This window comes from Bombus impatiens, unplaced genomic scaffold (assembly GCF_000188095.3).
Source record: "Bombus impatiens unplaced genomic scaffold, BIMP_2.2 scf_0463, whole genome shotgun sequence".
Lineage (NCBI taxonomy): Eukaryota > Metazoa > Arthropoda > Insecta > Hymenoptera > Apidae > Bombus > Bombus impatiens.
The window spans coordinates 203,683-270,186 of record NT_176882.1 but is presented as its reverse complement, the minus strand read 5'-3'; the positions used below and the strand labels follow the sequence as shown (position 1 = coordinate 270,186).

Below are 66,504 nucleotides of genomic sequence, written 5' to 3'. Positions count from 1 at the left end.
GCCGAGCCGGGATAATGCTGACGACCCGGTCCCGGGAAAACGTAAAGCGACCCTTGTCTGTCGATCTCGTCGCTCGCTGCTTCTGGCACACCGACCTCGGACATGCTGGCACATCTAAACACAGGTAAGTACTGAGTCGATTAAGGTTGGCTCGTACCAGCATTTCTCAACAGATTTTGAGTAGCGACCCTGTTTTATAATAGCCAAATTACCTGGCCTACCGTAAGAGATATTTTTCCGAGTCAACGACTAGCTCTGCCTCTGACCGACTATTTGCGTTTGCATACAACAATGGACAAAGGATAACGGAAGAGTCCGCGTCATCTATAGAATGGAAGAGAGATCCTTTCAATTTGCATTTCTTATAACCTAAGGGAAATGTGTCATAAATGGGTATTTCAGAATATAACTCTAATTCTAATGGTACCCATTTGAGTAGTGTGAAAACAACCTATCGACTTTATATCTTAGAAAGTCAATATGCATATAAAATTAATCAAAACAACTCCTACGTATGATAATTTCAGGGATAGAGGTTAAGGTTCGGGTTGGGTAAAAGAAAGGATAAAATTAAACGTTGAGTGTTAACGCGGTAGTATTTAATTAGTGGTAAATATTTTTAATTAAAGATAACCCTGGCGCACCCTAGAAAACGCTTCACCGTAGATCCCCACAAGGGATCGTGACCTGACCCGTAGATCGCGAACCACAAGGACTCGAATAGAAAAGACACACTGTCGGATATGAAGATGCCGAGTAAGCATCTTATCCTTGTATCATCAATCCGACAGCGTGAAATATCTCACGTTTTGACGTCGATGTCAGAGATTAAAGTATAAAATAAAAGAGAATTGACAACGAGCGATACCAAAAGTCCTTAAACCTTCCGCCAACAAAGTCGAAAGTTGATCGCTTTCTCATCTTCCAGCGTGAAATTATGAATAATTCGAATCAATCGGTATCTTGCTAGCCACTCTGCATAGCGAGCAATCGAGTAAATAATCACAAGACGAAGTGGTATCGTCCGTTGCAACGGTGCTAATCGCTCGAAATCGCTCGAAAGATCGGATCGTCGCCGATATTATCGAAAAGATGGATGAATCGCGAACCACGTATCTCTAAAACGGTGGCAGAGGAAAGCGATCCTGTAACGACGCGTCAAATGGTATGCAGGAAGTACAACGTAATGCGTTTCGAAGCGTACTCTCTCGCGATCGTAGGTGCACTTGCACTTACCCGACATAGATATGCTATTAATAAGATTGCACAGACAGAGAAAGACGGTGGGGGGGAAAGTTTTTCGAGCAAACACCGGGCGAATCGATCGATGAAAGTCCTCGACAGTGTCTCTGGAAATTTTGCAAAATGTTGCGAAACGCTAATCACCTTATACCGAATAATCCAATAGCATCGTTGAGAAGATTGATTTCACAACATAACGTTGTCGTGCCCTTCAACATCAGTGTCTAGATACATCAATGTCCATGATACACGAATGTCGAGATCGTGGAAACCGAATACCGGAAACGCGACAAGAAACCAACGTCCGTCGTAAAACTTGAACTCGAGGCTCGCGAGAAGATTCGATTCTAATTTTACAAAGACGCGTCGACTGCTCGATATTAACGTTCGGTTAATGGCATGCGTGTTGGTTCGGATTACCTAATACGTAAACGGTATAACAAGTACAATAGCGTGCCAATGCCTTTTGTCGTAGTCGCTGTAGCTTTCGAAATTTTAATTGATAGAAATACGAATTTGCGCGAACAACCGCGGCTTATTTATTTAAAAATCGGCAAACAGGTCGATGATTGTTGGACGATCGGTCGATGTTTCGTTCGCTGGTTCTACGCGAAAGCAAACGAGCTCGTGTTCCTTTCTCTTGGCACGCACCCTTGCGACTCTCGCGTTTGAGCATACTCGAGCATATGCGAACTTATCGGTCGTTCGTTGCGTACCCGTCGGTTTGCGAGACGATAAAGTTGGTCTCCCGATCTCCAATTCGCGACCACTCACTCTCTTTATCTCTCTTGCTCTTTGTCCAATACATCTCAAAGTATAGCGACTACGAAAAGCATTTGCACACACTCTCGGTTTTCAACGAGCCGTTTTATCGTCACGTTCCATGCCTTACTTTCGTCGTATCAAATTTTTGTAGCCATATCCAAGTACCACCAAATGATAGGCAATTCCATATACTTGAACCTAATTGATCGGTACGTCGATGCCATAACGAATACGATGGTGTGCAAATACCTTTTGTAGCCACTCTATGTATTGTATATACGATAGATCCGGAGAATTAACGAGGAACCAGTGAACCGTACGTTTTTCGTACGAATATCTATTAACGAAGTTATCAAGCTAATTAGGGTAAACTGCGTGAAGCTATAAAATTCGATACGGTGGCTCTATCGAAACGCTGTTCCGCGAGCAAACAAGCAGCGACGGAAATGTAGATAGATAAAAAATATCATTGAGCGAGAAGGGACGAATACCAACGTGAATTACGTTAATAGTATTTGCTTTAGGAACGACGACAGCCGCGACCGTGCAAAATTACGTTGTCGGGAAATCATCCAAGACAGAACGGACCTACTTCGGCGTCACGATGAATGAAAACCTGTGCCGAAAATAACCTTCGATTTTCAGGGAAATAATTAACTGGCAAAGCGTTGACACCAATTTAGTCGAGAGGCGGGTAAACTTAAATAATCGATTAATTGTTTCGACGATGCTGTGTATCTCGGTCGTGTTGCAAGCTAACGTTTCAAGGTCGTAGCCAGGTCTCGTCACTTTTATCGGAAGATTAAATTTTATTAAATTGGAAAATTTGCTACAGCCGAACTTGGTAGAAATTTTCGTAGCGAAACAGAAAGGAATAAATAAGATTGTACTCCTAATTAGGGAGATTTTCGCGTTGAAAGATCTCGGGTTAGAAGACTGATCCAAGCTTCGTCGTACCTTCGAATCGGCAGGTTGCTACGATCGAAACGAAGATGGACGAGCTTTCGCTCATCGATGGTCGCGGAAAGCGAACACGCTCATCGTGCACGTGAACCGAGCAAAGGATTCCGCTGGTGATCGATAACAGTGGTCGTTCCGACGTAAATCCCGACTTCTACTATACACGGACAATATCAAGGACAGAAAAGTTGAACGATGGAATTGGGTCAGACGAATATCAAACGCTCTACACGCCCCTAAACAGCAGGGTTGCTACGCGTTTCAACCTCGCACCGACAACCAGCTATTATCCTTTCTAATTATCATCGCATGACGGATAATAATTCGAAACTTCGATAGTTTGTTAACACGACAGCGACTCTTTTATCGTACGAACCTGATACCGAGTCGAATTACTTTAAAACGGCTCCATAAAATGTAACTGCTGCAACGAAATTGAGGCAAACCGACAGACAATCGTAGCTCAACGTTTACGCTTTCAATGGGTTCGTAGCTGTTTCGCCACTCACTCGTCTAACAAGCTTTTCGAAAGCAGGCAAAGATACAGCACATTAGTAACGATCCATAAGAGAAAAACATTCACGTGTAAATATAAGTGATATACAAAGGATAAACAACGCGTACATCATCCAAGGTAAAACGTTAATAATACGCTTTGCTATCTATTCGTCGATTAGTTTGAAACCGCGACTCGCCAACTGCAATACGACCGAATATAATTTCCATGCATTTCTTTGTTTCCTTATATGGCGGACCATGTTGCAACGAACGATCCTACAGCGGTCTAAGACGATGTTCAAATATGCGAAATTCGAATCCGAAATTTAAACGTTCGAAAAGATAAGAAAAAGAGGGTAAAGAGAATAGGCGTAGGGAAGACAGAAAACGTGACTTATCGTGTTTTTCAGCTGTATCCTTCGCGTAAATTTGTTTAGTAGTTTAGGCCAATTACGTGCTTACTCATTCTTTAACAATCTCCCTATCTAGCTTAAACAAGTTTTTCGTAATTACTTTGCTATAATGTTCTGGCCTTAAGTCGGTAAAATATAGTTAGAAACTTGACTAACTTGTATAAATGCGGACACAATGTAAAAAGATGAAATTATAGTTTCTCTTTACTAAGTTTGAATATTGGTATAATTCTCGAATGAGCAAGAGCGAACAGGTTGCTCGACATGCGAAAATAAGTCGATACCGTGGAATAAAATGTGGTCGCGTGATATTCTGTTTTCGAGTAAATAAAAGTTTGAAAATTCATCGAGTATTTCATTTTAACTAAACATATTCAAACTTTCCGTCAAACGCGACACCTTAAACGAACAAATTTTATTCTACGTTTTATTTTATATTTATCTTGTCTTTTCGATTTATTTCTGTATGTAGAATAGCTTGCCGTTTCATTGAACATTAACCACGTATTCTCGAAACGCTTGCAACCTTGATATTCTCAAATATAAATCACGATTTTCTCTAACGCAATTTTGTTATTAATAATAGTCCTGCTAGCTCGAATCATACAATCTCGCTGTGACTTCGCTTGTACTAGGAATTTAAGCCCACGAAATGTACAACGAACGAGGATCTAGAATCCCAATTAGCTGGTCCTAACAGTAGCTCGTTATACGTTGCGAACAGGCTTACCGACTTTACCAATCTCGAATCAAATTCTAACGAAGCCGCTCCTCTTTTTAACTGGCGAACATCGAACGGATTTATTTTGATTCTGTCGCGGCCCTCTTCTATTTTGTCAACGCAAAGTCAACGTCAGCAACGTTCTATGCGTTCTTTCACGCGCACCGGTACTCATTCCACCCAAGCGAACCGTTCGACGCACTACGACGGAGTTTATGCAATTTAACGAGTAGACGCTCTCGAACGGTCCTGCGGATAACGAACCGGGGATGACCTCGCTCGGAAACTTGCTTCTTTTTTCGTTCCGATTCTAGGAGACTACTCAACGATACTCAGACCGAGCACAACCGGTTTCGCGGTCGGACAACCACGACCGACGGTCGCTTTGGAAAAAGGGAAAAGAAAAAGAAAAAAAAAGAAGACGGCAACTGATTCTCCACTCTGACCTTCGACCCATTCGACGATACCCAAGAAACGTACTGAATTTTGCGAAATATCATTCCACTTTCTTTTTAATCGCTTAACCGATTGTCTCTCGCGATCCAACGATTGGATCATTTTCGATACGGATATTTTTCGAATAAACGGTTAGTTGATCATTTATGAATTTAAAAATAATAAAGTAACTTTCCATATATGCGTGTTGCAACAAACACACGGAAAAAGAATAGAAAAGAATATGCCAAAAACGTACGCTATGTATCCTAAATCATAATAACGAAATATTACTCATTGGAAGGACTCATTTTTAAAAATATATTGCTTAGTCATTATCTCATTCTTCATTGTGTACATAACAGTAGCATTCGTGAGGGTAAGTTGGGAAGGTTTGCATCTATGGTCAATACCGGTCAGTCTTAACTCAGCCAGCGTACCCTACTGTTTGCGAATGTTAAAACACAAACGATAGTTTATCTTATACAGATATTTTGGCTTTTATAAGATATTTTGAGAGTATAGAAATCTACGGAATACATATAATATGCAAAAATATATGAAACATAGAAAGTGAAATATTTGTTATAATATCTTATAATTGAAACACGATCTATATATGTCTACAAATACATGCAGCATATGGACGAAGAAAATAAAATAATAATAAGAATAATAGTTGAAACATATTTCTATTCACATCTCATGTTTTAAGTTATGTTTATAAGAATATCGAATTCACATAAACGTAATTAGTCTAATATTACATGTACGTACTTCAAAAAATCTATAAATCTATGAAGTAGAAAAGATAGCGACGAAAATGACATCTTGAAATTCCCTTTTGTATAAAGAACTAAAAAAACAGTATTCGATAATATAAATTGCTCGAAAATAAATTGCAACTGAAACGTTGCGTTAAATGCACTGTTCATCTTTGATAGGTTAATTCAAATATGTCCAAACAGTGTCTCGCGATGTTTTTTAAAACGAAGAAATTTTTCCCTTATTTCCTTAAATTAAATATATCAATTATATTTTTCTAGTGGAATTAGTTAATTTAAAAAAAAAGATGATTATTTTATATAGTTTTAGAGAATATGGGATGGTATAAATTTGCATAATCATCATCATGTATGGTTATGAGTTTTAAAGAATGACAGTTAAACGATCGTTGAATAGTATTCTTTTCGATTTTTTCTTTCGATTCTTTCTTTTCGATTTCAATAAATGTTGCTATATCGGATTCTGATTATCTCTTGTCATAAACGTTTGGTTTAAACGTTCTCGCTTTTCCAGACTCTCTCGTTACCGTTTCGCTAGAACGCCTAGTACTTCCGCATTTAGATGAAACTTTCTCGTAATAATTAAGTAAACGTTCAAAACAGCGACGTAAAATAAGCATTGGAAATTATGGAACGCGACAGCGAGATCGATTCAAGAGTTGCGATTCGGATGATATTTCCTGTACTCTGAGTTTTCGATCTATATACTCTGTACGATATGAATTATGTCAGCCGCGCATTCCTGACAACTGCACATCAGTTAGGGACCATACATCTTTTTGGTTCAACGTTTATTCGCGTAACACACTCTCTTATGAAGATCATTCTGAATCTAATTTCCATGAACACGACACGTATTTGTTAACAGTGACATCGACTAAAAAGAACATAATCAACTCGAAACGTATCATTTCCTGGCAAACATCTCTTTCACTTTCCCTCCACTTCGTGTTTATTTCTGATTTTAACAGCTTGTGTACCAAAATTAGATAGATAGAAATATTGTTAAAGATTTAAATATAATTAGAGAGATAGCCATGACAAGTAAAAAAATTACATTTTTCCAGGCTCCCAACGTGGTCCACGTGGCCTTGTTTAACGCTTTTGTGGAAGCAAAAGGGGAGACACACTATTGTCCTCCACGTCTTCGAACTCTCATCACGTCAACAGCACAACTAAATCGAACCAGGAAAACCAACCGGTACTTTCGCGTGTCTTTTCTTGACAAGAAAACTAACGGGTTACAGCACACCGCGTTTCTCTCGAAGCATCTTCCTGTCGAAATACCAAATTTACTACTCGCACATCTTGACACGTTACAACGCTCTATGTAAATGCTCGGCGAAACGATCCTCCCCTCGATTACATTGTCCTGTTCACGATCGTTTCGAGAAATACACGCGATATCCTGCATACGCTCTCAGGTTCCAAATACCTCGTTCACGTTCCGCGGCAACAAACCGAATGACCTTACTATCGTACACGCACTGACAATTCGTATCAGCCGACTACTTACAATCTCGTACTAATGCCATCTGTCGTCGTACTTCGACATCAAAGTTTTTAACGCACAGAATACAAAGTCCCTAGTATCGCGCTTCCGCGGTTTTTGAAAGTCATCCTGCATTTGTAACAAAAGTTGATACATTTATAATTATAGCTTTCACTCTGTAAATCAAACGGATACATAAGTATATATATGTACATAACATGGATACTAGTACTTTTATAAAGCATGATTCGAATTTTTCCATAATTAGATAACTATTTCATCGATTTACTAAGGTTTTAAAATCGCGAAACGTTAATGGAGTATTTCAAATGTAATAATAAAATCTCTAAAGCTCAGAAATTTGCAATTTTGCTACTTTATAAAAGATACGCTCGAATAATTTGTAGAATGGGGAATTGCGAGAACCTAGGGAGAATGTAACATCGCAGTAGCTCCATCATCAGTAACACCACCTCTACCGACGTTCTACCAGCAACTCCGTCATCAGTTACGAGCGAAAGAACGAGGTCTTCCGTTCCGGCATAATAGTCGTGCAGGTTGGCAGACGCGCGGCAGTGTGCTATCGTTTTTCCGACTTTTGTAGCATTCCTAAGAAAGATTCACGAGAACCTCGCGTTCAGTGCTGTGATCAATTTCTCTGCATTTCGAGCAACATGAATGAAGAATACGACGCGATCGTGCTGGGCACCGGACTCAAGGAATGCATACTTTCGGGTATGCTATCGGTCAGTGGGAAGAAAGTGCTCCATGTAGATCGGAATAAATATTACGGAGGTGAATCTGCCTCGATTACGCCTCTGGATGATCTATTCGCGTAAGTTATTTCGATCAATCAAATATTCCCATGGTCCATTTTAATGTCATACTATTGCCGGCATTAGTATCGTATTTGGAACTGTGTGATCAACTACTCGTACGATGCAATGATTCGTCTTTAATATTGATTTTTTCCCCGTTTTATTTCGCGATAGCCGTTGATTATCGTTTGGTTAAATTCTTCCGTTAAGCACATCCCGAAGCGAAGCGTGACGTACGTATTCACCTGCCGTGATGCGTCGTTACTCTTCAACTGCTTCCAAATTTTCATTCGTTTCTAAACAATTCTGTCGGGAGATTGACTAAAACGTCATTCGATAAGAGGGAGGGGGGGGAGGTCCCGCCCCAGAGAAATACATGCTCCATCGAACTTAATGAATTAGCTGTGTAGTATTTTGCAATTACCGCGACACGCTATTTCCCTTTTAAGATACATTTTTCCTTGCCACTCGCTCGTCCATCTCAATCTCCCACCTCCCACCTCTCACCTCCTTCCACATACCTTCATTTATCATTCGAAAAAAATTATGTATATCTATTTAATCGCTTCGAATACAAAAAGAATACATGACAAGATACGAGATTAATTTGTCGTGTGTTTAAGAACTTAGCAGGAGAAATATGTTGGATAATCGAAGTGGTACCGTTAGTTCAGTACACTTCCTGTGAAATTGAACATATGTTTGCCTCCCTGTGCCAATTCGAAATTTCAAATAAAAGTTAATCTGATTCTTTTACTCAATATCGTTTCTTTTCCATTAATTTTTTTATATGAAAAAGAGTGTTTTTTATATACATCGAAATTAATTTTTATTAAATGCTTTCGAAGATTTTTCTTTAAAAAATAAAAAAATCTGATGGCATAACGTGTTTTCTTCTACTGTTTATGACACGAAGAACGATAACACAACCGCATGATTGTGCTTCTGGTTCATCGGGGAGACGGTTATCATGTGTCCGGTTGCACTCAATAAATTATAACACGCATCTAAACTACCCATCTGTTGTAACAGTAACTGTTATTCGACTGCACTCGCGTATAATCCGATCGAAAGAATGCTTAAAAAACGATGTGAAAGTAAACGGAACGAAACTGCTTTCCAGAACGGATTGTCGTAATATTAATAAGAAACTATATAATTTCTTTCTCATATTCGCATAAAATTTACGATTATTGGCTGATAGAATACTTTTTATTTGATCGTTCACTTTGAATATATCGAAAAAATAAATGAAAACCATTGTAACGTCTTATTAGTAAATATTAATAATTAGAAATTATTAATAATTAGATACTATTTCTTAAACTGATAATAATCATAGAAGGTACTTTCATACTGCTAGCGTTATCGAAAGTTTTGCAAAAATTCAAATTGTATTTTCAGAAATATGTCGCATTAGTGAAATATTATGATGATTAATTTTAGTTTCTCATACGTTATCTAGGAAATTCAAAGCCCCACCGCCGGATGAAGCTTATGGTCGTGGTCGCGACTGGAACGTTGATTTGATTCCAAAGTTCCTGATGGCAAATGGGTTGTTGGTAAAACTGCTAATTCACACAGGCGTGACGCGTTATTTGGAATTCAAGTGCGTTGAAGGATCGTATGTCTATAAATCCGGCAAGATTTCGAAGGTGCCGATAGATCAGCAAGAAGCACTGTCCAGCGATTTAATGGGCCTTTTCGAGAAAAGACGTTTTCGTAGTTTCCTTATATGGGTGCAGAACATGCAAGAAGACGACCCCAGAACTTGGGACGGCTTCGATCCATTTAATAATAGCATGAGCGCTTTGTACAATAAGTTTAATCTCGATAAAAACACTCAGGATTTCACAGGGCATGCATTAGCCCTTTATAGGTAAAAAAATATATATATATATTTATATAAACATAAATATTATTTTGAAAATATATTAATAACTTGATGATTGATATATGTGCTAATATTTTGCTGTTTCAGAGACGACGAATATATAAGCCAAAGCGCAATTACTACTATAAGAAGAATTAAATTGTATAGCGATAGTTTAGCACGTTACGGAAAATCACCATATCTGTATCCTATGTACGGCTTGGGTGAACTTCCTCAAGGTTTCGCACGACTTAGCGCGATTTATGGTGGAACGTATATGTTAGACAAACCGATCGACGAAATCGTTATAAAGGATGGAAAGGTACAAATTTGAATTTTTTTTTTAATTAAAAGGAAACTACTGAATTAAATCCATGATTAATTATTGATTTTTATCGCAGGTTGTTGGTGTACGTTCTGGCGATGAAGTAGCCCAATGCAAACAAGTATTTTGTGATCCCACATATGTACCTGATCGTGTGAAAAAAGTGGGTCAGGTGATAAGATGCATTTGTCTTTTAGACCATCCTATACCGAATACAGCAGATGCCCTGTCAACGCAAATTATTATTCCTCAGAAACAAGTAAATAGAAATTTACATTTCGTTTCCGTGTTCCAATATATTGTCATTGTATTCATTTGTTTCCATTTCCTAGGTTAATCGTAATTCCGATATCTACGTATCTCTAGTATCACATACCCATCAAGTAGCGGCGAAAGGATGGTTCATAGCTATGGTATCTACTACAGTTGAAACGAAAAATCCGGAGGCCGAAATCAAACCTGGCTTGGATTTACTAGGACCAATCAAACAAAAGTTCATATCAGTTTCTGATTATATGGAACCAACAGACAACGGTTTGGACAGTCAGATTTTTATATCAACCAGTTATGATGCCACAACGCATTTTGAAACTACTTGTTTAGATGTTCTTGATATATTTAAACGAGCCACTGGCGAGGAGTTCGATTTTAACAAAGTAAAGCAAGACCTAGGCGATGAAGATCAGTAACCATAAGATAATTACGGTTACTGGTCAGTTTTAATACTAGTTCATGCTGAATTGAAAAAAGCGAGCAAGCAACATAATGTAATGTGTGTATACCGATAACATCGGTGTTTACCGAAGTCTCAGAGCAGATACAATCTGCTAATAGACTTATGCCTAATCCTAGATTCTCTTTAATAGAGAACTTTAATGACAAACGCAAACGTTATTCAAAATTTATTTTTCAAATTTATCCCAATCTAATTCTATAAACTGCCCTTTTTACATTATGTCTAAAGTATACGTGTACGACCATTTTCACACACACACAAAAAAAGATTAATACTAGAATATTTGTCGTCTGCATATTCGTCGATAAATTTTGAACAATTACAAAATGCAATTTATTATACGGTTTGTGTACCCATGTATTCGTCACTGACATGAGATTTGAATTAAATATGACAGTGCCGATTATCGTGACTTTATAATTGTATCATATTTTAACTATCAAATTAAAACATAAGGATAACTGTTTATTGAGATTGTAAATGTTACAGAATCCTATAGTTATATTGCTAATTACAGTAGTCAAAAAGTCATGAGGTACAATATAGAAGTAATTTAAAAAAATGAATCCTACACGCAATTATATAAATAGCATGTCGCTGTATAGCATTAGAAAATATGTCATAATTCTGCACATTTAGTTATGATATTAATTCAAATTTCAAACATATAAATTAAAAGATACGAAGTTCATACATATAAATTGAAGCACTTTCAAAAACTAATTGCCTGTAACAGAAAAGATTGTAGAAAATTTATGTCAAAATATTGAAAGCAGAAAAAAGCGGCCAACCATTTACATAAATTACATAGATATATATAAATCTCAAATACGTAAGAGTGAGAATATAGAAAAAATGTGGAATCGTTGAGATATTGTTATTTTATGTGAGCTTAAGAATTGGAATATTTTTTTGTCCAATATTTATAAGGTCATCATTATTAATAGAGAAACATCTAAAAAAGACAAGTATACACAGACGTACATTGATTTTGAATACTATACGTGTGCACTTTCGTATGCGTGAATGTTTTGTTGATGGAGCGATTGGCTATTTCTCAGAATTTTTTATTTCGCTTGCATTTTGCTTCAAACTGTAAGCGTATCGCGAATTCGTATTACATATGAAATTTATTGAACAAAGATACGTGATCCCCTATTACTTTATCTAAAACGTTATTCACGTAACTGTAATGACAGTCATAAAAAAAATAAATCATACTATATTAATTTCATTAATTTGTATTCCTATCCATTTCATGACACAACGAATACTTAATATATTTACTTACCAACTATAATTTAAACAAGTTCTAGAATATAGACGTTATTATCTCTGCATCCAATGATTATAATATTATTATCAATAACTGGCGATGAAAAAATCTCGCCAGGAAGTTTTTCAACTTTTATCAAACTATTTTCTATAGAGTTATAAATATTTAAAGTACCATCTGTACATGCTATGAACAGAAAATCATTTTCACACCAGGGAGTGGCGAAGATTGGTGAATGTAAATTTAATATATATTTTAATGTGGGTTTAGTTTTAAAGTTTGTATCTTTTGATTCTAAACAATACACGTTCTTATTTTGACTAGCTAGAATAATAGTTTCATGCTTTGTGGAGGTATCACTCTGCTTCACAATATATGAAAATACATTGCCATTGATTTTGTAAGACCACATCTGTAAAGTTGAAAAGTAAAATCAAGTAAGAACGACTAGTTTTACGAAATAATGAGTATATATATCCAATTCTTTTATATATGTTACCTTAACATTTACTTCAATATCAAAGCAACATAGCAGTCCTGTTACAGAACAAAATAAGACAAGCCCATTATTCAGTGACAAAGGAGCAACAAAAATTGGATCTGACAATTTATGCTTCCATACAAGTTTTCCTGATGATTGTTGAAGTGCTAGACACAATCCATCTAAAGTTCCAAACAATACAGTGTCTGATGAAACATGTAAACAGCCAGATGCGCTAACACTTCCATCACCGAATTTAGATTTCCAAACTTCAGATCCATCCTATAATGTATATTTATTATTATCATTATCTTTTTTTTTGTATTATTTAATGTCAGTATGTATAATTTAATTACTTTAATGTGAACAGATACCTTCACAGATAGACAGTATATATAACAGTCATAAGAACCAACAAATATTATTCCCTTTATTTTACACAATATTGCAGAACTTTTTACAACATTTCCTGTTTGATGATTCCAAATAATATCCCCTGTTTTTAAGTGAAAACAATATATATTACCATCATAACATCCTGTAAGAAAAAGAAGTTAAGGAAACACAAATAGATTTTTTTGTCTTTTAAGAAACCTACTTTTAATTAAGAAACTTACCCACTATACCTCTGAAATCATCCAAAACCAAAACTGAGGCTTCAACCCTATCAGGTAGTTTGATTTTAAATGTAGAATTACGACACTTCTCTTGTAATCCAAAAGTAAAAATAAAACCAGAGTGAGAACCAACAGTTGCATACGTTTTTCCACTAAATAAAATAATTCTTCATCGAGTCACAGACTATATTCAAAATAGTTCATTAAAAATATACTTACTCTGAATAATGGAATACAGTCGGTGATGCATCTACACATTTTTTCAAATCATAAGTTTCTAATATTTTAACATTTGAAATTGCGTTATATTGTAACTTGTGTTCTTCATTTATATCTAACACATTTTTACATGTTTGTCCTCTACACTTATACCACTGACAGGTATATATCTCATTTGTTTGAATCATCAAGTCACAAGTTTTTCTTTTTTCATGAGAATCTTCTAAAGACTTCATGTCTTCTTTACCAATATTAGTTAAAGGGACTTCTTTAGTACTATTAAAATGAGATTTGAGATTGATCATTTTCTTTTGATCATTATTCAATATAACACTTTTTATATAACTAAGACATTCGTCGATAGTAGCATCCATTAAAAGCATGCCAATTAATTCAGGAAATTCTATGTTTAGTGTTTCAGATATAGTATTTGATAATTGAAGTGCTATTACAGATGTTCCTCCTAATTTTACAAATCCATCATTTTCACATTGTAAATTATTTTTCCAAATTGATTTAAAAGCAATTTTAATTTGTTGGAAGTCAATGTTTTCTATTGCCTGATGTATTACCATTCTTTGTATGTGATACTTTTTTAAAAATTCTAAAGAAATTTTTCCACTAGACGTAAATTCAATATGCTCCATGAAATGAATTTTATCTGGTCTATATAAAGAATCTAATTTGTGGAGATGTTCCATTATATCAGTATTTACATTATGATTATTTGTGACATTCTCCTTAGTAGAAAAATATAAATGTAAATGATGGCAACTATCATCCCATATTACGTAACAATTTTTCACAAAATCTATTTGTAATACAAATTCTTTAAGCTTTGATAAATCTACTTTATTCCCAAATCTTTTAATAAAGCTATCCCTCCTTCCCTTGTAAAATATCCTTCCTTCTTCATCAATCTGAAATAGAAATATATGTATTATTAGCATTATAGTTGTTACTAAGTATTGTCTATGTTCACATTAACTCACATTAACTATATCACCAGAATCACGAAATACTGGTAATTCTAAATCTTCAATATTTTCATCATTGATCAGACACACTCTTTGATTGCTTCCTGCATAAAAACAAACAACATATAACAATTTTTCTTATGGTATTACGAAATTAAAATAAAATCTCTATAATAGTAAAATTACCTATATAAAGGAACCCTGTACCATTTGTAATTACTTCATCTCTTTCATTCCTAACTTGAAATATAGTATGTGATAACACTTGACCCAAACAATGTACATTAAATTGTGTATTTGTTATCATAATTTCATTAATACTAGCCCAACAGGATACTTCAGTAATACCATAGATGTTATAGATTTTGGTATTATTATAAGGATGCTTGGCTGCAGAAATTAATTCTAGTTTAGGAAAAGGTTCTCCGCCAAAGAGAATAGCTCTTAATAAAGTATTATTACTTAAAATACTAGATTTTAAAGATTCGGCTGTCCAGCTATACATAAAAACTGATGGAGTTATTTGTAGTACAGTAATTTGATTAGAATAAGTTTCTTTCAAAAGCCTGAAAATAAAGAAGATTTATGTAAAAACAGGTTTCCATATAAAAATTGTATTTCCCTACATAATTACTATTTACCTATTTGGATCACTTTTCAATAACTTTGATACCATGAATAGTGTTGCAGCATTTGAAAGAGCAAGAAAAATTTCAATAATACTAGGATCAAATGTAAAATTTGTAAATTGAGAAATTTTATCACAGTTTGTTATTCCCAGTATTTTGTTCAAGTCTAAAACATTAGGGACTATACATGAGTGGGGTACTCTGACTACTTTTGGTGCTCCTGTTGAACCAGATGTAGAAATTGCATAAGCGTAATAATTTTGTTTTACTTTTTGGGTAATTTGTTTCTGTACGTCTTCGATTTTAATAAGGTAAATACATTCTCTGTGTATTTTAAATTTGTATACAATATCCCCCTCAACATCCATTTGTTTTGAAAAGAAATAATGTAAACTTAAATGGTTTTTTAGATTCATGAATTCTGTTGAATCAACAGGTATATTTACAAAACTATGCTCACTACTTAGGATTCTATGAAAAAAAGATCATAAATATAATTATTATGTCAATATCTCAGATATTTCAAACAATTTAAAATCTTACCCAAGTATCACAGAAATTACACAATATTCAGGTATATCAAAATTTATACCAATAAATTCAATGTTTTTTATGCATTTTAAATAATCAGAAATCAAACTTTGTGTAACAAGAAGTTCTCTGTAATTTATATAGATGATTTCTTGCAAATCATGATATTCTATAGCTATATTATCAAGTTGATCCCAATTACAAATATCATGTAACTTTTTTCCAAGATTTTTTGAACCATTGGGATAAAATAGGAAATTCTCTTTCTCATTATCTAAAATAATTACATATTTTAATACGTATTAATTAAAACTAGGATACTGAATGTTTAAACTCTACACTCACCCATTATGTATTAAATGCCATTCGATATTAATTCTTTAATATTTTAAAAGCTTTGATCATAGGTTACGTCGCATGTTTTTCTAACATAGTAAATAAATATTTACTATAATTTTTTCGTTATATATTACAATACATAATTTCTTCATTTGTATTTGTTGTTGTAAAATGCAATAGTTGCTTCTTTGTTAGAAAAAATAGTATACATTTTGTATTTACACATTTGCATTAGAAAACGTAACATACACACATTTACGCGCATGCGTGCGCGTTGACATATGTATTTTTATTTCACTTTCAAGGGTATATTTCAATTATCAACTATTATTAACAATTTATGCTAACATAAATTCTCTTTTCATAAATTCACAAATAATTTTTTACTTCACATTTATATAGTTTTCTATCATAGGATATAAGGATAATGTAAAAAAATTGTCAAAGGTAGAAATTAAATTTATATTCTATGTAAATGAAACACAATAGTTATGCAGATCTACTATACTCCTAAAGTAGAGATAACAATCATTACAATATTACAAACTTGTTTAATTTCCATTATGCACGCTAAATGGTATTATTAAATGTTATATAAGGAATCTGAAATAAATAAACCACAAACACATTAAAGTGACTCATTCTTAAATTTAAAATGTATACACTATTTGCTGCATTGAATGGAAAGTGCTGTGATCATTTTAATGACTTCTTCAAAACAATAGAAGTCACGTACTAACTTTTAAAGTTTCAAACATTGGAACTGAATTTTTTAATAACCAAGAAAACAGGTATCCACAAACAATTTTATTTTTCTTCACACCATTCATTTTCTTTGCGAACTTGTTCCTCTTCGGATGCAGAAAAATCATTTTTAATATTGAATGTCTTTCGAATTTCTTCGGGTGTTTTGCCCTTTATCATATTAGCAACAGTTTTACACGTTACATCTAATAATCCTTTAATATCAAGGTAATTAGCAGCCAAAATTAGTTCAAACAGAGTTCCTTGATCAACCTATAAATTTATAAAGTTTAATTAAATTTAAAATTATATGTTTTTATGTACTATTGTATGTATGTATTATATATATTCAAACATCACCTATTAATAATACTCATAATTAATAAAAGAATTAATATTAAACTGACATTAATATTACAAAATAAATAATGTTAACAGAAATGAGATATTTACCTTCAAGAAATCTGCGTCCCAAGAACTTATATCGTCAGTACGCTTTTCCTTGTTTTCATCATCTTCAGGTGGAGGTGGATCGTCCTTATGATAAGTAGCCCATTGTATTACTTTCCTGAGGATAGCCGAATTAACGTTTGGAAGAGGTACCACTTCTTCCTCATCTTCGTCCATTCCAAGGTCTTCCAGCATGGTCTTTATAGTGACCGAACACTTTGCAATATCAACATCCACTTCAAAAACTTCACCATCGGAGCTTTGTAGCTTGATGTTAGGCATCTAGAATAAATTTTCAACCACTACTTATAATATGCTCATCAACTACATAGTTTCGAAAAAAATATTTTCTGTGCATAAACGAAGTGTTTTCTTATTTAAATACAAGCATCGTTGTTTCTTTCATTTCAATACGTTAAAAAGTATATCCATTATTCAAGAAATAATTGCCAAGATTCTTTTTCATGTACGATTAGGTTATAAAAAAATTTTGAGATACACAAACACTTCGTCCATACAGCAAAACATTTAATGCAAACGACATTTTCTTGTAATAAGTTATCTGCTCAAGAGTATTAACTATTTTGAAAGACTAAACACTAAGTTAGAAAATTGAATTTCTCTTATGTAAATTCGACAAAATATCAGAGTAATCACCGTAAAATGCTTCTCGTAGTCAATGTACAGGAATATTGAATAATTTGCTACACCGTTGATCAGCAGAAGGCACTTGTTCTCCTGCTCTTTGTTGCTCCCGTTATAACTTCTATTCTCTCCTTCTCACTCAATATTCGTTTGCTGTCCTTTTCAATGCGTCGAGAACCTATTTACGTCCTTACTCTACTATTTCTTTTTCTCTTTGTAGTTTTGCTATGGAGGGAACATGAATTTATGCGATACACTGAATTTGGTGTAAGATGGCGCCACGGTACTGCGCAATAATCACATAAGAAAATTCGATTTATCATAGAATTAAATTTTATTTTAATTTTAAAGTCATAACAATAAAATACTAGATTAAATGTAATTTGTATTTAATTATAAATCTTCTTCTTTATATTAAGTATTTAATAAATCAGTTGATTTTTGTATATATTCAATAGGTATTCTCAAGAACCAATCAGCGTTTGAAAAGCGTTTTATTAAACTGCATAGATAAGTTCACGGAAGGAAGACATTAACAATATCAGAAGAAATACAAAATCTTTGATCAGCTACAAAGTACTAATTATAATTACATTATAAAAAGAGATATGTCGTTTTAAGAACGATGCACAGAAATAAATAATTATTGCACAAATTTTATTTGCATAAAAATCATTTGCAATGAAGAAACTTGACACTATATTTACAGAGATATCGAATTATTATTCGAGCCGCGTGGCGCCTAAGAGTACATCACTGGATACTAAAAAATTACGAGGTATCGTGTTAAGTTAATAGAATATGAGTTGATAGAAAAAAATTGCACAGTAATTTTCTACCATAATGAGCCATATGATTTTCGGTATAACCATGATAAAAACAAGAGCATCTGACCCCATCACTTGAAACCATAAAATTATGCCTTACTATTGCTCAAATGATTCGGCCGAAAGAGAATCTATGAAAGTATGAATGCATAAACGAGCAGTGGATTCATATGAGAGGGATACTTGTCTAGGCGCCAACCAAATAGCCTAAGCATGTTCACTTACCCTCTTTTATCGTAAGTCGTCTTCTTCATCTTCTTTCCCTTTCTTTCGTTCATTGTTTCTTCTTTTTAGTCTTACAATTATTACAATATTTTCTCCATTGCAGGAACGAATGATGAAAAAGATCAGATTTCACTTTATTCTTTTTTTACTTTGTTCATCGTTCCTCTTTTATCCTTTATACATATCGGTTGGAAAGCTGTGAACAATTTCTCGCAAAAGTACAATTATTACAAGCAGAGTACGAGAGCTACGTCACGTTGATTCGATAGCCGTATCAAAAAGTTCGTTTGATTTCCCCGCTGATCGATCCTTCGAATGGAACGAGAGGACTCGTTCGCTAGGGTAGTTTTACTATCGATGCGTCGAAAGATGCATTAATGCGAGTTAGTTTACTCGAAGCAAGATAAACGAATGAGTCGTAACGTTTCAATCAATCGTCCAATTGAATGAAATGGAAAAGTTATTGAAAGATACCATACGTTTACGATGAAAACGATGTTTTCTAGAAACACGTATCCTATATGTATATGCACTGTCAATCATAAATATTAGAACACCTACTCGTTATATTGGTTGAAAAAATTTAGTTCTTTTTTATTTTGTATTTTAGATTCTAAGTCACATACGATGCAAATTAAATAACCAGCAAATAAAAACTGTGAAAAGTATTCAATTTGTACTAAACGTCCTCCTATTCAGTAGTATTCCAATACATATGATTGACAGTGCATATATTTGATAGTTCTCAGTGTCACACTGTAAAGGCTCATACATTTGTGCATAAATTTAAAAGTGCACATATCGTACATAATTGAACATTGCAAAAATATATGAAATATCTGAAGTACAGTATTAGAAGTATGAGAAAACCTAATAATATCTGGTCGAGACGAGAGAATTTCGACATACTAGAAAATTCCGAAATTTTCGGAAACCCAACCCGTTCTGATTTGGTATCTTATTCCGACTATCGGGTTGTCGACATTTTCGGGTTCTCGCACACATCCATAAACATAATATTAGTTATAATATCTAGTAGGTAAAAGAAATATCATTTCCACAATTATGTTTATAAAGATATAAATTTGCACAAACATTTACAGGTTGCTTGGTATACTTACATGTTAACCATGATAGAGCAAAAAGATAAAACAATACATCTATTGGAAAAAGCATTGGAAACGGTTAATTGAACTGAAAGAAAAGACGAAAGAGGACTCACAAGTTTTGTGACTCGTCGAAAGTTCAAATTTTACATGAAGCATGTCAATAATTTAATTAAACGTGCAATTGCATAAGTATTTCACCTGATCTTACGAAATGGTTTTTTGAACACAGTGAACGCCGAAGAAACGTTAGGGAACGTGATCGCTAATAATTAAAGAAGCTTAAAAAGCTCCAGGACAAATTTTATATGAAACTCAAAGAATAAGAGTGAAAAGGAAACGAGACTGGTAAAGACAAAGATTATAAATCTTACGCAACTATTAAGAGCGATCATAACCGTAGTGGATATTAACGAGATTACTTCTAAATAGCTCGCGGTGTCTTTTACATCCTTCGAGAACCTTTTGTAAAAGCTACGACTTCACTTCATCTCTCGAGCGTGAAACCTTATTAAAATTCTCGTCGAATGAAGTCAACTTTCATGAAAGCATCGATACGATTCTGGATCTCTTCTTCGAATTTGTCATCGATTGTTAAAATTATTTAACTTTGTTCAAACTACTTAAAATATTGCCGTTCTTTTTAATGGTCGCCAAAAATCTGAAAGAAATGAGATGCGACGTATTTGGCCTGGGTTCAAACAGATGAAAAATTTAAGCATAAAGGGTAGTGACATCACAGAATAAAGCAAGATCTTTCTTCGTGACGTACGTCGATATAGCTGCTCTATACTACGTAATGGTTGCGGTGATAAATGCCGAATTACGCAGATCCTTCGCCCCAAAGGCGCCGCTAAGTCTGTCCTTCTCATCTCTTCACACTCCTCCTCCCTTCTTTCTTCTTACTATTAAAGCATTTTCGAATCTTTTTTTCTTTCCCTCTTCAACGTATTTCCACTGAATAGAAGTTCGAATAATTGCGAATTAATTGCAATAGCTTTTGATGATCGTTACCGTTTTCGCGCTTCTTTTGGCCGCACTGTGGAAAACATCATACAAAAACGATCGTTACGATTTCATCGACTTGCAACGATTCCACCAGGCAATTAAACGAAACGAAGAGATCCAATTTATTCGTAATCGTAGGAGGAAAAGTTATGTGTTGCTCAAGAAAATTCCTTGAAGGGTAGATCAACTGATACGATCGATTACGAAACTACGACTTCTATTATTATTATTAAAGGTGTAGTAGTTGTCGAAGACAAAAGATCTAGGTTCTTTACAATTGGACTGACGCTTCACCTATTCATGAAAAGATATTTTAAACGAACTTTCCTCAACCACTTGCCACGCGTAAAAGTAAGAAAGAACAAAGAAGGAAAGAGAAAGAAAGCGAACGACTGCTTTTTCATATTAAACAGATACCTGCCTGCCAAGTCTTGCCTGTCGTTTTTAATGAGACCTACGCGGGCGTTGTGGGTTAATTATTCCTGAAAAAAAAAGAAAAATAAACTCGCGTCTGTAATTCTTACGTTCGTTAACCATCGTCGTCGGTGATTTTTTAAGAGTATCTTTCGAAACTGATATTAAGTTCCGCTGTTCCATTATAAACGGTTCGACGACATTTGCTCGCAATATCTCGGTTAATCGATTTCTTAATATTTCTGTACTATTTTCTTCAGCACTGCTCATTGAACGCTAATCATCGAAATTACGTACCAACTAATTAATTAGGTTCTGGAGTTCAGTCTGCACTGAATCGTGAGAATCAGAGTCTCGCGCATGAGACTCTCGAACGATGCCTAAGAAAACGTAAGAACAGCAAGAAGGAAGAAGAAGGAGAAGATTCCTTACGCTCAGACGAGTCTACGAAGATTTTAATATACCAAGATACAATGGTGATAGAAGGTTTGACGGCCAAAAAGAGCGAAGTCTATTCGAGCGTGCAAATACAAATATCAACTGCAATTGTATCTAAAGGTTGCGAAAGCAATCTATCCGGCTATATTTCTTCGTTTCGACGTCTATACATCGATTTCGTTTTAAGAGAAGCAATTTCGTCGGAAGTAAACGTCATAAGCGAAACTTAAAATTTCAATGATCTAAATAATCTAATGGCAATTTCTCCAAGTACTGTGACGTGAATTGTGACGAGACAACCACCTTCCTGTATCGCTTCGATTTCACGCACGTAATCTCTTTTCCCGATCACAATCTGTAAATTTCCAAAAACAAACGGTCCACGACCAAACCACGCATCATTACTTCAATCCAATTTCGAGTAGAAAGAAAAAAAATGCAATTGCACGAATCGAAAGTTATCGTGCTATATCGTATCTAGAAACGATGTCCTCGCTCCGCTCGGGCTTCATTCATAGAGGTTCATTCATGAATCTTCGTTCTTACTACGTAAGAAATTTCTACGTCTGAAAAACAGTTTTTCGATGCTCGCCGGTAGCCAGTTTCGTCGAGGGATTTCCTGTGATATCATCGTTCGGGGTGGAGACTAATCCAATGACGCAATGAACCAGAGGGTGTAGAATACATACGGGGCGGCCGTAACGACGTGGAGGAGGAACACATCGGTGATGCTGGTACCAATAGTGGTGGATTCAGCTCTGCTTCTCTTGGTGGTACGGAAGAAGAACGTAGAAGAGGGGTGAGTGGTTGCAGTATAAATGTGGCCCGCGCAAGCTCCACCAATCACTCGCCCTCTGACCTCCAAACTCCAAGCTCTCAAGCTCTCGTGGTACCAAACACCCCCTCTTCGTTCATACGATCAAGAGACAAGCCAGCACGTCGGCACTGGAACTCGTGCCTCGTGATCACCGCGTGGTGGTGTCATTCGAGTATCATCGCCGAGGACCGCTCGCTACCATCGAGGCCAACCCTTAACTTCGACTCCAGCAGAAACTCGAAATTGTTCGCTTTACGTGGCAGCACGATTTGCTTATTCCTTCGACCTGCGATACCTCTTTAATCTCACAAACATGGTAACGGTAAGTGTTAACGCATTTTCACTAACATCTTCATTTTCTTCCATTCCGTTACGTTCGTTTTTTTCGTTTCTTCTCGTTTGATTCGCACGATCGGTTCGATAGAAGGGTGATCAACAATTTTACCGAACATTGAAAATGTCGAAAGTTCCTCGACGACAACCCACGTCTATGGACACGAATTTATTTCTAACATATCGCGAGTTTGGCACACCTAGTTTAAAGTCGCCTTAAACAATGGGGGAGAAAAGAAACAGAGGTGTGACGTGTATCGGATAGAAGCGTTGAACCCAAACAGTTCGTTGATCTTCTCTGTTCCGTCGTACGAAATTGTCATCGCTGGGACTCCTTCGAGTCATTTACGACAAACCAGTTACGTGCGCAACGGTATTCGTCGCGTTGAGTTTCGGAAAATCATCTCGGTTCTAACGAACACGGCTCCAGTCGAACGAACGAAACGGTTTGTAACAAGTACTTATCGTTAGACCCAGCAATTCGTTAGATAATATTTTCGTTATAAAATCGTTTCGTCGATTAGCTATATATATCCGTACGTCTGAACACACTTTTGCTGTTCATAACTGATAAATTTTAAAGTACGCATATCCGTGTTACACAATGTTAATCTAAATAAAAAAAGGAAAGAAAATATAATAAAACGGCGCGTGGTTTGTGAGAAAAGTGAAATTAGTTTTATTAAATAATCGTACAAAGTAGATTAAGCTGCGTTAATTCGAGAATCGAGTTTGCTGAATTTTCTTACGTGACAAATTTTTAAATAACTTTAAACTGTAGATTTATATGGTCGATATACCAGTGATAGGAGATAGAGGCAACAAAGGAATACGAGAAAAAGTGGTTGTGAATAGAGTTATGAATCATAAAAAAAAAGGAAAGATGCCATCTATAACATCTACATTTTACGTACCATAGAAAGCAAAATTTACTAGCGCAGAAATTTACGCGAAAAGAATTTACTTTATGCTATTATCGGGAGTTAATTATCTCGTGACAACAATTGGCCGCGTTCCTCGTAAATTCAACATTGGACAAAATTATTATACGATGTAAGGAATGTGCCTGCTATGATCAGTTTATCTATCTCTCTGTCTTCTGTCTTCTATTTGGCTGGAGAATAACAATCGGACAATGAGATGTGACGGCGAACCAGAAACCAATAGGAATGAAATAGAATGCAAGAGATAGGAAACTAGCAGGAAATCCAACCACTTCGGGTACGCTACGTCTAATTCGATGTGTCGCCGGCGAATACATAAAGCTTTTCTTGTTTGCACTGGGAGAAATGTTTACGATTCATCCATAGCTGCACGGCGCCACGGGTTTTCGTGTACTCGTTATCACGCGTTAGAGATTCATCACTGCCACCCGGGATCAGCAGCTGTGTATTTTCATGGCCATAATTATCGAAGATCCTTTGCCTTATTCTAACGGACCGCGATAGCTATGAATAATTCGTTTCTCGATACGCAACTAAACAGCACCACGAATTCGTACGACAGTCTGACGTGAAAGAATGATAGATCGATGTACTGAAATGACGATTCCATGTTACAACATTAGCGGTTTCCAGTTTTCACGTGCTTTCACCGTATTCATTAAATAATATTTTTTTTTCTTTTCGATCAATGAGCTGATCCGGACGTTGAATTACGTAGAGCATGATGGAAACCGAGTGAATTTTATGACCCTCCGACTGTCAATGAACAAAGTTGTAACTTTAGTTTAAGAGAAAAAATAACCCGCTGCTCGATGAATTTATACATTTTGCACTGGTTATACCAATAGACGTTCTTTTTTCGTATTATCGTTTAGAAATACGTCTCTTTTTATTAACTTAAATCAAATTAAAATTGAGTATATTTCCTTAGCCGTCTGAAAAGAAAAAGATTAATTTTGAATCGAAGTAAAGATATTTTATATTGCGAACAACGTACTTTCGCGCGATCGAACGCACGGTCAAACGAAAAGTTTCTTCGACAAAGTGGAATAAAATGAATTCAACGACGAGGAAAGTGCGTATAGGAGAATTCGGATATAAAGCGAAAGGATACGACAACGCGAGTGAAAAACTAAAAAGGGGGAGGCGTGGAAAAAGAAAAAGAAGAAGAGTGGAGAGGTTTTTCTATGCCACGAGACAGAGAGACGCCAAGGCGCCCCATTTCCGAGCCAGGGGTTAAATCGTGCGTTTCTAGCTTTTCCCTACTATCTCGCTTGCCTTCTTCTCCGTATTCTCATCCGCTCCCTGTCCACTCTACCTCCCTGAATAATTATTTGCGCTTCTTATATTTCCGTTCAATTTTACCAACGAAGACAATTTTTCTTACGGATTACCGATTCGACGTCAAATGTAAATATCGCTGCTCCCTTTAAAATTCGCTCGCTATACAATTCCTGCGTTTCTTTCTAAAAAGCACTTTTAACACTAAAAGCACTTGGTACTGCAACTTTGTTTTGAAAATTTTTTACTGTAGAAAATTGTCTGCGGTATTTATATTGGAATTTTAGCAAAGTCGCCTGCATTTTGAGAATGATAGGGACGAACGCGAATCGTTTTATAGAACAAACGAACGGTTGGAAAATGCCATTAACTAGATTCGCGAGGTCGAGTTAAAAAAATCGTAGAGTCTGGACAATTTGATAAAACGATTACAGCGACCAAGATGGTAACGTTTATAAGCGTTCGTCTATGTAATGATTCGATTCGGATCAGCAGACTGTGACCTCGGACGAAATTTAATAACCCGTCTCGTTCCGACGAGTTACGACGAACAGACGCGACAGCAAATCGTGCATCGTCCGTGCCGAAATTTATGTTATTTATTCCAAAGCTGACTATCGGTGGAAAATACCAGAGGTAGCTCGTAGATATTCTGCTTTTCTATGAAGGAATAGCGTGAAAAATCGGCATACAAATTCATTTAACCTCCGTAGAAATGAACATCGACTTCTACGTATTATAAAATTATAAGCGTCTCACTAATTATCACATAAATGTAACCAGATATAAAAGCTTTGATACATTTGATGCCAAATGAGAATGAAAATTATAGGGGGAAAAAAGAGGACAAAGATCGGTATAATAATAACAGATGAAAGAAAATACATTGTTCGATCTTTAGCAAAAAATTCCACGTGACCAGTGATGCGAGCTCTTACTTTTAATATTAAATGAATTTAATGACAATACAAAAGAAACATACAACGGACGTGTTATATTTGACTGGAATAGAGATAAATTTTTAAATCATTCGAAATTTTTATATCAACGCGTAGGTAGAACATTTTCGTTCAGAGGTCGATACGCAACTTCTTTTTTTTGCCTAAAGCGTTCCCTAACAAGGCATAAAGATTATAGGAGAACAGGGACAAAAGAATCCTTCGAGACTTTAGATTTCATCCCCTCGAACACCGATTTTCGATGAATTACACGAAATTTATACATTATGTTAATAGCGTTTGATTAGTCGCCATTACGTAACTGCCTGTGAGCAAACAGTGAATGGTTCCACGAAAAAGCGGTAACTGATACCATCGCATCGAAAGGGGGATAGATCGAACAATTCCATTGCGAAACCCACACGAAAAACTTTCCCTCTGATAATTAATTTGTTGCGGCCCGTTATCGTTATCAGTTTAAATTCGCTTAATTTCGTTTATTTTTCATTCGTGATTCCGGAATTGAAAAAAAGCTTCTAAACTTTTTGTTAAAAAGCACGTGAAATGGTAGGAAAATGTGGTTTCGGGTCAACTCATATTTGAATCAACTTACGTGACAATTGCCTGTATCAAATAATAAGATCGTACGGTTATGGTAGCGCCGTAACGTAACGTATTTCATAATGAAGAAATATAGACGAGAATGTCAGTACCCGTGCTAACAACATGCTACAGCATTCGTATAAAAAGGTGAAAATACCGTGATATATCTGAGTTTGTAGAACACGCTCATTTCCGAAGACTATGACGGTCTTTTTCAATTAAAAATCCACCGACATCCCTGTACATTTTCCATCAAAGCAAAAACGCTTTTGCTGCACATTCACAGCCGCATTACCTCTGATGCGTGTGGGAAATATAAAACGATATTCACGTCGTAAATGAACAGTATTGTATTTATATATCAACAAGTCTCTGAGTTTCGTTCTTTTTTTTTTTTTTTTTTTTTTAATAAATATTCGAATTTCTGTCGTTCTTATCTATCTCTACAAAGAAACTATGTTGTATACGTGTATGTATAGCGATTTTGATAGAAACAGGAAAGATTACGCTGGTTTCTCCTTTACGAAGTCAAAAACAAAAAGAAGACCCTGACGTACCACAATAGTTGCTGTGGGTATGCCAAAGCTTTTTAGAGTGTATCGTCAACTGTCGATCAATTTGCATAATTTCTGTAATTGCAATACCCACCAATTAGCTGAAATTAACCATGTGCAACATTACCGCGCGGTTCCGTCACCACCTACTACCTGTACCCTGTTCAGTGGTTCCTTTGATAAATTCCAAATTAATACATGAACGTCGTCGAACGACAATCGTGAATAAAAATTAACGTTACATGTTTGCGATTGCCGGAAAGAAATATTACTTTCGTCTTGATAGTCTCGTATCGTTGCCTCGAAAGTTGCAATATGTTACAAATAAAAGTCGTAACCAAAGAAAAAAAAAAAGAGAGAAAAATAAAGAGAAAAGAGCAACAAAGGACACTATCGAAAACACGTGTCTACCTATGTCGTTGAAAGAGCGATTTTAATCGTGATTTAAGGATATTAAAATGTATAACGGCGAGCATAATTTTGCCCTAACCGCGAGATATCGTTTTACATCTTGATTAAAATTGTTCGACAAAGCACCCGGAAGACGCATTAAGATTTATCTCACGTATCGTGATTTTATCATCCTTGTTAAATCTACTATGCGTCGACTATAGGCGTTTAATCGATAACCATCGGAAACACCGATTTATATTCCGTTTACAAATTCTTCATGAGACTGTTATACGTAGTCTGGCATACGTACGTATAAGTACATAGGTAAATGCCCAGCGAAATCTGAATCGAATCGCGACAGCACATGTCCTCTCAGGAAACACTACACGTAAACTGGAAATTAACTAATTGACCTGGATTAGGAACGAATCAGAGGTAAATTGTAGGCAACCGCGTTGATTATTACGTTAAAATAACAAAGATATTAAAAGTAATGTATACATTTAACGTACACTTTTTCAATCGGTATATTGAAAGCTTTTTACGGGAAAACGGCTATTTTCTTTTCAAACTAAGTTATTGGTTTCACCAAGATCAAATTTAGCGTTTTACCATTTAAAAGGTATAAAGTTATAAAATTATATTTCACGAATTTAGAAAAGAAACGCTCCGATCAAATATGTTTTCTACATTGCGAAACATCGATCTCGTATATTTCGCATTTTTATGTATTCTTTATTCTTAGTAAATCAATGTCGGACGCAACGTACGCCCACTTAAATTTTGAGACCCTTGTACGTTTCGGCGTACGATATTTTCTATCCAATGAGATTATTAAGAGCTGCATTCGAAACGTTCGCTCGCAAATAACAAGAATAAGATGTGGAAAAGAACAGGTTGGCGCAAATTGGGTGATACGCCACTAACTTGTTCTCCTTTTTGCCTTCGTCAAGTTGAAAATAAAAGGAAATCTGATATTGATTTTGGATGAAGTCGTCTTCCCTCCCCCGATTGACAAGCCGGACACGAAAATTGCTGAAATTCAATGACTTCTGCTTTCGCACAGACAAACTTATATGACGTCGATTCGTTTCTTAAGTTATTTCCATTTTTATCGTTAGCGACGTAAAATATATAAAACAATAACGAACCGATTTATTATTTCTCGAATATTGAAAACTCGTAGATGAATAATAATTATCAAAATTGTTTACAGGTTGTGGCTTACATCCAACGATGCATGATCATTTTTGCCATCCTACTTTGTTATTTTCACGTTCGGAGTGAACGTAGTGAAAGCGTGAATTGCGAGTATGTATACATATATATATATATTTTTATTAAATTTAATAATATGAGTAGACTGCGGATGTTTATGCAAATTTATATTTTTATTAACGCGATTAAACGAATGGAATCTAAGTAGAGATCCGTTTTACGCGCCAAGTATTGTAGAAACTATACTTTGGATATTTTATATATTTTTGCATCATACCATACGCATTCTATACATTTTTGCACTTTCAAAATTCGTATAAATGTATAGAAATACACAGTCTAGATATGAGAAACATGAACAGTAATTATATTCCTTATATCTCCATAGAGCATTTCCGTACCATCAAATGTGTAGAGGTTCAATGTCAAGAAAACGTGCAATGTTCCCGATCATGTATGGATTAGGATGCGAGGGGAGTGAAGGAAACATAAATTGCATCAAGGAATTTGAAGAAAGACATCGTATTCCTTACATTCCTCTATCGAAGTCAAAACTGTTGATTGCTTTGCTTGACGATGTAAGTTATTTTATTATCTTTCTTATCTATACGTCGAAAGTTAATCGAGCAAAATATTAAGAAAGCGGTAATAGACAGGTTTGATATCTTCTTGATCTGTTATAGGATCTGCAAAAGGATATTACACGATCTGCTCGCCACAAATTAAGAAACGATGAAATGAATAAACGAAAGCCATCTATAATAGAGAACTTCTTGTCGGAATTGGACTCTTCGGACAACTATTGAATGAAATGATCAGGAAATACAAATTTTCTCGACTTGTGCAAACATTTTTCATCATTTAAAATTTTAGAAATATATATTTAGTCTTCTTTCTCTTTCTCTCTGTCTGTCTGTCTGTCTGTCTGTCTGTCTCTCTCTCTCTCTCTCTCTCTCTCTCTCTCTCTCTCTCTCTCTCTCTCTCTCTCTCTCTCTCTCTCTCTCTCTCTCTCTCTCTCTCTCTCTCTCTCTCTCTCTCTCTCTCTCTCTCTCTCTCTCTCTCTCTCTCTCTCTCTCTCTCTCTCTCTCTCTCTCTCTCTCTCTCTCTCTCTCTCTCTCTCTCTCTCTCTCTCTCTCTCTCTCTCTCTCTCTCTCTCTCTCTCTCTCTCTCTCTCTCTCTCTCTCTCTCTCTCTCTCTCTCTCTCTCTCTCTCTCTCTCTCTCTCTCTCTCTCTCTCTCTCTCTCTCTCTCTCTCTCTCTCTCTCTCTCTCTCTCTCTCTCTCTCTCTCTCTCTCTCTCTCTCTCTCTCTCTCTCTCTCTCTCTCTCTCTCTCTCTCTCTCTCTCTCTCTCTCTCTCTCTCTCTCTCTCTCTCTCTCTCTCTCTCTCTCTCTCTCTCTCTCTCTCTCTCTCTCTCTCTCTCTTCCTTCTTCTCTCTTCTTCCCTCTCTGCCACCCTCTCGCTCTGTCTCTCCCTCACCCTCTCTATCATATACGCGAAATAAAACTTTCCCTTTACTTTTACCTTTGTATTAGAAATCTTCTTGCTTCACTTGTTTTTTTCTGTTTCCTATCTCTTCTGTTTTCAAGTAGTCATATTGCTTCTTCGTTTTTAAAACCAAATTATAATTAAACCATTGTATCCACGTTACTAACAATACACATGTGTTACAGTATAAAAAAATATATTTGAAATTCGAAGCAACTCCTTAAATAAACCTACTAAAAAAAAACAATTGTGATGTTAAAATATTATCATTTTACATTTTATTATAATATGTAGCATAACTATTATTCATCAAACTTGTATATAAACAAATTAAAAAGGAATAACATAGACTGTTTTCGGAAGGGAATGTTGTTAATGTTGTTTATTTCTACAACTAAGAAATTTCGTATATTATTTTATATACTTGTAAAGTTTTCAAATGTACTGATGAATGAAACTATTAACGTAAAATTCATAACAATTTGGATTTTATAATTGTACAATAAATTATTGTATTTATGCGATTATTTTTGAAATTATATTTAGTAAAAGAATTTAATGAAAAACCGGCAATAGATAACTTAGTGTTTACTTCTTTTTTGTGGAGATATAAAAATGAAACGTAACATGAACGCAGGATAAAAAATGAATAGCTAAGAATATAAAAGAATGATGAAAATGATCAGTATATATACTAATAATTTTTGTACATAAAATTCAGTAGTGATACAATTTCTTTTCAAATGAGTAATGTCAACTATTACTTTTCACCATGTCTAATTTATATGTACATTCTATTAATTTATATGTATACAGCGTATAACTAATTTATTGTCATAGTTCATTTGAATTAAAGATATTGACTATCATCGATAAAAAGTAAAAACGTAAATATTTATATGTAAGTATTTATGTATACATGTGTATACACACATACATATATATGTATGTTCAAAAGTTTAAAGCAAACTAATGTAATTTCTTTTCTTGAGAAATGAGAACTATATATTTATAGTAATACATAAATAATTAAAAAATTTTATTCTTGCTCATTCTATAAAATCACATTAAAATTATAATTGTTTTTAATTTAGCATATTTATATTTTATACATGCATGTGACTATACATATACGTAAACAAAGATAAAATATATGTATATAGATACATATACATATATAAGTATCTCGTTCACTACGAATTGGAATTGCAGGCATGTGAGAAGTTTCTGGTTCTGATTTCAGTTTTGTATACAAAGTTTTATTTAAAAGTTAAACGTATTTAATAAATAGCGTATCTTCTAATAAAAATCCAAAATATGAATGTTATTGCAAGAACGAGTTTAATCGTACTAAATTGTACTAAAACAATGATTTTGAGGTTACATAATAAATCATACTTTACAAATACGACTAATTACACATGGACTTTAAAACCATATTCAAGATTTATAGAAAAATATAAATGCTTCGTTCTATGCCAGAGATATAAAGCAGTTGCAGTCAATAAAAATTGCCAAGATGATCCTATAAAAGAAAATATTGACATACCTGAACATAAAATCATGCATTTAATACTTCAAGATTCCACATATTATGATAGGACTATTTTTCCACGCATTAAATCAAATGCAATAGTTACTTCTGAGGACATAGAAGATCTTTATAATGTAGATTGGTCACATGAATCTCCAGGGAATATTTCTAATGCTGTTAAGAAATTGGCATATTCTTATTTAAGTGGCACATGTTTGGATATATCACTTCATGACAAGATTTTAGAAGCCTGTATTGAACACCTCCCAGTAATGCAGGATAAACAAATAAAACTTTTAATGCAATGTTTAATTACGTTAAATGATATAGTAACAGTATTACCTGTTTATAAAAAACTGATGAAAGCATTAGATACAGAATGTATGAAACGATTTTATAGTTCAAATATTGAGCAATTGTTATTAATGATTGATGCATTTTATCAGCTTAATGTTACAAATATTGACTTTACGTGGCGTGCAATGAGAAAATTGGTTTCAAAACCGTATAAACTTTCTGGAAAAGAATTAGTTCAACTGTTCTTTTTTCTACCTTTCATTGATACAAGATCATTTATAAATATGTTTGAAATCGAATATCGGTTAGAAGAATGCATGCATGAACTTGTTGCAGACGAAATAGGTATAATCGCAAGAGGTTTTTTTTTAAATAAAAGGAATATTTGCAACAAAACCTTATTACCAGTAATGATGGATAAAGTTAAGCAAGATGCTACTACCGTGAACAGTGTTACTTTAGCAGCATTTATGAAACTTGTTAGGTAATAATACAACTTGTTATACATAATTTTTTATAGTAATCGTTATTATAACACATATAAATATGTGATACAGATTTAGTAACAATTTACATTGTTTAAAAATCTTCCAAGTATTATTGAAATCTTTACATGGCGAGATACCACGACTATCATTAAAATGTCTAACCCATATAACACATGCATTTGGATCTTTTCGTATATATGATGAAATTTTAACAAATTCCATTATTCAAAGGTAAGTTAAGTAAGAAAAAAGTAATAATAACACATTCACTTATAAAAGAATTGCTTGTTATTAATTTAGATTAGAAAATGAAATGGAAACTGCAAGAGTAAAAGATATTGAAAGAATTATTTATGGCATATGTACAGTTACTCCTGTTACAGATTACTATAGAAATGTATGCCACAAATTATTGAACGAAATAATGTTAACTTATAAGACTACCAGAGCAAGTGAAATTAATAGGTAAATATTTTGTTTCCATATAATAATTACATATAGTACATACATATATTTAGAAATGTATTATGCAAAAATCAGTGATTCCATTATATATTAAATATAGCTTTCCAATATCGTTAGTACGTATTCTGACATTCTTAACAATTAAAAATATATATGCACCAGAATTACTTCAACACGTATTTGACCCAACATTTATAACAAATACATACAAAAATAATCTCAAATTGTTGACAAATGAATGGCTGATATTACACTGCTCAGTAAAAATAGAATTGCCTTATTACAAAGGCCCATTACTGACAAATAATATGTATGAATATTTAATAAAGGTACAGTGTAGTAAATAGGATTAAAAACTTACATTTTGCAGTTAGATAATTAAATATATTAAAACTTTTTTACTATTATAGAAATTTAATAAATATGATGATGATATCTACAGAAAGGACACCAATGTGAAATTAAGGATGGAAATTGTATATATCTGTAAGGTATACAATACAAAATTATATTTAAGAAAAGCGCTCAAAAAATAGTAATGAAACATATTTAATGCATTAATATTATTATTTTAGACAAGATTAGGAATAGATGTACATGTTGATTATATTTTGCCTCAGTATTCAACTAGAGATATTGTCATTGGTATGGATACATGTAACAATCCTATTAAAATTGATTCTATTTTATCGGCAATGCCGACAAACTCGATCAAAAGTGTAAATAATGATGAATTAAAAAGAATAAAATGGAAAGTTATAGTTCCAATAATGGTTTTAATAAAAATATCAGGTCATGATGGTTATGTTGGATACATCCAGAGAAAATGTAGACAACTTGAAATTATAGGATACACACCGATTATAGTAATTTCTAAAATTATTGTTTCTTTTTTACAATGATATATAAATGATATATTAACTTCAGAATTGTTGAATAATGCATATATACTAATGGATTTTTAATTTTTATAGGTTTATGAGGATCAGTGGAATTGTCTTGATGAAGAAAGTAAAGAGAAATATTTAAAACAATTAATTTATCAAGATATTAAATCTAATTCATTTAAATGAAATAATTGTTTTGATATGAGAAAAGGTTTCCTTAAAAAGTAAATTCTGAAAACTTGATGAACTTTTTGAGTCTCCAAAGTCTCTAAAAAATAATTAGTCTTGAAATATATATATAAATATATACACATTATAAATATATACACATACATATACATATATATGTCAGATTAAGGTTGGAATTTTGGGCGTTCGATGAACCTTCACTCAAGTTTACCGGTACAAATGTAGGTACTACAAGAGGCTACAAGTAATAGCGGCGATAGGATGGTCGCGATGCCGATGACAACGAATTCAGATTCGACAACGAATCCACGGTCCACGGGATGACGAGCGCCAACGCAATACACGATTTGGATAACTCAATCAGCAATTCGCCCAACGACTAACTAACTAACTCGTAATCCAAATGGAACTGCCCGTATATAGTCCTTTTCCCACTCCTTGGGTCAATCTCTGTTTTTGAGGAGAGCTATTTGAGCACAACTATTTTCTACTTCCGTTATTACACGTCCCTCCCGTGACCGGGGGTACGTTCGGTGACTCATTATATCACCTCGAGCCCAAACCCATCGTCATAAACCTTAAGTGCCCGCATAACTATTTCTTCGTTTATTGCTTAAATGTCGATGTCGTAAACATCTGGATTGGGGTATTGGGTTTTTCCGAACATTCTAAAGAAAGGTCCCGATGTCCTTCCATCTTCGACATATATATATACACACACATACGATAATATTATTGTTGTTTTATAGACATTAATTATACAAGTTATAATATATAATACAATAATAATAATTTTGTATAGAAAATCATTTTCATATCAATTATTTTCAAATCCATTTATTATAGCCTATTTTATGCCTTATAATAGAAAGAATAATATCATATAAATATAATTTATTCTATTGGCTGTTCTCAAAAAAATTAAGCATGAATCTTTTAGAATATTCATAAGTTACAAATAATGTAGCTGTTGCTGGTACTGTCCTTATTAACGTTGGTTTTAAACCATTGTACAAAGAGCTAATACCTTCATTTTTTACGATGTCTTTCATAACTACTAATGCAGGACTTTTCAAATTTTTAACCTTTAAAAAAAGAATTAGAATATAAAACTTATTTATATTCTTGATTCGTATTATTTATATTATATAAAATGAAACTAACCTGTATCCTACTCTTAACTACATCTGCTGGAAATATTACAAGCCATAAGACACTTCCACCAATGGCACCAGCTACCATGGTTCTCTGCCATCCTATGTCATTCTTACTTTCATTTGGTTTTGTTAGAAGTTCTCTGGTTACTTCATAGCCTCCAAAAAAAAAGAAATATCCAGGCATTTCACGTGCTATAGTTGATGACAAACCAGTAAATAAACCTTTTATGCCTTGTTCTTTAAGAATTTGACGTGTTAATCCCCATGGACCAATTTCTTTCTAAACAAAATAATTTTTCTCAAAACATGAGTTCTTCTATAAATTTTACATATTAACTTTTTTATCTTAGTTACCTTAGCGACAGTTAATACTGATTTCATTTCCATTTGAACTTCTCTTACTGCTTGTAGCTTACATTTTATAAGTTCCGTAGGACATAATGTTAAAGAAGAGAAAAATGCAGCAAAAAATCCAGCACAAGCATTTTGAATTGATGTCAAATCTTCTATTTTTTTAATACCTATATAAATAATTTTTTTTTTAATTAAAAACGTTAGTTCTTTTAACTGCATTGCATTTTAAAAAAATTATAGTACCTAAAACATTGGAAATAACTTTCTGACATCCTCCATATGCAGCAAACAATACTGAATTCTCAGCAACATTAGCAACTAGTGCAGGTATAGTTCCTGCATATAAACCACGTATTATTCCATCTGCTTTCAGGGTTTGTAAAAAGCAATTTGTCATTCCCTTATACATGGAGGGAAAGGTTTGCATTTTTACCTTAACTGTATCTAATGGTTGACCAACATATACAAGTGCTATCCCACCTTAGGTCAAAATGAAACATAATTATACTAAATAATTAATCTTTTTACAACAAGCAGAGATCATTTATTTTTACTAATATATTCATTCATTCGTTGTTAGTAATCGCACAGTAACTAATTACTGACAATAATAAGGTTAAGCACTTCTTAAGAAAATTTGATTTCATAACATAAAATAGATTTAAGAAAAGATTATATAAGTAAAAATTATATAGATTACTATAAAAAATACAGATATTTGAAATTTTATTCATCTCATAATTGATTTATTTATGTCCAATTGATTTTAAGATTGTTTGTGCATTGATAAGAGTAATGATGTATTAGAATGTATTGTTACCGAGTGATCCAGAAATAAAGTCAATTAAACCAGCTCTAATACTATTTAATTGTTGATTTTCTTTTTCAGCAAATTCAAATGTCATCTTTATGTATATATCTAAATCAATAAACTCCAAATCCTAATGATTAATGAAATAACAGGTTAAGACATGCTATTCCGGTATTGTATTAACTACGATTTGAATGTTTATCTGTTATCGAATGGGAAAGATAAGAGAGGTCTATTTACTGACTAAAAATTACTAATACGATTTGTATCTTTGGTCTGATGAGCCTTTTTATTTACACAATGCATTTACATCTTTACAAATTTCTAAATGCACGCATGCGCATTTGTAACTATACGAGATTGATAAAGAAATTGTTCATTGATCAGTGACAATTGAAGTATCAAATAGCCAATAATAAATTTAAAAATCATATTTCGCATACTCATGTACACAAGAAATTTCTGTACACAGCTAATTTTTATCTAGTCTAGAATAAATTTCGCTGTAGTCTTTTGATCATGCGATGAATTCATCTTATAGCAATCGTATCTTTTATGGTGCACATTTCTATAAGTTTTAATTGTATACTGCAGTGACATAATTAATAAAGTATCAAGCATTTATAATTTAACCTAAAATGGATTACTTTATAAAAACTCAAATACACAGCATTGTATTCAAAATGAAACTATTACAGTTTGTAAAGTATGATAAGTAATACACGTACAAAAGAAATGATTTATTCTAAAAACTAAAACTATCAATGAAGCTGTCTTGATATATATTTTTACTAGACAATGCTAGAAAACGGTTGTCATAGAAACGCAGTGCTACAGCTTTTAAATTCTATATTACTAAATTAATCACTTTATTATTTCAGATTGATTTTTAAAAAAGTGGATCAAAATTTTTTTCATTATAATATACGTATCACGTTGGTTCTTCGACTAAAGTAGATAGGTAGAATACTATAATTTTGGATAAATTATTCACAAATGTTTAAAACAAAATCTAAACTAAAATATTTTACTGAAATTCATGTAGTTTAGTAAATCAAGAAAGTTACTAGATCGTTGTATTCAAGATATACATGTATGACGTACGCGACAGTCTGTAGTTCCAAAACATGGGTTTTCTCAGTTATATTTTCAATTAAATGATTATCCTTTTTTGGTTTGTTTTAATAAAGGAAGCATTGGGTTTGACCTGTGTTGTAAAGAAATCGCAAAATTCAATACGATGCTTGTCTTCTTCGCATTACGAAAATAGGGAAAGTGTATGTGTTATAGTAGATCTGCCATGATAGATCCGAGCGCGTCTTCATCTTATACCAAAAAAGTCAGAGATTGTTAGCAAAATGTGTGATTTTTGTTATCAGGAGAGCTCCTTAAAGGTACGCATATCGTCTGACGAAAATTTAACGATTCTGCCCATTCTTTAGTAGCTTAATAAGGAGGTAAATTCTCTTATTAAATTGGAGCGCAGCGTGCCTCTAGGAGCGCTCTGGCTCGTCTGCGCCATTAGCGTTCAGAGCATGATCGCCAGAGATATTTCTATTATATTATCAAAATAGCATATTACCATGATAAACTGTTTTTTAGGCTCTTATTATCTATATTCCTTCACTATTTACCTTTCTTTTAGCTTGAAAGGGAAATGAAATAACTGAGTGATATAATTGACATGACGGTAATTCGAAATTTTTAGTAATATATTTTTTTGAAAATGCTTCTTTTTAATTACTTGTCATTTTCCACGCCCTATTTGGTTTTTTCATTTTTATCCAAACAATTAAATATTATATTCGAAATTAATATATATCCTGTACAGGAATCTGTATATTTTTTATTTCATTGTATATCATTTAATTAACACTGTTAACATTTTTTATATATATGTACTGTTTCTTCATACCAAAAAAGTTGTATAAATATTGCCAGTTTTATTATTTTTAATACAAGGTATTAGGAAATTATTTTCTATCTTTATTGCTACAAAATATTTAAAGGGACATGTTAGTTGATATTTAAGATAGTTAAATGAGTGTGAATTACAAAAAGGTTTACATGGAATCATTATATTTTGTATAACAATATCCTTAAAATATGTATTTACATGTTAAAATAATAGTACAAATTTTTCATTTAATTATTTGAGCTAACTGTCAATTAATTTTTTAATTCTACAGTAAAAGTACAGATTACAGAATGGTGGTGGACTGCTTATCCATTCAAGGCTCAGTAGCTATAATACGGAAGCAGGAGCGAAGATTAGGTGGGTTAGTGGCTGCAAAGATGCAACCTAACAATGTTGGTAGTTGTGGTGGTATGACACCTAAAGAACTTTCTGACAATGATGATCTAGCTACTTCTCTCGTGTTAGATCCTTACCTGGGATTTACTACTCATAAAATGAATATCAGGTACATGTTTTTAAATATTACTTTAAATCTGTAAAATATATAACAAGAGATTGACATATGTAAAACTTATTTAATAATGAAGGTATAGGCCATTAAAAGCAAATAAAGATGAACTCCGTAAAATTATCTGTGAATTTATTCAAACACAAAATTATGAAAAAACATATAAAAAATTAATGGGTGGTGATTGGAGCGCAAGACTACCTCACACAAAATCTAAACAACAACAAATAAATTTGGAAAAACATGTGAGTTATATATGCAAGTCAGGAATTTTTTAATATATTTTATAAAATTTTGTTTTGTATCAATCTTATTTCACTTTTATAGATTTACATATATTTAAAGGTTTTTGATAAAGATTCTGGATTTGCAATAGAACCATGCTTTAGGTATAGTCTTGAAGGTCAAAAAGGTGCCAAAATTTGTGCAACTCGCAAATGGCTAAAACATGATAAAATTTCTTGTCTTGTTGGTTGTATCGCAGAACTTAGTGAAAAGGTTTGTTTAAACTTATACATAAGACATTAAGGAAAATATAAAAATTGGTTTACGTTTATTGTACTTCTAAAATGTTATTATAGGAGGAAGCAGCATTATTACATCCAGGAAAAAATGATTTTTCTGTTATGTTTAGTTGTCGCAAAAATTGTGCTCAGTTATGGTTAGGTCCAGCAGCATATATTAATCATGACTGTAGAGCTAACTGCAAGGTTAATAAATCAAATACAAATCATTATTGTTTTAATTACATTATATATTTTATTAATTATATATTTTTTAATTTATTCTAATTAAATTGTATAAAATATAGTTTGTGCCAACGGGAAGAGATACAGCTTGTATTAAAGTTCTTCGTGATATTGAAGTAGGGGAGGAAATTACTTGTTTCTATGGAGAAGACTTTTTCGGCGATGGTAACTGTTTCTGTGAATGTGAAACATGTGAGAGGAGGGCAACTGGAGCATTTGCAAATCAAAAACCAGGAGAAGAACTTTCCTCTGGTACTTTTAAGAACTAAATCTGAAATAACATCCATGAACACGTATACTTATCACCAGATTAAATATTCTTACAGGGTACCGTTTACGAGAAACAGATAATCGCATCAATCGCATGAAACATAGACAACAGCCATTAAGTCGCAATAAACAACAAGCTGATACTGCACTTACAGAAAGAAATGCAGTGCTTGTTGGTAATGCTGCTGTAGCACCACAAAGTGTTACCGTAAAAGAATTACGGAGAAGGGGATTAACAAAATATGATGCAGAGTTATTAATTGCACAAGGATGTCACTTCTCTGATATTGCTCAACAGCAACCTATTACAAATAATGGGGAAAATGTATTACAAACGTCTCAACCTCACCCAGCTGCCATTACAAGTTCTGTGACAAGAAATCTACGAAATAAACAATTGTTTAAATTGGACAGTAATAATGGTCATCAGAATAATGTTAAAAATCATACGCTTCGATCATCCAGGTGAGATATTTTATTTCATAAGTTAAATTATGAATTATAGTTATAAAACGAAAATGACAGTATATTAAAAATTTTATGTACAGACTTCATAAAAGAACAGAATCGAAGAAGAATAAAGTTTCTGAGAAGGCTGGATCTCCTTGTTTAAATGGTTCCATAATAAATAATATTGAACTAGAAGACATAAGTCATCGCAAAGAAGATTCTGATAGAGTAGATGAAGAAATTGTGTACTCTAGATTACATAAGACTCATTCAAAAAGTAATTTGAATGAAGAAACTAATAATGTTTGCCATGTTCAGACCTTACATCATGATGTACTGGAAGAATCAACTTGTTCTAATCTTCAGAGGGAGTGTTCGGATTTAACATTCATTAAAAATAACAAAGAACTAAATAGCAAATTGATAAATGAAAAAGAAATACCTGATATTATTATAGAAATTAATTCTAATTCAGTAGGTAATATTAATACTTCCAATTCTAAAAAAGAACACTATAGTACAAATTCCTGTGATTCAGTTCATATAAGTTCCATGCCTGAAAGTCGATTAGATGATTTGCACAAAGCTAATGAGAGTGAGATAATTTCACAAGAAAATCGTCAGTCAAGAACCTGTCATTATAATTTGTCTTCAGTTGAAAATTCCAAAGATATAAACGATATCTCTACAACGCCAATAAAATCAAATAACTGCGTCAAAAAATATTTAGAACTTGAAAAACAACTCTTAAAGAAAGAGACAGAAAAATGTTATGATCCCATAAGTAAGGATTATTCTTGCAAAAATGACGAACAAATACCTTTAGTTCATATCAAATCACCCACAAATTCGAATTTTATAGAAACTGATACAATATCTACATTTGATATACACACATCCGGCAAAGATTTGAAGAAAAGTGACTCTACAAATTCAAACATATTGGTGAAATACTTACTAGAAAATGAAACAAACAAATTTGATAGGTTTATTTCAGAATCTAGTAAGTCTATAGATAATAATGAACATGATAAAATAAATTTTGTAAAAGAAAATACGGATATAGATAATAGCGAAGAAAATTGTCAGAATGGTATAATCATGAAAAATAATATGTACGTAGTTAATGTTGCAACATCTGAAATAAAACCTGAAAACACTGAAATTATTGAAACATGTACAACAAACCTAAATTCTCGAATAGATCCCTATAGGGAAAATAATGAAAATTTCAGTACAATGGAAACTAACGATTACAGCGAGATTAACAAATGTAATTTAGAGGATACTCACAATACAATTTTAAAAAATGATTCATCACCCACAACATTGAAGTCTCATAAAAGTAGAAAAAAGCTATTAAGCGAGAAGAAATCCACAATTTCTGAACTAAGAGAAGAATTAGAAACTGTAGTAGAACATAAGATGACTGATAACATGATTGCGTCTATTTCAAAAACTCATAGCAAAGCAGAAAAGACAAAAAGTAGATTAACAAGAAGTCAGAAAAGAGATCGAAAGAAAATAGCGACTACTGAAATTGGTGTAGCTGACGACGATTCGGGTATTCAAGGTGATATTTATGAGTTTAGTGAGAAAGAAAGTAATCTGGAAGATATTAGAATACCATCGATAATGCGACGTAAACAAGAAACTCGTCATACACCCGGTCTCACTTCACATTTACAAGAAATGCAATACAACGATGAATACAATAAAGCCGAACCTCCAGTATTACTTCCACAAGAACCATGGCCACCAGCTAGTTGCAACCAGAATCAACTGTTAGATTCAGATGGTAATAGCCAATCAAGAGAAAATTCCATAGATAGTGAAAGTCTAAACAGGTAAATATTTTTATATTTTGCACTTGTATTTTAAGATTTGTTATTTTACAAAATTTATATATAGAAAAATTATTCATTTCAGATTATCAGCTTGTAGTAACGATAGTGCACAAAAGTTAACAGCTGCTTCTGAATATCAATGGCAAATGAATAGTTCTAATTGTCAAGTGTATCCAACTACTCCAGAGAGAACTGGCAGATTAAAACTTACTCTTCGCATGAAACGTTCGCCAGTTTTAGAAGACATTGTAGAGTCGGGTACGAGTTTAAGTGAAGATAGTTATGAACCTGAATACGAAGTATTACGTGTAGAGGGTGTGGAAAGAAGCAGACGTAAGAAAAAACATAAAACGCGGGATCGCGAAAGACGACATAAAAAACGTGAATTAAATCTTGACCCTCCTCCGCCACCTATGAAAAGGCTACGTTTAATTTTTGGCAATGAAACACATACTATTGACTTTCCACATTCTTAACAACTATAAATAGATTTTCAGTACCATCTGGAACAAATTATAAATACAATTTAGACGTGTAAAAACAGGTCTCCTTGTCCTGTAACATCGTAAATTTCTATGTAATTCTACAACTTCAAACGATAAGCGATATGCCTGTCGTTAAATTTTATAGATATTTGGTGATATAACTATTGCGTTCTGGTTTTGTGTTATTTTTTTACTGTTTAAATTCTGTTTTGCTTCTCATTCTTCTAACAACGAATAATTAAAGGCCTAGTAAAATTTTTCCAATGAGAAACTGAAAACAGTAATAAAAAGACGACATGTATTGATTTACGCATATGTTATTCAGTGAATATTTGTTTGAAAATTTTGTATAGCTCCATTTAAAATAGTTAACACATAAATAGTTAGTTCATTGCTATATTCATTCATAATAAAATTAGTATTTTATTTTATCTTTTTCATTAATATAATATTTGAGCAAACATAATATCGATACGGCAAGCTGGTTTTAAAACTTATAGTCTTTCACTGTCAATTTACTTTCGATATTAATGGGTTTGTATTATTAAACAATTTTTTACTAATAAAATATTTATATCATATAAAAATTTCACATATATAGGATAAAGAAAATAGCGATTATTTTCTTGTATTGAAAACAAGGAAAGAACATGAGTTGAATTGTATCTAAGTACTATTTCCGTAGATAAGGACAAAGGAGAAAAATCCATACTCTTATACTATGTATAATAGTTATAATAGTTATAATAATAATAAAATAATAATGATGATAATGATAATAATTCAATAATTAAATTAGCTAAATACTAGGTAACATATATTAACTGCTGTTCTCAACATGTGTGATTGACTACCGTGAAAAAATTGTAAATATTGCTTATGTGTATGTACGCGCGTATGTATGTATATGCGCATGTATCATAAATGATAAATATACATGCACGTATATATACATGAACAAATCACATAAACAGACAGACAGACAGACACAGACACACACACACACACACACACACACACACACACACACACACACACACACACCACGCGTGTAAAAGAAAATTTCATTACTGTATTCTGTATATCGATGTATTACAATGCCTTAATTAATGCAAATGAATATGAAGCAAGCGCATTACACATAAGTGTCATCATATACCGAATACATCGTTTACATACGGTAACGAAAAATATAAGAAAATTTTGTTTAGCGAGATAAATGGAAAAGATTAATTAAACAGATTAAAGGAAACAAGTAATTATGTTTTCAATAGAGTTTCTGACATTGATTTAGTATTTAAAGGAATAGAATTTTATATTGAATTGGTAAGATTGTTGTTTCATTTATGAAACAAGCTAACTGATAGTAGCATAAAGCTTAATTAGGAGAGTCATACAGCTTTAGTAATTATTCAGATCTGAACAAATTTGGTAGACAACATTTTTTAAGTCACCTTTTTACTTTAAGCGGCATAAAAAATCCATCTCACGTTTTCTGTATATTTAAGATTTCCATATTTTTCGAACAAAATATATCATCAAATTTTTGCGACTCGTACACGATGAATGTGAATATTTACTTTAAAAAATGTTATAACAAAACATCATTATTTATTTTTTATGATCAATTGGACCTGTATAGTGAAATCGTGATAAAGATAATATTCGCGAAGTAGATTTTTAAGTTGCAGTAATTGTTTGACTTATTTTACTTATTTGTAACTTTAATAATATCTTTTATACGTTTACGATATGCGAAGGTAAACATTTTTAAACACACATTCGACGATGTTGTCTTTGATACTCGCTCTAATCTGCCGCTTTTTCAAGTGTATTTTAATTTTAGATGTGAATATGAAGTCATTCAGAGTTCATACAGGTTATTAACATTAATCTTATTAGTGTATTAAATGTTAACTAGATGTGCTCTTTTTATTCCATATATATGTTAACTGTAAGTTTTGGTTTTCATACATTTTCCTTGTTATATTTCCTGGTAATGATTGTTAAATGAATATTTTGAAGAAAATTGAAATACACTTAAGACGCGGCAAAATACAGCGACTAACATTAGTAAATTGAGATTGATCATACGCTGTTCATTAATGAATATCATAACATTTCTTTATCATTTATCCTTAAATTTTCATCTAACAAATTGTTATAATTGTAGCTATACAAATTTGTTGCAAGTATATTACTGTACATTTTGTATTGCATAGGTGTGTATTTCTTTTATGTTCTGTGTTTATTAATAGGATGCACGCGGCGACAAGAAAATAAAGCTTTCAAATAGAACAAAAGAAGTACCAGTTATAAAATTCAGTATTTGATCAATATGATAATGTATGAAAAAGAAATTGTGTTTGAAAAATCCAGTTAAAAATGAATACATCGTCAAATTAATTGACAGCGACGACTATTCCTCCATTGTGTAATAGAGCATTTAATTAATGTGAGAACGTTATGTCTTTTGGACTTAATCGTATAAAATAAGATGTAATTTTCCTCGATAATATGCCCGGTAATCGATCTATGATATAATATAAAATTTGTGATAAACCTACTATATTATTCTATTAAATATTCTTGTTCTAACGTAGCATCGTAGTAACTGTTTTCCTCTAAGATTTTAGCGAATTATCCAATCGCATTGACCGAATTATTATTAAATCGTACTACATGTATTTCTAGATTTGTAAAATAGCAGAACCTGTCTATTGTAAAACGAAGAGAAGAGAATCGGCAAAATTGATTTTTAGCATTTCAGATTGGTGAGGATTTGAAATTGTGTATTTCATCCTTTAAGATGAAGGAAAATTCGCGTTAATTCGGATTTTCATCAATATATGTATAAAAGCTAGTAGTATATATAAAATAATAATGTATACTTTTTACTAGTAATGTTAATGCAACATCACTGCGTTATAAACTGGAAAAAAATGTTATTGTCAAAATTTTAGCGACGATTATTTAAATACGCATATTTTTTGTGACTGAAAAGTATAGGAACTGTATTAAGAAAAAAAAAACTGATTAATCCATAGCGATTCGTTAAATCGAATTTTAGCACCTATCTTTAATAAGCGGGGGAAGGCATAGGAAGTTTCTATCGATGTCAGATCAAAATGTGCATCGAACATAAATAAATTCTTATGTTTTCAAATGTGTAGAAATGAACGTACGTTCACGAACATACACAGAGACGTGAACAATGTCTCCTATGTTAACTGTGGTTTCTTCTTTTTGCATAGTATAGAAACGTTCTTTGCTTTCCGTTATGGGCAGCTTTTTTCTCACTGCCATTATAAAATCGCATAGTTAAATAGCATCGTTACTTTCCTCTTTAAATTTAGTACTTGTTGTTCTTAAATTATATAATTACAAAGTGCAATCCTACGATAACTACCGTACGTAACACTTATGTACATGTTGAAAAGTAACTTTAATTGTAAATTAGAGCTTAAGATTTAGTTTCAATAATTCAAAGAATTTATAGCCTTGGCGTACCCTGTAAATGTATTATTATCATTATTGTAATTGTATTATCTTTATTGATCGAAAGAAACATATAGAAATGTATATTATAATTATTATTTTCTACAAATTAAGGTATGATAATAAATGAATTGCGTAACCTAATATAATAATAACAACAATAATAATAATAATAATAATAACGATAATAACATATGCCATTTGTTATTATTTAATAAGTAAACGTAAAAGTATATTAAACTTTTGTCACGTGTCACAACTTTGAAACATTAATTGGATAGGCTTGTACGTAAAATGAACCATACAAAAACAAATAGTATAGCTTTCTATTTGTTGCTTATAATATAATACCTTTTAAATCCAATTCAACTATTTTTGTTCTTATCATATTTATTTATTTTAAAAATAATTTGTTTCTTTCAAAGACGAGATCCAGAGCATAGGTTTAACATCCAATGTATTGTTATATCCAATAGCCCTGAAGATTTTAGACCAGCGATTTTTATCTCTGATTCACGTATCTCCAAAAATCGCAATGTCCTCGTAAAAGGTTAAAAAACAATAATATTTATTAATATTTAATACATAATAATAAAATAATAATTTTCCATTACTAAAAATTGTGAATGGACTACACGTAAATAATATGACAAACAAGGTGCCGCATCATGAAAAGATTAAATACCGCTCTAGGCTCTAGACAGACGAGATACAGGATACTTATTTTATTAACTTTATTAATGATTTATGAAAATCTATTATTTTAAAAATACTCGTAAGTATAAAAACATACAATCCCATGATTTTTATTTTATTCTATCTACTCTCAAAATGTACTAATAAAATTGGTGTTTATAAGAGCATGTAGCGGAAACTACTCGTTCCAAAAATGAAATTTAAGACTAGTACACGTGTACTTGCTACCGATTACATTATTATTATTAGTACTAATCATAATAATAATTAATACTAAAATATTGATGTTAATATAGAGATTAAATTAATATTCTTACTAATACTATTAAGTTAATTGTAAAATGTTATAAGATAAAAAAATAATAAACTAATGTATAATGCATTTAATCAAGCACTAATCAAACAGGAAAATCGTTTGAGTGGTTTAGTCCCTTGTGTAATATACCTTCTAAAAATATCTTTTAGAACGCATATATAAAATTATTTAATGAAATGTAACTCATTTTATAATAAATAATTCCTTTTAATTCCCGTTAATAATATATCCCTTATTTAAATTGAATCTTTATTAAAATTAACTTTTACAAAACCATTATGTTCTATTAATCAAAGCATTCCACGTGTTAACCTATACAAAAGTCAAAAACAACCATGTCATTTGCTGCATTAAATTTAAGTTCATGGCTTGTTCAACAATGTAATTTTATGGGTAAGAATTTAAATAATGGGCTTGAAAGATAAAGAAAGTTGTTATGTTATTATTATTTATTGTAGGTTTAAAATGTCCTACACCAATCCAGAAAAATTGTATCCCAAAAATTCTAGCTGGTGATGATTGTATTGGTTGTGCAAAAACTGGCAGTGGTAAAACACTTGCCTTTGCACTTCCTATATTACAAAAATTATCTGAAGATCCATATGGCATATTTGCACTTGTTCTAACACCAACTAGAGAACTTGCTTTCCAAGTATATTAAACACTTTAACCTTTTAAAACAGATATTTATATTTGTTTTTTTTTTATTTTTGATAAAACCTTTTCTTTACAGATTGCAGATCAATTTTCAGCAATAGGAAAATCCATTGGTTTAAAAAAATGTGTAATTGTTGGTGGAATGGATATGGTTGTACAAGGGCTAGAGTTATCAAAACATCCACATATAGTTGTTGCAACTCCAGGACGTTTAGCAGACCACCTTGAAAGTTGTAATACATTTTCTTTAAAGCAAATTAAATTTTTAGTTTTAGATGAAGCTGATAGACTTTTAGAAGGTCACTTTGATGATCAGTTAAAAACTATATTTGAGGCTTTACCTAAACGGAAGCAAATGCTTCTTTTTAGTGCAACAATGACAGATACCCTTGACAAAGTGAAACACATAGCATCTAGTAAGGTATTATAAAATTCTGTAAATATTTGAAAAAATGAACAAGGAATAGTAGAATGAACATAGAGCTGAAATTATTTTTAAAGGCTTTTATATGGGAATCTAAAGATGAGTTTGGTGTAGCAACAGTGAAAGAACTTGATCAACGTTACGTACTTTGTCCAAGTGATGTACGTGATTCCTTTTTAGTAGAAGCAATTAGAACCTTTAGAGCAAGTAATAAAGATGGGTCTATAATGATATTTACAGATACTTGCAAGTAAAGTGAAATTGTATACATATAATACTTGATATAGACATAAACATTCTTAATGCTTTGTTGTACATTGTATTTTTTAGACATTGTCAAGTATTATCCATGACATTAAATGACGTTGGATTTAACAATGTAGCTCTACATGCAATGATAAAACAAAAAGATCGCCTTGCTGCACTTACTCAATTTAAGTCCAATCATGCAAAAATTTTAATAGCTACAGATGTCGCAGCAAGAGGTTTAGATATTCCTACAGTTGAGTTAGTTATAAATCATATTATACCAAATGTAACAAAAGAGTACATTCATAGAGTTGGAAGAACAGCTAGGGCAGGCAAAAATGGCATGGCAATTACCCTAATAACTCCACATGATATTAAATTATTACACGCAATTGAAAATGCTATTGGTACAAAACTTACAGAATATAAAGTTAATGGTAATACATTTTTAGCTCTACTATTTTACAAAAGAAATGTACACAGAATATATTAATATAACTTTTTTTGTATTTAGATAAGGAAATAGTTACAATTTTGACACAAATATCTGTTGCCAAGCGAGAAGCGGAAATGAAATTAGACGAGATGGACTTTTATGGCAAAAAAATGATCAATAAACGCAAGAAACTTATTCTAGAAGGGAAGGATCCGGATGAGATTGAGGAAATATTAGAACAAAAAAAACGTGATAAATTAAAGAAGAAACAGAAAACTGATGAAAATCTGCATTATAGAAATAAAATTTAATTAACTCAAATTTTTTTGTATTTAAAAGTATACATTGTATAATAAGTAACATATTACGAATAACCATTTTTGTAATGGCATACTAACATTCAATGCATAAAACACACATTTTTCTTGCGTACTATATAAGTTGCAATTAGCATCATGGTTAAAAAATAGTTACTGTAAAAAAAAAATAAGTATTCATGTACATATGATTGCTAAAGACGGAATTCATCAAATAAGTTTAAAACTATTATAAAATATGTAGTTCACAAAGTACCTCTTTCCTTTTACTATACCTGTTTAAATGAACACTTCTTTGTTTCTTGCTATAAAATTGATTATACTTTTTATATTATTGCACAGAAACATGTGTTTTTACTTACAGATGATGAAGTTCACAGCTGAGACTGGTTAAAAAAAAGTTTCAATTGATTATAAATAATTTGCTTTGATTTATATATAAAAATTTGTATCAAAATCTACATTAAAGAACTACATATTTCGTAAATATACTGTTTTGAATATCTTTTAAGAATATAAGTAATAAGACGTCATATGGCACATTTAAAATTGTGCCATTTTCTTTTTATTTTGCATCAAATTTAATTTATTCAAAAACGCATACAGTTCTGCAACATATTCTTTTGGGTATTTACGATAATGTTCAACATGTGGGGAATTTTCAAATATCTTAACATAAATCTGAAAAGAATATAAATATTTCTCTACTATTTTGTAATTTACATACCTGTAATTATTTTTTACATTTACACATCTTACCTTTACACCCAAAGAATCCCAGCTTTCTTTCACTCTTAGATTACTTGTTAATGAACCCACTGGGTCTGTTTTACTTATAAAAAATAATGCTGGACTATGCACTAAATTTGTATGAAACAATTGACTAGATCTTATATAATACTGAGTAGATGGTTTATAAAAAGTTTTCATATGATATCTGTGTAAATTGTTTTAGTGCATATAATTCAAATTGAAATATTTTAGGAAATATAAATGAAATTAATATTAAAAATAAACTTACTCTAAATACTTCTGGCACATATTTTGTAGCATTTCATTTCTTGGAAACATAGCACGTGGTGCACCTATTGTTAATTCACTCACATCAGCCAAACTATCCCATACTTGACCAACAATCCTATCAATTATATTGTTACACTTTTTAGGGTCATTCTGCATTAAATCCAATACTTCTCCCCACATATATCCAGCTACTGAAAATCCATGCAATAGTATTTGTTGATAATTCTGATGTTTTATCAAAAACTCTATCAAGTCTGCTGCAACCAGCTAAAAGAAAACTTTTACAAATTAAATTATATGTTATGAATATTAATGTAACACGTATTATAGTTTATATTTCATGTATTTACCCTAGATCCTTTTGTGGGCCATAATAGTTGCCAAGGAGTAATTGATACTATCACGACATCAAACCCTTGTTCCAAATACAAATCTGCATATTTCAGAACATGTTTACGTTTTGGTAACAACCAACTAAGTAAAACTAATAGAGGTTTATTCTCCTCGTTATTAAAATTCTGTACAGCTGTACCATTTCTAATTACATTATTTTGTGAAATATATTCAATATTTTTTGTAATATGATAGTTTGATAATTTACATACTAATAGAAATAAAGTCTAAGAAAAGAAAATTTATTAAAATATAGAATGTTATAGAAGTAAATCAAGAAAGTAATGAGTAAATATTACCAAATCTTGTCTCTGCTTTAACAATTGTGGTCTTGCATAGGAAGTCAATCTTGTTCTGGCAAGAGTAGGTAATAACATCCTCCCAACTATCATTATTGCTAATTAAAATACACTTTATGCTGTAGTCCAAAGATTTGATGGAGATTTCTAATAATAGTAATACAATATTGAAACTTTTTAATTTGTTAAATAGTTTATAAAAGCGAATTAAGACTTTAATTAGGTTAATGAAAATGTATATAGTATGAAATATATATTTAATTACAACATATCTAAAAATTAGAGGTTAGCAGTTATAGAATGTTTGTCTTATATACATTTTAATTATTTTACTATTGTTTTGTATTATATGTATATCAATAAAAGTGACTAAAAGACAAAATACAACCTGACCTTAAATTAAAAGCAATTGACCCATCTGACATTATCTTTTGCCAGTATACTAAATTGCTTGTGTTTCTTTGATCTGATTCTCTTTTATTCAATGCATATATGAATACATGCAAATCGGTTACTAACCGCGAATATCAAATGTCATTTATGTTTTCAAATTAACACCCTGTATGTGTATATATACATATATCTTCTTTTCATTTGTTTTAAAGTTTAAAGTCCACATTTTTCTTGCGTATACACACATGCGCAAATGTATACCTGCACTTGTGTAATTTATGTAGATCGTAATTTGCGTATTTAATCGAGAATAATCTTTTCACGAGCATTATGTTTATAAAAATAATTGAAATGTAACATTCAATGTCATAGTTCATATGTAATAATGTTGCTTATTTTGAGAAGAAATAGAAGTTTGAAATAACTCTTAATGTTTATAAAACAATTTAATGTCACATTGATATATTTAATTAAATTACAAATATCGAAAAACGTAGATAAGAATAATAAGATTATGTCAATTACTGTAATTAATTATTATGTTTTAATTTTGAAAAATTTTATTCTAACTGGATTTTATTAATATATATGTTAAAAGAAGAGTTGGAGAAAAGAGAACTTACACTCGCTTAATAATTAACAATCATTGGACAGCCGCGGCTACACACTGAATCACATATGTGTTCTCCCACAATTATATAGCTTGGTCAATGTCAGATCATTTAAAAATAAAAAATGGATTTTACAATAAATTATTGACTTGTACGCATTGATATTTTCGAAAGTATTTTTAACATAAAAAATTCATATAATTCGAATTTATTTCATATTCTATACTTCATAATTCATAATAATGTAAACTTTATGTAATTTATTGCCATTGGGATATTAATAAATTATCTTGAACTGTTGTTGTTAACTTTGGACATAATAAGCGGTAAAAACTTTATCTATCTTTTTTACAAATTTAATCTGTAAAAAACAATTTTTTCTATTTTAATAATATTTTTTAATAATCAAACATGAATATATATTAAAATAGTATAATGATATTATTATTAGTGTTTTAAATGTGATTTGTATTTCTTATCATATTTTAGTGATATTAATATAATTAAATTATCATATGAAATATAACAATAAAATTTGTAAGTATTGAAAAGTAGTAAAATACAATGCTACCATAGGGAAGAAATCACTCATAAATACATTTTTCAGTAGCATATAGTGCTTTTTTATTATACTTTTTATATTTAACTTAAATGTTACTTAAATGTTAATTCTATGATACGGAGCATAATATGAAGATAAATTTGATATAATATAATTTTATTTTAAAATAAAAATGACTAAATACTAGGCAATTAGTAAACAACAATCAAATATAGTTATTATTTTGAAAGGAAGACAAAAATATTATATCAAATTTAACAATTATTGAGAAACACTTGATTACTATATGTATAAATTACTTAAACTTGGATGCAAGATATGAATTTTAAATAACATTCTACTGCTCTCAATTTTAGTTTATAAAATAATCATATGACATGAAAACTGAGTTTAATTTTTTTTTTGAGTCGTATTTTATTTACAATTCTAAACTATATTCATATTACTGTACTTATTTCAGAATGTAATTCAAATTACGCTTTAAATTAAAAATGAATAAAGTTCAACAAATCATATCATTTGTAAATTTCAATATTTTCATTACCACATACATCAATGTATATTATTACTGTTTGCATTACTATTTGAAATTTACCTGCCATAATGAAGTATTATTTGTTTTATAAGATATTATCGCTACTAATAAGTTACTTAATTCCATGTTATATAAAACACCTACATATAAATACATTTTATATGGTGTATACTACTAAATACGAAGATATATTTTTTATAACATCAGAGGAAGAGAGAAGGTAATTTATATATTAGAAAAACAAACACATATGAAATTTTTATAGTCAGTATTTTCTCCATAAGTCTAGAACTATGTTTCTAAAATTTAGTAGATTTAAATTTTATATTCTTAGTGATTTTTGAATCACTAAATCAAATATTTTCGTTATTTCTTCCTCTGTTACCCTATTCATATATTGTATGTGCGTCTGTATGTGCTATGCACATATACATATATGTAGTCAGTAGAAACGATATAACGAGGTCATATATTAAAATATTAAAAGGTGACACAGGTTCATGTAGTAGCATTTTATATAATCAGCAAGAATCATTGCACTGTATAAAAGGTAATAAATTATGTATTTTTAGAATCTGCTTCTCAAACTGCATAATATATATTTTGTTAAATATATTACAAAGAAAAACGTAATTCTGAGTTTATATCGTATGATTTTGAATTCAGTTCGAACTTCTTATCTCTATATATGTGACTCAAATTGTTATTTTAGTATTCGAAACACGCGTAAACATAATTTAACGCCTGACTGATTTCACGACCTTGATGTTGTTTCCACTGAATACATCAGTATAATAATAAAGATTTATAAAACACTTTTTTATAATGTTCTTGACACAGATACATAAATTAAATAAATTATAACATATATAGAAAAATAACACGCAATCAGACTTATTCTATGAATGATAAACATTGTTTTGAGATGAATATAATTAAAAATGATAAAATAACGTTAATAAAAAAATGTTTTCGGCAGATGTTTATACATAATTCATATTAGCATAGCATCTCCTACAGGAAAATAACAAATTTAACCAAATATTGATTATTATTCAGCCTTGGGAAGCTCATTAATTCACCTTAATAATTTCTTACTATGTTTGAATGTTTAAATACCTCGTAAATAAGAAAAACATACACATTCAGTTGTACAGTACAGATATACAATTGATGTTACTACAAGTATTAATGTTATAGTTCACCTTTTTTGTTAAAATCTATTTAACTAAATGTCTACAATTATGCGGAAATATAGGCCAGTCTGATATAGCCAATCATATATTTAGCAAAACCAACATCGTAAAATTTCAAATCATTACATAATCTCACATATGTATATTTTTACATAAAAAAAAGATATATTAATATACAATATAAGACACACTTCATAGTGAAATGTTTTACATTTTTCTATATAATACGAATTACTATATTTTTCTAAGAAAAATGTCTATAAAAGGAAACGTTTGTCAAAGCTGATCATACTAATATAAAAAATGATATAATTTTTTATGTTCATACAACTTCAATAACATCATAAAATATATCATATAAATTTTTTAAATGCAACAATTCAAAGAAATTAAACAAAATCTTAACAGTAATCCCGTTATTTTTTTTCAAACTGGTATTTAAGCAACAATTGCTTGTATAAAATTGCAAAAAGAGTATGCGATAATATATTTAATAATAATTTAAGCTTCATGAAAATTCAAATTATCTGATCTTAAAATATTACTATACGTGAACAAAAACTTAAAATGTAAATAAAATAATTTCATAGACCTCTTCCTGTACTATGAATTATGAAACTGATCTTATATTAGTAAAAAAAGACAGTAATAATACATTTTTCTGTAATTATGTTTGTTCAAATGGCAGTATTGTTGTAATATAATCTCTTACTTCCTTAATTGCTTTAATAATTTCTGTTGAATATAATATCAATGGCAGTATCCATTTTGGACAATTTCACTATATTTCATTCATTGCATAATTAAAAAAATTCTTTATGTTATAATCATAATAAAACCATATAAACATACTACATGTAACATACAAGTATATGTTTACTGTACTATTTAGTACATTTAGTACACTTACCTTCATATTAATGATTATACCTTTAATAAACCTGAAAATTGATGTGCAATATGTCACCATCAGCTCGTGCAGTATTATATACAAGTTTCTAATACGAAATGGTTTTGCGCTGTATCTCAGAAAGCTTCGACAAAACTTGCCGGGAAAAGGCCTGTACGACCAGTTCTTTGTTGAGTGCCTTTGTACCAGCCATCATCGCGTTTTTTGTGTACATAAATAATATCTCCTACTCGAAGTTCAAGTTCAAACTCGCTATTAGGTGGATATGGCACAATACAACGAAATCTGTATACTCGCTCGCTGAAGGAAAAAAATATTAATAATTAGATAAAAAATAAAAATACAAAATGATTTAAGTGATAATTTTTACCGTTCGCGTGTGGGTTGTTGCTTCGTTTGTTTTCCCATACCAGCATCTAATGAGTTACTCTTACGGTGATGATTTCCCATCGGTGTACATGCCATTCCACCCGATTCGTTAGATCTGTGAATATTAATGATAAAAATAAAAGTAGAATTGTAATAGTTTCAAGAAATTCGTTAACTTTATGTAATGATTATGCATTAAATGCACACATACTCAATCAACAAGCAAATGTTTGATAAAATCCATAATTTGAAAGAACAATAACAACTACGAAAACGCAACTGAAAAATAGGAATGAAATATATTTTAATGCCATCAACACAATCAAGCATTTGTAACACATATTTTCTAATTTTTGCAATATTTATCATCATACTTACCTATATGTATATATAGCATTATTATACATCTAATTGCAAATGTTAATTCAGTTAAACATATGCATCACACAATTATTATGTACATATTTTATTATAAAAGACTAAATACAATTTCCGTTTTCTATATGAGCTGGACAAATATATCAAGATAAATACATTTTACTATAGATGTTAATTTTCAGTCACTTTATTTGTCAGACATATAATTTCAATAACTAACCTCTGGAGGATCGAGACCGGTAAAGATGGTCTCTCCTTGTATTTTAGTCTTTGTGAAGATGTGACATGTCCTTGGACAGAGCCTGGACACAAACGATGATGGTTGTTTGAAGCATTTAATTCCTGTGTAGCTCCCACTTGTAGCAACTGACTTGGGCAAGATCCTGATCTAATTTTAAATATATCCGCCCAACCCCCCCGTGTGGAATTAGACAAATAATTCAACACGTGCAGCTCATATTGTATTAAAAAATATGGTAAACAGTAAAAAAAACAATCTAAGAGTTTTAACTATTTTGTACAATGTACAATTAATTTACTATTTTTTTCCTATATATGTATAAACATTGCAATTATACAGTGAATTCAACAATTATACAACACATAACAAAAATACATATACATAATTACATACATTTTACATTGTACACAAAAACATAAACAATTTTGGATAGCAGTGCATGCAAACTGTTAAAAAAATATGTTCATTACGCCACGAACATGCAAATCATTATTTTATGCAAAAATTATTTTATTTTCCTTAAATTTGTATATTCAAATACGCTATCATACTTATATAAAGCATGGCTTGCTGTTACTGCAATAAAAAAAAGCTTACCGAACATGTACTGGATTGATGGAATTGCCATCCTCAAAAACAGGGTTATCCATGGAATATGTAGTAGGTGGTGGTGATTTTGATTTTTTAATATTCGTTAACCGGCGCATTAAAGAAACACATTTATCCTTCTTTTCCTTCTGCTGTAGTTGGAAAATATATATGTATGTTTCATTTATATGTCTATGTTTGTATAATAAGAAAACAAATATCACATATTATGGAAAGATAAGCTTATACTTTTTCAGTGTTTTTAGGCACAGAAACAGATGCGGTAGAAGAAGGTGAAGCTACTGCATGTAGAACACTATTTGGGCTTTTGTTTACTTCATTCATTATGGAAGAAGTGGCACCAGTAACAACAGTTCCACTGTTGCTAACACCAGTAACTGTAGTTGTAGTCATTAATGACTGTGGTAAAGTAACCTGTTTTCCAGGAGATGCTAAAACAAGAAGCAATCTCATGTATATTCTAATATAATGTTTTCTATAAAATCATTACGTACAAATATTCGATGACATAACAGCACTGTGGCTACGTCCAAGAGGATTTGCTGAATTTTGTTCCTTATATCGAGGCGGACTGTTTTCTTGACTTTGTGTTTGGCTTTGCCCATGCCAAGACGATGATACCATAAAAGATGGACTAATAGCACGTGGTGGCAATTCTGGTGGTAACAATGTACGTGCATTATAAGGTTGAGGAGTAGCTCCTTTATTCTTGGTATAAGTAGTAGTTATCCGTGACTCGGTATTATTTTGACTCGTTGAAGATGGAAAGTTTTGATGCTGTCCTGTATTTGGTGAACCTCGACACAAACCACGTTGACACCTACGAAAATAGAATTATTTAAAATCAAGAAATTATATTGTGTATTCCTATTGTAAGTATTTCATATACTTAGCAAGCGTAACATAATTTCCAGGAAAGACTCCACACTTTTGTGTACGATTAGAAGTTCCTTTAAACCATCCATCTTGACATCGTTCTGTTACCATATAAACGCCACCTTTTCGTAATTCAAGTTCATCTGCTTTCTGCGGTTTATATGGATACAGAGCTATGTATGCAGCTGGTAAATGAGTATTTCCGGTTGTGGCAGACGAACTCTGTGACGACTGTGCAAGAGCAAGATCACTACTACCGCTTCGCCTATGACGAAGATTATGATCTGCAATGCTGGTACTTGTCTGAGAAATGAAAATAAAAATTTACTGTTATAAACATAAAGTTTGTAAAATTTTTAATCATGTTGCTGTTAAATAAACTTTTTTACCTGTAGTGAAGAAAATGAATCATTACTGCAATTGTTAGTACTGCTGCCAATGGCATTGTCTACTGCAGGACTAAGTATTTCAGCACTGTGTCTGTGATGTGGATGAGCTTGATGGCCAGTGTTAACAGCAGTGAAACTGTGACGCTTAACATTATGTCTATTTCCAACTGCAGGAGGAGATGTTGCTGGGCTACTGGGACTACTTGGAGCAGTACTAGAGCTACTAGATGTAGTTGAACTATTAGGGGTGTTTGGAGTAGTAGTTGAAGAACTACCTCCTGATGATACATTTGAAATGGAGTCAGAAACTGGTAAAACTGTATTCTGTTGATAAAATGTAAGAAATTGGTAAGCTTTGTTAAAGATATTTTTGGCATTTTGAAATGTTCAAAAATTAATATAAATTTATTGTATGTAATGGTATGTAATAATATAATAATAAATTAAATTAATTCTACTTATAATACCTGTACGAGTTGAGGTCGAGGTTGGCTTGTTTGTAAATTACGCGAATGATCAGTCGGTATTAAGAGCGTGGTTTCTTCATTAGTGGGAGTAGGAGGTGCTACTCTTGATGGACCTGGTTGTGCACTATTTAAAGAAAACATTATCATATTCAATCAATCACGCATAATACCAATATCACTATTTAATTATTGATTCTAGTTTCTATACTTAAACTTTATTTTTAAGGACAAAATCATAAAAATTACTTTGTTGATAGTTTCATTAAAGCTCTTGCCACACTATTTAGTTCTACAAAAGCCAATGGGAAGATGCCAATTCTATCCAAAAGTTTTCCTTCTGCCCAATTTTCATCAACTCTTCTAATAACACTAATAATTTCACCCTGTAAAGTCATTTAAAAATATTATTTATGTTATTTTTACAATACTTGTTACAAAATAAAAATAAAAAATTTAATATTAAATTATTATTGAATATTAAATATATAGATATTCACATACCTTATTAAATGTAAGACAGCCATCTTCATCATCATTAGTCATTCTAAAATCATACAAAGCTTTGCACTGAGGAACATCTGGTGTCAATGGTGTGATTACCTATATAAATAAAACATTACATTAAATACTAAATACTTTTTATATCTTTATATCTTTATATTAAACTATAAAATATATTTTAATATACCTGAACATAAGATAAAGGAAAAACTCCATGACTACTAGCACTTTCTCCAAAACACCAATTATTATCAATTTTCTTACGAAGGATAACAATATCACCTTTTTTAAATGACAAGTCTCTAAAATATGAAACAATTAATAAAATACTGTTTGAATAAATACTAACTTGATTTTCAAGGAGATTATAAACTTACCCTGGAACTTTGGACACATAATCATAGATTGCTCGGCCATATGTTTGATTGTGTAATTGAACTTGTTTTGCCGTTGCATTACCATGCCGAACTGGTTCATTTGTGAATGCAACAGGAGTAGGACTAGTAGTTACAATAGGAGTCGAAGTAACTTGGTGACCACCAAACAGTCTTTGAGGTCCTGCGTTGCTTTTAGTTATAGATTTCGTAGATTTAGGAGCTGCATTTCGCATTCCTTCTAAAATACGCATTAGCAATACATTAGGAGGCAGGTCATCCACTTTAGCATCAACCAAAATGCGACATTCAGGGCAGCGTAATTCGCGGTGAGTGCTAACTATCTCTTCTAAACATTTCTTGCAAAAGGTATGTTGACAGGGAAGTACTTTGCTCGATGTATCTAATCGCTCGAGACATACCGAGCATTCTAACAAATCATTCAGCATACATTCGTCCATTCTGATTTGAATCTTGAAACGCTTACTTTCAATCTTTCTTTTTTTTCAATTTGTTTGGTTATATGTCCGCTTTTTCGAAACGTAGCTTCTCCAGCTTTTCTAATCTTCCCACGCGTTTCGTCTCCTTTGCACTCACAAGCCACCATACATTTGACGTACTTATCTTCTATATAACATGTAACAACGAAACTCGATTGATAATTATAATAGTCCACCAATGAGCACACCTCGCGAAAAAATATGCGTACATGTTACTCAATCCCTCTTCTAACTTTCAAACGACTATTCCATCTTTTCATTTACCCTAAACCAAATATTCTTAGGCGCGTCAGTATACGCGCTGTCATCCAAGTACATTTCGTCACACACACCAAACCATATCGATCAATCGGACTCGTCGATTACAGTCGATTCTAAAATGAGCCAACGAATGTTACATGATATGTAACATCTATGCACAATATACATTTTATAACCAAATATGTCATTATGAAACAACATTTAATACAAATATATAAAACTTACTTTTGATGCGAAATTTGCATGTACGCGCAATCTAATATTATTTTGAAAACTGAATATATAGAATAACCTTTTAATTTGTTATACAGTTATAAATACTTGCATAGAGAAATTTTGAAACTTATGTGTCATAGATTCGATTATTGCATAACCTATATCGTATAGATTTATAAATATATTCTTAATGAAAAATTAAGTTGTAACTTTCAAAGTTAATAATTATATCTTTTAACAATTTCTGTAAAAATGTCCCTTAATATCCAGATAAAAATCAACCAATCAAAAAAGCTCTTTTATTTTTAAGACGTATATAAGAAAAAATTATCTACTTATAAAATTTTAATATATTAATCATATAGAAATATCTTTTTATATATAGAAATATATTTTTTATTTTTAACAATTTATTCAGCAAACAATATTTATAATGGTTGTACAACTTGTTCATTGATACGAATTATGCTGTTAAAAATTATAATATATTGTGTTTTGTAATACATGCGATATTAAAATTCATGATACGTTACCTTATTCCAATATCTATTATTATGTCATTATGTAATTAATCCTACTGCATAACTTAATTATTATATTAGAAGCTACAAACTGTAAATTATAATCCTTAATTGAATGTTTATTCGATTTAAATATAATGTCCTATTTATATATCCTGTATTCCTTTATTTTCAATTTTCATGAAAGTCATGGTGAATTTTGTAGCTTTTTAATTTCAAATTTCATTCATATATACATACATATATATGTTCATAATGTATTTAAATATATTCTAAATTGAATCAAACAGGAACTGTAAATTAAATATATGATTCATTAACAATAGGTAATAAATTAATAAATGATATATCTAGTAATTGTTTCCATATTTTTATTTGCATATTTCTATACAAAATCCCCAGATAAAATTATTGTAAACTGATAGATGATAAATGCGCATGCGAACTAAGGTGCATGTAAGCATGACGTCATTTGCAAAGTGTCTGTGAGATAAGAGTGGGGAAATTCAATGCACTCGTGTGCGTAAGTATGTGTGCTCTTTAGTGGCTGTAGCAGTGTGTCTGGTCGGTAATACGAGTGTGTGGCAGTCGGTTGAGAAGTCGACGCCGTTGTATGCGTATGACTGCGGGTTGAGAGATAACACGAGTGAATTTGCTGAAGCAAGGGTGGTTCTGTGTGGTCGCACTGAAATTACTGAAGCCCATGTGCTCTGCTTGTTAAAATGCTCATCAAAGAATTGTAAGTTTTTTCGAGATTTTTCGCTGTTAATTTAACACATCGCGCGATAAGGAAGTAGTCGTCGAACATTTAAAAGCAATTCTTGGAGATATGGTTACTAATCTTTAACGGCGGGTGGGATTGGAGGGGTAAAGAGGGATGTACTTTCATCCCTTGCCATCCATACGGACAAAATTTTAATATGTGATGAAAATATCATTTTAACTGATGAGTAACATTTCAAAAGATATTCATTCGTCATACGTTATTATCTATCGTTTGGTTTTCGATACTTAGTGTATAGTACTTAATATCATACTTAAGTGTACTCAAGGTCGTTGCTCATAAATATGTAGTCATCTTTTTACTTATTATTTAATTGAACACAAATATAATTTATTTCTCTTTGTTTCAGCCGTGTCACTTTACCTCTTAATGTGAAAGAGGTATGTATTTAATGAATAGCAAGGTCTTATTATAATGACCCATTTTGAAATGTGTTATTACTATGGAAAAAGAAACAATTCAAATTAGCTTTTACATCATTACTATATCATTAGGAAAAATTCAAATCATTTAATTAATACTTATTTAGAAGCACGTAACTATTTTGAATGTTGTTTTGAATCTTTATTCCAGTGTATATGACAAATGTTACCAGATCATGCTGATTTCATTGTTATATTTATTGTTACTTAATTTTGTGATGTAACAAATCTTTTCTTCTGCCCAATTACCTTAGTCTAGTCTTTAATTATCTGGTAACATATGTTTATTAAGCTTGTTTTACTTTTATACTTTATGAGGGAAAAGAATTATTTGAAGTTATTATAATTTAATAATATTTTATTTAATAAATAAATTATAGATGTTACAGTTTTCTTGTAAGACAAGTTATACTTTTAGGTAATTAGGTGTTATTTTTTATTTTATACATTTTTGTTATTAAAATACATTTTTTACTGTCTTTATGATATCTATTATAAAATGTGATTTACTTTATGGCAGTATCAAGTGGCTCAGCTGTATTCTGTAGCAGAAGCTAGCAAAAATAATACTGGAGGAGGAGAGGGTATACAAGTACTAAAAAATGAGCCATTCACAAATTATCCTTTGCTTGGTGGCAAATATTCTTCAGGTCAATATACATACAAGATTTATCATTTAGCTAGTAAAGTGCCTGCTTTTATTCGCATTATGCTGCCAAAGAATTCCTTAGAAATTCATGAGGAAGCTTGGAATGCTTATCCTTATTGCAAAACGGTCATTACTGTAAGTACAATTTGTTCACAAAAATATTCCTAATGATTTTCTGATGTGTATTTTTATCTATTATTATCTTTTGTACAGAATCCTGGATATATGAAAGAACACTTTGTAATTATGATCGAATCATTTCACATTGATGATGTTGGAAATCAACATAATGTGTGTATAAAAATTAAAAAAAATGCTTCATTTTGTTTTTTATGTATTATATTATTATTTTCTAATTAATAGGTTCATGAATTACCTCCTGATAAATTAAAGATAAGAGAAGTAATACATATAGATATTGCAAATGATCCAATTGCAAGTACTGATTACAAAGAGGATGAGGACCCAACCAAATTTAAATCTGTGAAAACAGGTCGGGGTCCTCTTATAGGTAAAGATTGGAAGAATAATGTTCAACCTGTAATGACATGCTATAAGTTAGTCACTTGTGAATTTAAATGGTTTGGTCTACAAAGTCGTGTTGAAAACTTTATACAAAAAGCAGAAAGGCGTCTTTTTACTAACTTCCATAGGCAAGTCTTTTGTTGGATAGATCGTTGGTATGGTTTAACTATGGAAGATATTAGAGCAATTGAGGAAAGCACAAAAGAAGAATTAGATAGAGTAAGTAACTTTTCCACTTTAAATTACTGCAATTTATACCTCACACTTAATTGCAAACAATCTTTAAATTTTTCAGCAAAGAGATCAAGGAGAAGTAAGGGGTATGCGAGCTGATGATTGAGGCTTTGATAGCTTCTATTACGAATGGTTAAATCAATTTCCTTATATGTCTCAGATACATATGCATACCTATAGAAATACACTCACATATGTTTTGTCATAGGCGATCCTGCAGGATCGGGACAATTTCCAGAATTTAAGTGTCTAGATTCTGTGTCTACTACAATTACTTATGATTTTAATTTATTTACATTTACAAGCGTTTTAGATAAATGTATCTACAGTCAAAGATTATAATATAGCCAATAATAAGAGAGAGAGAGCTGATACACAGATCAGTTCAACTTATATGATGTATAAAATATTCAAGAAAAGAGTACAGTTCGATAAAAATCAATATAGGTGGAAAAAAATGTAATTGTTATTTAACACCATAGTAGTTCGATATTAAAATTTATAAATAAGTCGTTTGGAATGCTTGCTGCATAACACAAATAAGAACGTTTGACACAAAGATTGTGAGTCCAATGACAGTTCGCGATTTGTGTTTTAGATTCATTATGTTATGGTTTGAAGTCAAGAGAAACATCACTATATTTATATAACCATTGTTTTAATAAGTTTATATAACATGGCCTGAGGTTTTTCAAGCTCAATTATATAGTATGTAATAATCAGAAAAATTAAACAAAACTATTTTAGCAGTTCTATGAATGACAATTGATTTTGTGATAATTTACTAACATTCAATATTACAATTAGGAATAGATAAAATGACAAATGATTAGTAAATTATAATAATTGTGCTTTGCTTACGTTTCTTGCTTCTAATTAAGGAATTAAAAGAAAATCTATGCATCAAAATTAGGACCAACTCGATAAACCTTAATTAAATCAATTTTAATTATTGTACTAACATATTATTTGTGAAAAATATGAAAATAATTATATAAAATAACTGAATTGATATACAGATATACATATATATGAAAGAAGAAAAAACTATGTCAATGTGAAAGTCGGCAAACACTGAAAGAGTGCACTATTGTATATAAAAAGAGGCATACAATGAAATTCTGATTGAAATGTTACATACACTTATATATTTCTTTGCATTCCAATAGATCTCTGTACAACAAATGGAATTTAAATGTCATATCCAACACGTTTGCTTATGCAAAAGCAAAGAAAGAATTCGGTAAGAATATAGTTGGAAAACCGTAATTGTCGTTTGCACAAATTATATGTATATTGTTATCTGTTATACTGGGATCTATAGTGTAGTATTTAAGATAGTTTTAGAAATGCAATTTAGACAAAATATTCATTAAAGTTTTGAGGTCTTAATACAGGGAGTATCAGAGTTCATGCTGCTCAGTTGTGAATTTAGTCTTTAAGTATGATGTGCGATCTTATCGAATTACAATATTAGTAGAGATTTTAAAATAAAATCTCATTATGAGCAGTGTCTACCATCTCTATGCATTAATCTTACTTTAATAGATGATCTATTAGCCATTACCCCATAACGAGCAGGGTAGAAATCGCGAATAGAAATTCCTACGATGTTACTAGGAAACTGATAATGCAGCATTAGTATAGACAGACATACATACATATGTATATAATATTTTGCGATATTTACATATATATATATATATATATATATATATATATATATATATATATATATATATATATTTTGTGACGTTGACTCATGTAGGAAAAAAGCTACTTTGCAATCATAATATATAAAATTTATTGATTTTTCTCATGTAAGGAACAGATATATATATATAAAAAATTAATGGAATATATAAAAATATTTTGCTTGCATATAAAGGGTTTTAGTAAAAAAATATATATTACATCTAAATACTTCAATTAAGATTATATTCTTTGATAATATTTGCAGCAATAACTAGTCTTTGTATTTCTGATGTACCTTCATAAATTTCCGTAATACGCGCATCTCTGTAATGACGTTCTGCCGGCATATCAGTAACGTAACCCATACCACCTAAAATTTGTATACATTGATGAGTACAAAAAGTAGATGTTTCAGATGCCGACAACTTTGCCATAGCTGCTTCCTAAACAGGAACAAGAAAATTATTGATTACATTTAAGCTTAATTATTTTGTTTTGTCATACCTTTGTATAAGGTTTATTATTATCCTTAAGTGCGGCTGCTCGCCATGTTAATAATCTTGAACTTTCTAATTTTAGTGCCATGTCAGCAATTTTTTGTTGAATTATTTGTAGCTTTATGATAGAATTACCGAATGCTTGTCGTTTTGCTGCATACTCAACCGCACAGTCCAGAGATGCTTGAGCTATGCCTAAAGCTTGAGCAGCAATGCCTATTCTGCCAGCATCTAGAAATGTAATTTAGTTACTACACTTTTAGATGTTGCATTTATATGGATGTTAGTTTATTTCATACCTAGAGTCATCATTGCTATTTTAAAACCCATTCCTGGTTCTCCTAATATATTTTCTTTTGGTAAGTTACAATCTTCAAATATTAATGAACAGGTACTGCTTCCATGAATACCTAATTTATCTTCTTTCTTACCAACACTGAGTCCTTCTGTAAGTTTGTCAATTATGAATGTACTTATACCTTTATGCTTTTTAGATTTGTCTGTTGTAGCAAACAAG

The 66,504-nt window shown here is 31.6% G+C and overlaps 12 protein-coding genes across 25 annotated transcripts in view; 6 read left to right on the top strand and 6 right to left on the bottom strand.

Annotated features, from left to right (window-relative positions):
* The first annotated feature begins 7,769 nt into the window (after positions 1 to 7,769).
* Positions 7,770 to 12,297, top strand: LOC100743148 (rab GDP dissociation inhibitor beta). Its single transcript, XM_003490703.3, has 5 exons — positions 7,770 to 8,146; positions 9,595 to 10,008; positions 10,111 to 10,324; positions 10,404 to 10,586; positions 10,660 to 12,297. Exons 1-5 carry the CDS (start codon positions 7,986 to 7,988, stop codon positions 11,014 to 11,016), a joined length of 1,329 nt encoding a protein of 442 aa, XP_003490751.1. The 5' UTR covers positions 7,770 to 7,985; the 3' UTR covers positions 11,017 to 12,297.
* On the bottom strand, positions 11,508 to 16,480 carry LOC100746893 (beta-alanine-activating enzyme). 3 transcript variants are annotated; one of them, XM_012387289.3, is made up of 11 exons: positions 16,139 to 16,480; positions 15,806 to 16,067; positions 15,275 to 15,733; positions 14,820 to 15,199; positions 14,649 to 14,737; positions 13,657 to 14,576; positions 13,438 to 13,589; positions 13,195 to 13,358; positions 12,962 to 13,102; positions 12,839 to 12,876; positions 12,624 to 12,751 (listed from the first exon to the last, which is right to left on the bottom strand). In XM_012387289.3, the coding sequence occupies exons 1-10, from the start codon at positions 16,140 to 16,142 to the stop codon at positions 12,847 to 12,849; spliced, it is 2,601 nt and encodes an 866-aa protein (XP_012242712.1). In that variant the 5' UTR covers positions 16,143 to 16,480; the 3' UTR covers positions 12,624 to 12,751; positions 12,839 to 12,846. The 3 variants fall into 3 exon arrangements, with proteins under 3 accessions (XP_012242711.1, XP_024224284.1, XP_012242712.1); XM_012387288.3 differs by having other exon boundaries at positions 11,508 to 12,751; positions 12,839 to 13,102; XM_024368516.2 differs by having other exon boundaries at positions 11,508 to 12,751; positions 12,839 to 13,102; positions 13,195 to 13,316.
* A 95-nt stretch (positions 16,481 to 16,575) lies between these two features.
* Positions 16,576 to 18,258, bottom strand: LOC100743026 (S-phase kinase-associated protein 1). The gene is made up of 3 exons (XM_003490702.4): positions 17,984 to 18,258; positions 17,330 to 17,608; positions 16,576 to 17,149 (listed from the first exon to the last, which is right to left on the bottom strand). Exons 2-3 carry the CDS (start codon positions 17,606 to 17,608, stop codon positions 16,940 to 16,942), a joined length of 489 nt encoding a protein of 162 aa, XP_003490750.1. The 5' UTR covers positions 17,984 to 18,258; the 3' UTR covers positions 16,576 to 16,939.
* Positions 18,259 to 21,621: 3,363 nt separating this feature from the next.
* On the top strand, positions 21,622 to 29,971 carry LOC100742790. Of its 2 annotated transcripts, none has more exons than XM_024368534.2 (4): positions 21,622 to 23,128; positions 29,069 to 29,163; positions 29,459 to 29,648; positions 29,754 to 29,971. In XM_024368534.2, the coding sequence occupies exons 1-4, from the start codon at positions 23,120 to 23,122 to the stop codon at positions 29,874 to 29,876; spliced, it is 417 nt and encodes a 138-aa protein (XP_024224302.1). In that variant the 5' UTR covers positions 21,622 to 23,119; the 3' UTR covers positions 29,877 to 29,971. The 2 variants fall into 2 exon arrangements, with proteins under 2 accessions (XP_024224302.1, XP_033177428.1); XM_033321537.1 differs by lacking the exon at positions 21,622 to 23,128 and adding an exon at positions 27,558 to 27,680.
* A 1,731-nt stretch (positions 29,972 to 31,702) lies between these two features.
* On the top strand, positions 31,703 to 34,486 carry LOC100746780. The gene is made up of 7 exons (XM_012387210.3): positions 31,703 to 32,870; positions 32,944 to 33,105; positions 33,175 to 33,339; positions 33,440 to 33,668; positions 33,750 to 33,830; positions 33,915 to 34,205; positions 34,314 to 34,486. The coding sequence occupies exons 1-7, from the start codon at positions 31,873 to 31,875 to the stop codon at positions 34,410 to 34,412; spliced, it is 2,025 nt and encodes a 674-aa protein (XP_012242633.1). The 5' UTR covers positions 31,703 to 31,872; the 3' UTR covers positions 34,413 to 34,486.
* Positions 34,487 to 35,232: 746 nt separating this feature from the next.
* LOC100742669 (mitochondrial ornithine transporter 1) lies at positions 35,233 to 37,506 on the bottom strand. The gene is made up of 5 exons (XM_012387209.3): positions 36,747 to 37,506; positions 36,170 to 36,406; positions 35,927 to 36,093; positions 35,580 to 35,852; positions 35,233 to 35,500 (listed from the first exon to the last, which is right to left on the bottom strand). Exons 1-5 carry the CDS (start codon positions 36,829 to 36,831, stop codon positions 35,315 to 35,317), a joined length of 948 nt encoding a protein of 315 aa, XP_012242632.1. The 5' UTR covers positions 36,832 to 37,506; the 3' UTR covers positions 35,233 to 35,314.
* A 303-nt stretch (positions 37,507 to 37,809) lies between these two features.
* Positions 37,810 to 43,498, top strand: LOC100742553 (histone-lysine N-methyltransferase Suv4-20). Of its 2 annotated transcripts, none has more exons than XM_012387207.3 (9): positions 37,810 to 38,131; positions 38,927 to 39,160; positions 39,243 to 39,408; positions 39,491 to 39,661; positions 39,745 to 39,873; positions 39,975 to 40,164; positions 40,239 to 40,647; positions 40,731 to 42,479; positions 42,562 to 43,498. In XM_012387207.3, exons 2-9 carry the CDS (start codon positions 38,946 to 38,948, stop codon positions 42,953 to 42,955), a joined length of 3,423 nt encoding a protein of 1,140 aa, XP_012242630.1. In that variant the 5' UTR covers positions 37,810 to 38,131; positions 38,927 to 38,945; the 3' UTR covers positions 42,956 to 43,498. The 2 variants fall into 2 exon arrangements, with proteins under 2 accessions (XP_012242630.1, XP_012242631.1); XM_012387208.3 differs by lacking the exon at positions 37,810 to 38,131 and adding an exon at positions 38,226 to 38,427.
* A 4,035-nt stretch (positions 43,499 to 47,533) lies between these two features.
* LOC100742307 (probable ATP-dependent RNA helicase DDX49) lies at positions 47,534 to 49,727 on the top strand. Its single transcript, XM_003490696.4, has 6 exons — positions 47,534 to 47,867; positions 47,933 to 48,126; positions 48,208 to 48,552; positions 48,633 to 48,805; positions 48,886 to 49,241; positions 49,319 to 49,727. The coding sequence occupies exons 1-6, from the start codon at positions 47,810 to 47,812 to the stop codon at positions 49,549 to 49,551; spliced, it is 1,359 nt and encodes a 452-aa protein (XP_003490744.1). The 5' UTR covers positions 47,534 to 47,809; the 3' UTR covers positions 49,552 to 49,727.
* Positions 49,728 to 49,751: 24 nt separating this feature from the next.
* LOC100742430 (transmembrane protein 53) lies at positions 49,752 to 52,392 on the bottom strand. 7 transcript variants are annotated; one of them, XR_004461966.1, is made up of 7 exons: positions 51,666 to 51,805; positions 51,273 to 51,419; positions 50,931 to 51,200; positions 50,579 to 50,847; positions 50,317 to 50,494; positions 49,920 to 50,238; positions 49,752 to 49,832 (listed from the first exon to the last, which is right to left on the bottom strand). XR_004461966.1 is itself a non-coding variant. In XM_012387204.3 (6 exons), the coding sequence occupies exons 2-6, from the start codon at positions 51,363 to 51,365 to the stop codon at positions 50,101 to 50,103; spliced, it is 948 nt and encodes a 315-aa protein (XP_012242627.1). In that variant the 5' UTR covers positions 51,366 to 51,419; positions 52,289 to 52,392; the 3' UTR covers positions 49,836 to 50,100. The 7 variants fall into 7 exon arrangements, 6 of the variants coding, with proteins under 6 accessions (XP_012242627.1, XP_033177427.1, XP_012242629.1 ...); XM_012387204.3 differs by lacking the exons at positions 49,752 to 49,832; positions 51,666 to 51,805 and adding an exon at positions 52,289 to 52,392 and having other exon boundaries at positions 49,836 to 50,238; XM_033321536.1 differs by lacking the exon at positions 49,752 to 49,832 and having other exon boundaries at positions 49,836 to 50,238; positions 50,931 to 51,013; positions 51,792 to 52,008.
* An 840-nt stretch (positions 52,393 to 53,232) lies between these two features.
* LOC100742032 (E3 ubiquitin-protein ligase SH3RF3) lies at positions 53,233 to 60,562 on the bottom strand. Of its 4 annotated transcripts, XM_033321496.1 has the most exons (13): positions 59,687 to 60,562; positions 59,497 to 59,611; positions 59,310 to 59,408; positions 59,055 to 59,191; positions 58,809 to 58,932; positions 58,342 to 58,665; positions 57,966 to 58,255; positions 57,571 to 57,896; positions 57,305 to 57,507; positions 57,065 to 57,207; positions 56,447 to 56,614; positions 55,850 to 55,963; positions 53,233 to 55,779 (listed from the first exon to the last, which is right to left on the bottom strand). In XM_033321496.1, exons 1-13 carry the CDS (start codon positions 60,142 to 60,144, stop codon positions 55,596 to 55,598), a joined length of 2,685 nt encoding a protein of 894 aa, XP_033177387.1. In that variant the 5' UTR covers positions 60,145 to 60,562; the 3' UTR covers positions 53,233 to 55,595. The 4 variants fall into 4 exon arrangements, with proteins under 4 accessions (XP_033177387.1, XP_033177388.1, XP_003490741.1 ...); XM_033321497.1 differs by lacking the exon at positions 58,342 to 58,665; XM_003490693.4 differs by lacking the exon at positions 56,447 to 56,614 and having other exon boundaries at positions 59,687 to 60,560.
* A 1,138-nt stretch (positions 60,563 to 61,700) lies between these two features.
* LOC100741913 (phosphatidylinositol transfer protein alpha isoform) lies at positions 61,701 to 65,317 on the top strand. The gene is made up of 6 exons (XM_003490692.4): positions 61,701 to 61,920; positions 62,315 to 62,345; positions 62,908 to 63,171; positions 63,250 to 63,327; positions 63,400 to 63,780; positions 63,857 to 65,317. The coding sequence occupies exons 1-6, from the start codon at positions 61,904 to 61,906 to the stop codon at positions 63,899 to 63,901; spliced, it is 816 nt and encodes a 271-aa protein (XP_003490740.1). The 5' UTR covers positions 61,701 to 61,903; the 3' UTR covers positions 63,902 to 65,317.
* Positions 65,318 to 65,579: 262 nt separating this feature from the next.
* LOC100741796 (short-chain specific acyl-CoA dehydrogenase, mitochondrial) overlaps positions 65,580 to 66,504 on the bottom strand; it is a 2,097-nt gene continuing 1,172 nt past the window's right edge. The window contains exons 3-5 of the mRNA XM_003490691.4: positions 66,287 to 66,504; positions 65,995 to 66,218; positions 65,580 to 65,933 (exon numbers count right to left, since the gene is read on the bottom strand). The exon at positions 66,287 to 66,504 is cut by the window's right edge and continues 450 nt beyond it. Coding sequence (XP_003490739.1) covers positions 65,721 to 65,933; positions 65,995 to 66,218; positions 66,287 to 66,504 — 655 coding nt within the window. The 3' untranslated portion in view covers positions 65,580 to 65,720. The remainder of the gene's footprint in view (positions 65,934 to 65,994; positions 66,219 to 66,286) is intronic.

What these genes read in the sequence shown, in the direction of transcription:
- LOC100743148 (XM_003490703.3), top strand. Translation starts at nt 7,986, where the DNA reads ATGAATGAAGAATACGACGCGATCGTGCTGGGCACCGGACTCAAGGAA. An exon ending in CCTCTGGATGATCTATTCGC is followed by an intron (nt 8,147 to 9,594) that starts GTAAGTTATTTC and finishes TACGTTATCTAG; the next exon opens with GAAATTCAAAGCCCCACCGC. An exon ending in TCGTTATAAAGGATGGAAAG is followed by an intron (nt 10,325 to 10,403) that starts GTACAAATTTGA and finishes TTTTTATCGCAG; the next exon opens with GTTGTTGGTGTACGTTCTGG.
- LOC100746893 (XM_012387288.3), bottom strand. An exon ending in TACAGGGTTCCTTTATATAG is followed by an intron (nt 14,738 to 14,819) that starts GTAATTTTACTA and finishes GTTTTTATGCAG; the next exon opens with GAAGCAATCAAAGAGTGTGT. An exon ending in TATACTGTCTATCTGTGAAG is followed by an intron (nt 13,103 to 13,194) that starts GTATCTGTTCAC and finishes TATACATTATAG; the next exon opens with GATGGATCTGAAGTTTGGAA.
- LOC100743026 (XM_003490702.4), bottom strand. Translation starts at nt 17,608, where the DNA reads ATGCCTAACATCAAGCTACAAAGCTCCGATGGTGAAGTTTTTGAAGTG. An exon ending in GGGACGCAGATTTCTTGAAG is followed by an intron (nt 17,150 to 17,329) that starts GTAAATATCTCA and finishes ATAAATTTATAG; the next exon opens with GTTGATCAAGGAACTCTGTT.
- LOC100742790 (XM_033321537.1), top strand. Translation starts at nt 27,573, where the DNA reads ATGTGCAACATTACCGCGCGGTTCCGTCACCACCTACTACCTGTACCC. An exon ending in AGTGAAAGCGTGAATTGCGA is followed by an intron (nt 29,164 to 29,458) that starts GTATGTATACAT and finishes ATATCTCCATAG; the next exon opens with AGCATTTCCGTACCATCAAA. An exon ending in TGATTGCTTTGCTTGACGAT is followed by an intron (nt 29,649 to 29,753) that starts GTAAGTTATTTT and finishes GATCTGTTATAG; the next exon opens with GATCTGCAAAAGGATATTAC.
- LOC100746780 (XM_012387210.3), top strand. Translation starts at nt 31,873, where the DNA reads ATGAATGTTATTGCAAGAACGAGTTTAATCGTACTAAATTGTACTAAA. An exon ending in ACAAATTCCATTATTCAAAG is followed by an intron (nt 33,106 to 33,174) that starts GTAAGTTAAGTA and finishes TTATTAATTTAG; the next exon opens with ATTAGAAAATGAAATGGAAA. An exon ending in AGAGCAAGTGAAATTAATAG is followed by an intron (nt 33,340 to 33,439) that starts GTAAATATTTTG and finishes TATTAAATATAG; the next exon opens with CTTTCCAATATCGTTAGTAC.
- LOC100742669 (XM_012387209.3), bottom strand. Translation starts at nt 36,831, where the DNA reads ATGACATTTGAATTTGCTGAAAAAGAAAATCAACAATTAAATAGTATT. An exon ending in CTTTATTTCTGGATCACTCG is followed by an intron (nt 36,407 to 36,746) that starts GTAACAATACAT and finishes TTTTGACCTAAG; the next exon opens with GTGGGATAGCACTTGTATAT. An exon ending in AGTTATTTCCAATGTTTTAG is followed by an intron (nt 36,094 to 36,169) that starts GTACTATAATTT and finishes TTATTTATATAG; the next exon opens with GTATTAAAAAAATAGAAGAT.
- LOC100742553 (XM_012387207.3), top strand. Translation starts at nt 38,946, where the DNA reads ATGGTGGTGGACTGCTTATCCATTCAAGGCTCAGTAGCTATAATACGG. An exon ending in TCGCAGAACTTAGTGAAAAG is followed by an intron (nt 39,662 to 39,744) that starts GTTTGTTTAAAC and finishes ATGTTATTATAG; the next exon opens with GAGGAAGCAGCATTATTACA. An exon ending in ACTGTAGAGCTAACTGCAAG is followed by an intron (nt 39,874 to 39,974) that starts GTTAATAAATCA and finishes TATAAAATATAG; the next exon opens with TTTGTGCCAACGGGAAGAGA.
- LOC100742307 (XM_003490696.4), top strand. Translation starts at nt 47,810, where the DNA reads ATGTCATTTGCTGCATTAAATTTAAGTTCATGGCTTGTTCAACAATGT. An exon ending in CTAGAGAACTTGCTTTCCAA is followed by an intron (nt 48,127 to 48,207) that starts GTATATTAAACA and finishes TTTTCTTTACAG; the next exon opens with ATTGCAGATCAATTTTCAGC. An exon ending in AACACATAGCATCTAGTAAG is followed by an intron (nt 48,553 to 48,632) that starts GTATTATAAAAT and finishes TTATTTTTAAAG; the next exon opens with GCTTTTATATGGGAATCTAA.
- LOC100742430 (XM_012387204.3), bottom strand. Translation starts at nt 51,365, where the DNA reads ATGATAGTTGGGAGGATGTTATTACCTACTCTTGCCAGAACAAGATTG. An exon ending in TAAAGCAGAGACAAGATTTG is followed by an intron (nt 51,201 to 51,272) that starts GTAATATTTACT and finishes TTCTTTTCTTAG; the next exon opens with ACTTTATTTCTATTAGTATG. An exon ending in ATGTGCCAGAAGTATTTAGA is followed by an intron (nt 50,495 to 50,578) that starts GTAAGTTTATTT and finishes CAATTTACACAG; the next exon opens with ATATCATATGAAAACTTTTT.
- LOC100742032 (XM_033321496.1), bottom strand. Translation starts at nt 60,144, where the DNA reads ATGGACGAATGTATGCTGAATGATTTGTTAGAATGCTCGGTATGTCTC. An exon ending in TATGTGTCCAAAGTTCCAGG is followed by an intron (nt 59,612 to 59,686) that starts GTAAGTTTATAA and finishes TTCATATTTTAG; the next exon opens with AGACTTGTCATTTAAAAAAG. An exon ending in ATTCATTTTCTTCACTACAG is followed by an intron (nt 58,256 to 58,341) that starts GTAAAAAAGTTT and finishes TTCATTTCTCAG; the next exon opens with ACAAGTACCAGCATTGCAGA.
- LOC100741913 (XM_003490692.4), top strand. An exon ending in TACCTCTTAATGTGAAAGAG is followed by an intron (nt 62,346 to 62,907) that starts GTATGTATTTAA and finishes ACTTTATGGCAG; the next exon opens with TATCAAGTGGCTCAGCTGTA. An exon ending in ATGTTGGAAATCAACATAAT is followed by an intron (nt 63,328 to 63,399) that starts GTGTGTATAAAA and finishes TCTAATTAATAG; the next exon opens with GTTCATGAATTACCTCCTGA.